Source organism: Squalius cephalus, assembly GCF_949319135.1.
Source record: "Squalius cephalus genome assembly, chromosome: 1".
Taxonomy (NCBI): Eukaryota; Metazoa; Chordata; class Actinopteri; order Cypriniformes; family Leuciscidae; genus Squalius; species Squalius cephalus.
In genome coordinates this window covers 44,410,948-44,483,036 of record NC_137122.1, presented here as the reverse complement: position 1 = coordinate 44,483,036, position 72,089 = coordinate 44,410,948, and the positions used below count along the sequence as shown (strand labels likewise).

Sequence of the window (72,089 nt, the reverse complement as noted above, 5' to 3'; positions counted from 1 at the left end):
ATGTTGGAATGATTCATTTTCCAGTTGAGTGCACATGAATGGAACCAAGTCAAAATTACTGTGATGAAACGTGTTACTTTTTTAAGCCCCAACTTTCTAGTTTGTGGGCATGTCAATTTAAAAGCAAAAAATGTGGATAGATTTGTGCAATTTAACTACATTTAGGTGATCACACATGAATAATAACAGCAAAAAGTATCAATAAAGCATCAAATACAAAAATGTATTTCAAAAACAAATATATATATTTTTTAATTATGTACGGAGCACCGCAGAATTATTATAATTTTTTTATATCGTGGCCATGAATTAACAATTAGTTCCCACGACTTTTTACTCACAACATGTTTTACAAATTTGTTTTAAGTTAATCGTGCACAAGATAAATAAATTTGTTCCCTCGAATGTCTAAATCATGGCCACGTTGTAATAATTAATTCCCTTGTTTTGGTTCAATTAAAGTGAGGGAACAAATTAGTTTTTTAGAATTAGAATTGTATTTTTTTTATTCACTTTTTTTTTTTTTTTACACTCAACTCAACTCAATTATATTTATATAGCACCATTAAAAACAACAATTGTTGACCAAGATGCTGTACATTATATCAAATACAATCAACATTTAACTCCATGTTTACAACACAGAACAGACCAGGCCAGACACAGCACAAATCAGTTACAATTAAAAGCCAAAGAAAAAAGATTTGCTTTCATGCAGTGTAGAGGCGGTTCTAATAAAACCAGGTACACACAATCTTCTGTTGCATTAGTGCTAAAAGGGGAGGGGGGAACGAGAGAGGTAAAAAATTCAACCAAAATGACTTGAATGCAGATCATTTCACAACTGCAATTTATGAACACATACTTAGGAAGTTCCCATCACTGCCTTAATGTTACATAAATGACAAGAATTCTGTCATTGCTGAAATAAGTATGTTGTTTCCTGTGAGGTGGCTGTGACCTACACATACAGAATGCAACATCTGCTCGAAGTTTAATTTTAGCCTGCAGTGACTGCAGTATTGATTTCCTCTGTGTGCACAACGCCTCTCAGAGTAGGAGTACAGGTCTTGGATCCGTTTTTGCCTTTCATGTCCTAATTAGAGCAATTTCAGAAACATGGATTTCTGATAATCATCAGAGCACAACATCTCATTTTGAATAGGACAATTGTCATCCTTTTTATGCTTATATTAGGACTTATACCTTCAAAGTTTGTTGTTTCTTGGCTAAAATTTAGTTAGACAATAAGGACATATTATGTTCCTTGAACAAGGGATAATTTCCTTTGATCCAATTAAGAACTATTGAGGGAGCTGACATTATGAGAAACAGCCTCCAATAGTCTATTAGGTTCAGCAGTTACACAAGCCACTTCGGACTAGAACAGTCAATGCAAACTCTCTGATTGGACAAATGAATTGATGCTCTGCTTTGTTGTCAATTCGTTTACTGTTGATCCGTTTACTCTTGTCTCTTGAGGTCAACGCTAGGGCAACGCATTGTAAATATTTACTCCATATCTGATGATTGTCTTATGTAATTGGGTTGGACAGATGTTTACAGGAAGTAAGCTTTGAAGCTTAGCATTGAAAAATGTAGCCAAGGAGGCCCGAAAGTAGAACATAGACTTAATGAAACGACAAACTGTCATGATTACACTGTTCAACTTGACTCTGAAATAAAACTCTTACTTAATAAGATCTAGAAGAAAGTGAAACAAACAGATATTAAATAGGATGAGAGAAACCTCGTAAGCAGGTATTGTTAAGTCTAGCACACTGCAAGGCTCAAGCTCAACACATTTTGGTGTGTAAGTCTGTGATTAAATAAATGTGTTAACAGTCAAGCTCTCTTCACTGTTTTTAGATTTTATTTGAAAATATAACTTTTCAGTTCAGCTTTAAAATAGGACATTTATTTGTATTATATATTCTTATACATTTATCATGTTAGCCCCTAGTGTGCACACTTTTGAGACTGACTAGTCACAAACACGATCATTTGTTGTTCAACTTGTTTGAAATCGGGCCGATAAGTTGTCAGGTTAGTCAGCAATATGCAACAGCCAATGAAACTGAGCTGTTGAGGGTTGAAATCGAGGGTTTTGAAGTCCTTTTGTTCATGTTTAAAATTATGGAGGTATCGTTTCCTGTCTGTTGATTCCCGTTGCTCTTGTTTATTTTTTTCCATGCGTGTCTCATTAATTAGTCTCGTTAAGCCCGTTATCCTTGTGTATTTCAAATCCTCTTGTTTGCTTTGTTCTTTGCCTGGTCTTGTCTGGATGTATGCTGGGGAGTCTGTGTATGTTGCATCTGGACTTAAATCCTCAGTCACAGCCTCCTTCTCCTTTAAGTCTAACATTACAGGAGATCAGACCCTAAAATATGACTAGTGAGAACAGGGATCTTCTTTCTCCATCAGAGAAACTGATCCATAGAAGATTATACTGAACAGTTTTATTCTCTGAGCAATTATTTGCTTCATCTACTGTTTTAGTCTTTGTGATCGTATCAAATGGTGTCTTCTGGGTGGCAGGTTTTGTTGTTTCAGTGTTGCAATGTGACTGCCCTGAGGCAAGTCTCTCATCTTATTTAGTCGGGTACAGAATAGGCTGTGTTACATCCCTCTTTTACAATAAATATTTAGTTGTCTTTAAGAGCATCAAGAACCCCCTAGAATGGCATGAAATGTTTTGTATTATGTTTGTGCATTCATATTTTGGTACCTGTTTCTTTGTTTTTTGTACATTAACTTGAAAATTGCAGTAGGACCTCACAGCCTCCTGCTCCTTGAGTCCAATATTACTGATCCCTAACCATTAACAGCCCCTGAACACAAAGGAAAATAACAGGCCACAACAGCAGCCCTAAAATCCCCTTCACTATCTGGCAAAATCACTGAAGGCTTTGCTTCAGAATTCATCTGTATCTGAAAAGTCACCAGAAGGCTTCTTTAGGCAGTAGGATGTTTTATGAGGAAAACATTTAAAACAGACATAGTTAAACAAAATGTATGTGGCAGAAATACTGGAGAAAAGTCGGAGGCTGTCGGCACTGACCTGCTATACAAAACTTATACAGTCAAGATCAGTTTCCTTTTTTTAAAACATATTTTTTCAAGTCAGCTTTAAAACAGGACAATTTTATTAACATTTTAAGCTAATTCAATTATTTATTCTTTTATTTTAAATGAACTAATTCAGGTTTTTACTTTTTTATTTTAATTCTTTTAAACCTTTTCACTTGTACAGCACTTTAAGCTGCAATCTTGTATTGAAAGGTGATCTATAAATGAAGAAGTTTCTTATTTATTTTTCACTGTTGTTCTGAGAGATGAAGAGGTCATCTGGGCATTTACCCCTGATTGCCTTGTGGTCTTTAATGGAACTGTGGTTCATTTTCTTGGTTTTGAAATGCTCAGGTCAGTGTTACTTTTAAAACTCTGGAGACGCTAATTGTGCCACAAATACACACAAACTCTTATAGGCATACATTTGTGATGATTGTGGTTTTTATATTGGCATCATTTATTGTAAAGCAGAATAAATCAAAATCGCTTTGTCATTATGCCCATTACCGTTACTGTGTGTGTGTGTGTGTGTGTGTGTGTGTGTGTGTGTGTGTGTGTGTGTGTGTGTGTGTGTGTGCGTGCGTGTGTGTGCGTGTGTGTGTGTGTGTGTGTGTGTGTGTGTGTGTGTGTGTGTGTGTGTGTGTGTGTGTGTGTGTGTGTATGTGTGTGTGTGTGTGTGTGTGTGTGTGTGTGTGTGTGTGTGTGTGTGTGTGTGTGTGCAATGCTATCATAATGATGTTTGGTATATGTTGTAAAATGTGTGCATGTGAGTGACAGTGATGTGTGGAGTGTTAACAGCACTTTGTGTGCGTGTGTGTCTGGATTTAAGAGGTTGTTATTAGTGCTAGACTGAGGGTATTTCTTTCAGAAACCTGGTTCTGATTCTCAGTAATTCAACACAGACAAACTGGTCTACTGTACAGGGGAAGCTTTTACTCTTTCAAACTTTTGAAGATCTTATAAACATACAAATGTCACTCATGTGTCATATGTTTCTCTCCATGCCTCTGTCTTGTTATAATATCCAGTGATCCACATCACAGGTTATGGTTACAGCATATTTTTCTTTTATCTGAAAACTAAATGTAGACTTTTAAAGGAAGATCTTTTCAGTCTCCCATAAAGACCTACAGTGTATATGGTGCTTGAAAGTTATATTAAAGGTATAGCGGAGGATTTTCCCGAATTTTAGAAAAGAACCGCCCTCTCCACTTTTTGAAAAAATGCACATGCGCAACACTCTACCTGCTCCCGAGAGGGAACGCCTATTAAACGTGTGCACGAGCTAATCATAGCTTACATTAACTTTTACTAGCAGTGATTTTAAATGGATTTCTCCAAATAGCATGCCAAACTTTACCTGTCAAGTAGAAACTTCGCGACTGAGACATCAGAGGGAAGCCCAACCTGTGTTTTGAGCGCACGCCATCGTGTGAATCGCAGCGAGCACGTACGACGGCCTTACGTAAACATATCACCAGAATGATTGACACTTAGGAGGACCAATAGTCTTGATGATCCACCCGGAAAAAGAAAATCCTCCGCTATACCTTTAATAATGATCTAATTATATTTATTGATATTTTTAATCTTTCCTTTTTTTCCATTATAGTTTTCTTGTTAAGACACGTTTGTCAAAACACAATTTATGCAGAACATAAACATACTGTAGCAAGCTTAAAAAGTTTCCTGAATCAGAAAAAGACTAGAAAATTCTGCAATCTCCTACTCATCATTCTCCATCTTTTCTTCTTCCACCTCGATCTCAATCACTGCCTCTTTTTTCATTTCTATCTCCTCTAACTCTTTCGATTCCAACTTTAGCTCTTCTTCACCATTGCTTTCTTCAGGCTGACATTCTCTGAATTGTTTGAATCCATTCATGACTCATGAGCATATGGTGTAAAATGCTGAATTTGTTTTGAAGTTTTGAAAACAGAAAAAAAGGTTTAACATTGCAAGTTTTCTGTAACACTGGAAAAGTGTATATAGTTTTAAGAATCTGTGTTTCTTGTGGCAATTGGCGTTATGGTTCTGAATGTTTGGCTAATGGGAATATCAGAGTGAAAGCAACTGAGGACAACTGTAATATTATAATAATCATGATTATAAAGGAAATAAAATTGTATTTTTATGCAAAAATTTCAAAAAATATATATAAAAAATATTTAAGTATCTTCTAGCAGCAGACAGTTGCACACGTAAGAGCTCTCCATCTCTCTCTGCCTCTTTTTCTCGCTCTCCCTCTCTGTAATAATTCAATAATGTCCTGCTCTTGTTATCATCAGCTCGCAGAAGGAAGGGATGGTAAATTACCTAAATGTTTATGAGCAAGCTGTAGGTTAATGATTAGTTAGCACAATACACTATGAAGATTACAGTGAGGTTTGGGTGGAAGGCTGACCTAAGGTGAATAGATGCTTATCTTGTGGCTTAGCTTTGGCAGATGTCTTATTCTATAGCTTTCAAAAATATGCAAACACAATTTTATTAAGGTGGAACAGAACGCTTTGGTCAGGCTAGTCAACACGTGAGGCTGCAGATATAAGGTACGATCTTTAAGGAAACCAACTGTTCTGATCTTTGATTAATCATGTAAAATATAAAATATTTTAGAGTTATGTTTTAAGTAATACAGTTTCTATTGATGGCTGTCTTAGAATGCGTTGCTACAGGCTGTAGTGTGATTCTAAATAATATTCACTCAATCCTTAATATTAGCCTATATTGTTCAATTTGTGTGTGTGCTATGTGTTTATATGCTTATTAGTGTAGCAGTGTTTGATTAGATTCTCTTTGTACAGAGAGAGCTAATTGTATGCCATTGCCTGTAGTCAAGTCAAGTCACCTTTATCTATTGTATGGCCTCAAAACTTTTTTACCATGGTGCAACTAATACATTTTGATGTTTGCATCACATATCCAGTTCCATCTGTATGGCTTTTCTGATGCAGCTCACCTGGTACACTGATGCGGAGTGCTCGGGTGCATTTGAAAGTCTGTTTGAAAGAGCTGTGAAATGAGCAAGAAGCAAAGTAATATTGTTTTGCAAAAATCATATGTTTTCCAGATCACCTAAGAGCTTCCATTTGAGATATGAAATAAAAGCTGCCTTTGTGCAGCAGAAAGCAATGCAACTTGCTAGGTTGCAGGGTCACTTAAAATACACAGAGATTAGCACATTTTACTGCAGTACATGGGCTACTTGTAACTGTATATAGAGCTAAGAACATCACCTCTTGGCTGCCCTGTCAAGCCTTGTTAACATATTAACAGTTCATTAACTTTCTCGCTTCGTTAACGTAGTTCATAAATGAATGGGTTTGGTCCACAGTTGAAGGGCAGGTCTGACGTTATGTCCAGCTGGGGCTCTTTAGTTTCACAGGCCTGTGTTGTAGGAGTAGTCCAGGGGGGATCAGGGGTGGACTTGCTAAGATCCAGTAACATGTTAGCAAAACAGCAGCTGAAAATAGATGAGACCTGTAACTCTCACAGACAGATGTGAGGATAGCAAGCCAAAGGGGAAACGTCTCACATTAGACTGACAGAGAGGTGGGAGAGAGATAACAAGAAGGGGGGTTTTAAAATCAGTAGATGGAGTCAAGAGAGAAACATAATATAAAGAGATAGAGAGATAAAATCAAAGGAAAGCAGAAGTGTGGCAACCAAACATAGCAAGTTGGAAATAGCAAACATGTTCATACAGATTACTTTTCATCCACTTGCTCTTTCTCACGCTTTGCCTTGTATGTCAGACCCCCACCCAGACTTGCGCTGATTGATAACCTCATCAGGGAATTAATGTGACACACTCTGCGTGAAGTTTTGAAACTTTTCCTCACTTATAGATCTGTTGGACATGTCCCACATCTCCCTGTCCTATACATCTTCCTTACTTTTTCCTCCCTTCCGTCTCTTCTACCCCCATTTACTGTATACTGTATATAATGCATGTTTTCCTTATAAAAAAATAAGGAAAACACTGTAGTATATATATATATATATCCAAAGTCTTTTGCATTTTGCAACGGGTGAATTTCCTGTTGTCACTGGTGATTGTTGTTTGAACCTTTCTGGATCCGCCATCAAATTGATGCGTTTAATTATATCAAGTGCTGTGAGAAAAGACTATAAATCTCCACCTCCAACATACTGACACACAATATAGCCTACTAGCCGAGATGCCTTCTTTATGTGTACAGATGTGACATAATGACGCAAAGACATGCTCCAATTTCCCGTGGAAATCCACTAGTACCACTGGAATTAAAAACATTATTACAAGCTTACCGTTTTGAATCGAGCTAAGGCAAGCAGATAGTTTTGAACACTGGCTGGTTATGTACTTGCTCAAAAATTTATTTTGGATCATTTTTAACCCAAAAAAGTAACGGACTGCAGCTTTAAAGTACACACTTAAAATAGTCGGATCTATGTATTTATTCACATGAAAATTCTCGCCACTGACAACATATATTAGATCTCATTAAATGACAAATTAAACCCAATGTACTATTTAAATAATTTCATTATTAAATTTAATAATTTCTCTCCTCCTCACATCTTCTCCCTCCAGTCACATGTTTGACTCATACAAGTTAACTCCTCAATTAAGCAATTAGGTTATTATACCTGTATAAGCAAGATTATACTGGTATGAGTTCACTTGATCTGTTTACAGTATTTGAATGGGTCTTCTTGTGTCCAATATATTCTTTTCCCACCATATTTCATTTCCTACCACCTGTCTTTCCTTAGAGTCTTTCTCTCACACTCAAGCACTGCACATGTGGTGTGCAGGTTGTGTGAACCATCACAAAGTACAGTTATGGAGCATCTAACTGTACCTTTTGACCTTTCCCTCATTTAAAAGCCAAGTGCTAACGTAATGGGTAAACAACCTTTTTCAATAATAATGAAAAACCCAACTTGAAATGACAAACCAAACTGTGATTGGTCACTTTGCATTTTGGTCAGATCATAATTAAACCATAAACCGAAAAAAAAAAAAAAAAAAAAAAACAGAATTAAATGCAATTTAAGTTGTTTTGGATCAAAGTGTTTGCCAAATGCATAAAAGAAAAAGTAAAGTTGGTTGTTGCCTTGGCAGTTCTTGGCCAGAATAAGCAGGAATGTTGACCAGACTTTATGCTTAAAGTCCAAAGGTTCGAAAGATCTAAAGGTTCTGAGAGCTTTACCAAAGAGCACAAGATGTTTTCTCTTTATCTGAAGCTCCAAGTTGAACTTTGGTGTTCTACCTGTAAGAAATACTTATTTTGTCTTATCTGTCAAATGATGTTTAGGTTGAATGCATGCGGTCAGACTGGTTGAAGTTTGTATTTACGTTGGCTGTTTTAAAATGTTTTTTTAAAGTGTAATTATAAAGAGTGGACTGACTTGGATTCAACATTAAAGTTAACCTAAACTAAACTGCTGTTACATTTCTTTTATAACACAACTTGTTAATGAGACAACATCTTGTGAAATCGCTGCTGTACAGATTGTCTTTTTCCGAACAATACAAGCTTGTTGAGGTTGGAGTGTGATTCTCGGCTATAGGCAGACTTCTGTAGGAAACATATGTGTGTTTAATTAGCAGCAGACTGAACTGAACTGAGCAGGGCTGCTTTTTAGAGTCTCGAAGAAAAGGCCTTTGACTATGACGTTTCATTAAAGCTATAATGTGTTCCATTATCATAATGCAGTGGTTCTCAAAGTGTGGGGCGCGGCCCACTGGTGGGGAATAGAGACGTGACAGGTGGGGCGCGCCAAACGGGAGGAAATTTTCCTTTTTATGCCTTTTTATCTTTATCCAGACATGCCAACTGTCCCGGAAGTTCCAGGAGTCTCCCACATATTGATAGAGGCTCCTTGACGCCCGCAAATGAGATCCAATCTCCCGGAATCGTGCACTAGAGAGTGACTGCACGCGCATGTGTGTGTGTGTTTGTGTGACTATAAAGGCATATTAATATTAGCGGAACAAACTTTGGTGCCCATAGATATACACTCACCTAAAGGATTATTAGGAACACCATACTAATACTGTGTTTGACCCCCTTTCGCCTTCAGAACTGCCTTAAATCTACGTGGCATTGATTCAACAAGGTGCTGAAAGCATTCTTTAGAAATGTTGGCCCATATTGATAGGATAGCATCTTGCAGTTGATGGAGATTTGTGGGATGCACATCCAGGGCACGAAGCTCCCGTTCCACCACATCCCAAAGATGCTCTATTGGGTTGAGATCTGGTGACTGTGGGGGCCATTTTAGTACAGTGAACTCATTGTCATGTTCAAGAAACCAATTTGAAATGATTCGAGCTTTGTGACATGGTGCATTATCCTGCTGGAAGTAGCCATCAGAGGATGGGTACATGGTGCTCATAAAGGGATGGACATGGTCAGAAACAATGCTCAGGTAGGCCGTGGCATTTAAACGATGCCCAATTGGCACTAAGGGGCCTAAAGTGTGCCAAGAAAACATCCCCCACACCATTACACCACCACCACCAGCCTGCACAGTGGTAACAAGGCATGATGGATCCATGTTCTCATTCTGTTTACGCCAAATTCTGACTCTACCATCTGAATGTCTCAACAGAAATCGAGACTCATCAGACCAGGCAACATTTTTCCAGTCTTCAACTGTCCAATTTTGGTGAGCTCGTGCAAATTGTAGCCTCTTTTTCCTATTTGTAGTGGAGATGAGTGGTACCCGGTGGGGTCTTCTGCTGTTGTAGCCCATCCGCCTCAAGGCTGTGCGTGTTGTGGCTTCACAAATGCTTTGCTGCATACCTCGGTTGTAACGAGTGGTTATTTCAGTCAAAGTTGCTCTTCTATCAGCTTGACCTCTAGCATCAACAAGGCATTTTCGCCCACAGGACTGCCGCATACTGGATGTTTTTCCCTTTTCACACCATTCTTTGTAAACCCTAGAAATGGTTGTGCGTGAAAATCCCAGTAATTGAGCAGATTGTGAAATACTCAGACCGGCCCGTCTGGCACCAACAACCATGCCATGCTCAAAATTGCTTAAATCACCTTTCTTTCCCATTCTGACATTCAGTTTGGAGTTCAGGAGATTGTCTTGACCAGGACCACACCCCTAAATGCATTGAAGCAACTGCCATGTGATTGGTTGATTAGATAATTGCATTAATGAGAAATTGAACAGGTGTTCCTAATAATCCTTTAGGTGAGTGTATGTATAACTATATCTATGTTTTGAGCCGATTGGTAGCAGGCTAGTGTGGGCAATAAATAAATTGTGCAATGCAAAACAGGCTCATTGCAGCCACTAATGCAGGGATAAATAGACCTGTCTTGCCAAATGGATTTATCTTCTTTTCTTTTTTTAACAGATTGCAAAGTGGCACTTTTATTTTCTCTATTTTTGAATTTCATGCAAATTATAACACAGTTGCACTTTTATTTTCTCTATTTTTGAATTTCATGCAAATTATGACACAGCTGCACTTTTATTTTCTCTATTTTTGAATTTCATGTAAATTATGACACAGCTGCACTTTTATTTTCTCGACTTTTGAATTTCATGCAAATTATGACACAGCTGCACTTTTATTTTCTCGATTTTTGAATTTCATGTAAATTATGACACAGCTGCACTTTTATTTTCTCTATTTTTGAATTTCATGCAAATTATGACACAGCTGCACTTTTATTTTCTCTATTTTTAAATTTCATGCAAATTATGACACAGCTGCACTTTTATTTTCTCTATTTTTGAATTTCATGCAAATTATGACACAGCTGCACTTTTATTTTCTCTATTTTTGAATTTCATGTAAATTATGACACAGCTGCACTGTGTATTTTTGAACTTGCTGTTATTTGATGTAGATAGTTAGTTTGTATTTAGATATAACTTGTTACTATACTGATACTACTTGTTAATTCAATAAATTTGAACATTTTATTTCTTTAGCATGTTGAGGCAGGTGGGGCTTGGAAATTCCCCCTTGTCCAAAGTGGGGAATTGCCGAAAAAGTTTGAGAACCACTGTCATAATGCATTCTGAGTTCCAGTTAACACTTTATATTAAGGTTTAATCTGTTAACATTTGGCATTGCAGTAGGTATCATGAACTAACAATTAACAAATGTTTAAACCATTTATTAATTTAGGCGGTAACACTTTAGAATACTGTTCCTTCATTAATGAATAATTACACAGGAACAAACGAGTAACGAATTATTAACATTCTAGTAACTACTATTAACTAACAAGAAACACTGATTAACAAATTGTAATAGCGCTCAGATGAATGTAGTAGTTCACTATTAGCTAATCAATAACTACTATTTTTTTCATACCTCCCAGAGAACTACTGTCTACAGGTTCATAATTAACACGAATAATGCATAATTTATAATAAAAGGTAATGGTAACCCACTAGTAATGACTCAGGTATTACTCCATCATTCTAAAGGAACTACTAATTATTTGGATCAGTATTCTAAAGTGAAAAACATGATAACTACCTAATATTGACTGAAGTCATTGTAAGCTTTTGAGATGTTTGTAAGATTTTGAATAGCAGTTCCTTCCAATGGATTTGGTAACACTTTAGTCATTACTAGTGTGTTCCCATGATCTTCACTTTAGAATACTGATCCAAATAATTAGTAGTTCCTTTAGAAAGATGTAGTAACACTTGATTCATTACTATCCAAAACCTTACAAAAGCCTTAAAAGCTTACTGTGACTTCAGTCAATATTAGGTTGTTATCATGTTTTTCACTTTAGAATACTGATCCAAATTATTAGTAGTTCCTTTAGAATGATGTAGTAACACTTGATTCATTACTAATGGGCTACCATTACCTTATATTAAACATTGTGCATTATAAATATTTATTAACCTGTATATAGTAGTTCTTATAGTCTTCAGTGAGGTCTGAAAAATAGTAGTAATTGATTAGCTAATAGTGAACTACCACATCCGACTGAGCGCTATTACTTACTAATTCGTTAATCAGAGTTTCTTGTTAGTTAATAGTAGTTACTAGAGTGTTACTAATGCATTACTCGTTTGTTCCTGTGTAGTTATTCATTAATGAAGGAACAGTATTCTAAAGTGTTACCATTTAGGCTAATATTAAAGTTTTAACAATGCTGTAACTATGTCTTAAACATTACTTTTTATTTAAAGTAATTAACTAATTAAATGATAAAAAATTGTTTAAGGGAATACAGAAAAAATAAACAGGAAAGGTAAAAAAAAAAGGCTCTAGGTTAATTGTTGTTATAAAGTAATCAATTTGATGTTTTAAAATATTTTATGATAATATTTTATTTTTAACATGCTCACATTCACTCATATTCATATTCATGTCTAATATGTCGAAAACACAAAAGTTTCTTGTCTCTTCACACCGAGTAATGAATTATATGAATCGTGTAAATGATATAGCATATTTGGCAAGGTTTGCATCACTGGATATTTCTGTCAGTCGTTGAACATTTCTATCGTAAAACAGTTGTCAAATATTAAATGTTTAGCTGCTTACATCTTACCACGCACTCTTTTACTGTTAAAACTAACATTATTTTATTCCCCCCAATAATTAACAGTTATCACGGGGAATGTCTATAGTGGTTACGGCCCTGGTTAATGTTAATTTGTACAACTTGAAATGTTAAAATTGTAGTATATGGAGAAATTAGCACTGATTTAGATTAATAAAGGCTATAAAAATCGCTTTCATGATTCCTAATGCATTAACAAATTTAACAAATTTAACCTTATTCTAAAGTGTTGCAAAGGCCACCATTTTCAGTGTAGATCAGGGTAGTTTGCTTCAGAAATTAGCCCCTGCTGGTAGATGTTGTAACCATTATTGTGGCAAAAAAAAAAAAAAAGTATTTGCTTTGTTGCTTTGAGAGAGAAAAATATCAAAGAATAGCATGTTGGAGCCATATTGTTGTGTTGCTGCCATGGACTGTGTCATATTTTCCTATTTCCCCCTTTCTCTACTGAATAATTTCCTGTCTCTTTTCACTGTCCTGTTATATAAAGCATTAAAAAGCCCATAAATAAAATATTGTGAGAGGAGATGAATGGAAATAAACTAAAATACTAGCATGAAACTGTAAAACATACAATCATGTTTTGTTCGTGAATCTGATCCTGGTATTTGCTGAAAAATCTGGTGTACTCTATTCCAAACACCCATAATGATATTCAACTGTCCTTGTGGCTCATAAGAAGTGCCACCCATTTGGGCTCAATATGCTGGCTCATGGAGTTTTAAATTTGTTTAATGGCACTTGAAATGTCACGGCTCTTGTATGAGCCCTGTATCATAGACAGTGAAGTAGATGTTTTTGTCTTCTGTGAGAGCTCAGGGACCTGAGGATAGCTCCTTTTTAACTATTCATAAAACAATACACGCTGAGCCCCTGGCAATTAGAAAGCACTTAATAGACTTCGATAGCACTCACAGGGTCGTGGCCTCACTCTAAAGAGGCTGAATCAGACGGGTACTTTGGGTTTATTGTTCATGTTTCATTTTTTTCTTAAATGTCATCTATAAATAATGCGGACATTTAAATGAAGGTGCATCATCATAAGTACGCCATTATTTTAATTTCAGCTGCGGCTGTGGTTGCGTTCCCTGTGCACTCCTGCATGTGATATGAGCTTTCATCTCCAAAAACACCAGCACTCAGGAGATACTGAGAGGGTTTTGTCATTGACTGAAGATAAATCCTGTCACTTTTTGTACATAATTTTAGCCTTGGCTGTGCTATGTATTTTTAGATTTTATAGACTTTTTACTAATGATTAAACCTTTAAAATGTCCCCATTTACTTATATTTTGACTTTATTGGGTTTCCAGAATGTGTCAAGGAGGATGTCATAATATTTGTTTCCCTCCTATTGTCAGCTGGATCTCTTAGTGTTTTCCAGTCCTTTAGGATCCAGAAAATGCTAATTTAGACTTTCTAAATTACTTGCATTCAAAACAGCTTGCATTACTTGCATTACTCTGTCAAAACAAAGGCTCATTAGAAAACTGTGTCTCTACCTACAATTTGCATACATACTCGTACAATTCACTGCAGTTTCCTATAGTGGCAGTAAAACACCAATAACTTTATTCCTTTTCACTCAAATTATGATTAAGGGACAGATTATTGATTAATAAAGGCTTATTTTCACATTGTTACCTGCACAATACTGTTTGACCTCAAAACACTTTTACCATAATGCATTATGACATTTGCATCTCATAACCAGCTCCATGTATGGCCTTTCTGACGTAGTAAACTTGCTCAGTAGTTCAGTAGCATTGCATTTGCGATGCAAAGTGCTCGGGTATGAGTCCTGTGACACCCGAGTTACGATAAAAGACCTCAAAGACTTGTGGAAGCTTATAGCTACAATGGCATGATGGCTTTTTTCATTCATATTTGCTTTTGTTAACACTGTTGGTTAGGTTTAGTGTAGGTGGTACATTATTTTCAAACACGAGAGAGCATTAATCGTTTAGTGCCACTCACCGGGCATTTCATTTCCTAACTGCCACAATAGGCACAACAATATCATTGCTGTAGATTCTGTTTGGATAAAACCTAACATGCTTTTAGTGGCACTTACTGGACATTGCACTTTGAAAGAGTCATAAAATTAGCAAAAAAGCAACAATGTTGGCAATGAGCCGTTTTTCCAATGAGCATGGGTTGGTGTGTGTGTGTGTGTGTGTGTGCGTGTCTGAATGAGGCGATGAATTCAACATCTGTTGCTCCATTTCTCCAGCCAAAGCTATTCATCAAAATGGGAGTGAATGAAATTCCTAAACCCTTTAGAATCAAACAAACAAATAAAGCTTAAGAATAGATGATTTGCACCCTTCCATTTTCTTCTGTTTCACTTCAGTGAGCCTCTTCCTCACGCAGCTGCAGCCAATGATAGGCACAACTAAAAGGATAATGAGATGAATAATAACTTACCATAAATTTCCATATCTCACATTAATATTGATTGTGTCAGCATGGATGATGCCTAGATTAACTCCATCTGAATAAAACGGTTTAAGCAAGGCTGGCCATAGGCTACACAAAGAGTGTAATGCAGAACAGGCCCGCAGAGGCCAGACATTATCAATGGGGAGATTGGAAAGAAATGCAGTTTTTCTCCATCTGCTGTTAGTCTCACACACACAAACACATACAGTGGGACCAGGCTAGTGACTCACTCTCAAGCTGATGGTGTTTTGGTATTCGTGTGGCATGTAGCCAATAGGAATACTGCAGTGTACACACACACACTCATTGAAATTTACCTGGTAGATTCATGTGTTTTTGCTTATAATAGACTGATCAGTCTCTTATGCTCAACAAGGCTGCATTTATCTGATCAAAAACACAGTAAAACAGTAATATTGTGAAATATTGTTACAATAAATAAAATGAAAAAATAATTTACTTTACTCCAGGCTTCAGTGTCACATGATCCTTCAGAAATAATTCTAATATGATGATTTGCTGCTCAGGTGACATTTAATTTCAATGCTGAAAACAGTTGTGCTGCTTAATATGTTTGTGGAAAATATAATAAATTTTTTCAGGATTCTTTGATGATTTAAAAAAAAAAAAATGTTTTTTTTTTAAAAAAAAAACAGCATTTATTTAACAATGTTTAAACATATTTACTATCAGTTTTCATACATTTTATGCATCAATTTTCTTTCCATAAAAATACTTAATAAAAAACTTAATTTTTTTTTTAATACTTAAAAAATAATAAAAAAAAACCCAAAAAGATCTATATTCTACATCTACATATATTTCTTTATCGATTTGACTGTTCTGTATTTGCACTATAGATCTATTGATCGATATGTGAACATACACATTCTTCAATGTCTTCACAGACAGGAAGAGAATCTGTGGGACAGTATGTGTTTGCGTGTGTTCATTATTTGCTGGGTGTTGCTTCCACATGAACAGATGGTGGAATCATGTCATTGCAGTCACTGTTTAAAGTGTGCCAATGGAATGCTCTGATTGAGACAATGACAGAGTAAAGCCTGCTGTGTGTGTGCGTGTGTGTGTGTGTGTGTGTGTGTGTGTGTGTGTGTGTGTGTGTGTGTGTGTGTGTGTGTGTGTGTGTGTGTGTGTGGTCATCTTCGCGTGGGTGGGCAAAGACTGTGTTAACGTGCAGGGCTTCATGCATGTGACACTGCTAATAAGTGTTTTACAGATAGAGGAACAGTGATGAATTTGCTGTATTTAAATCTGACCATCCCCCTGTTTTTCTCTTTTTGTCATTCTTTCTCGCTGTCCTAATTCTGTCTCTTAGTCCACTCTCTTTTTTTCCGCTGGTGGTCCTGCCTCATTTCTCTTGAGGGGCAGCAGGTGGTATGTGGTCTGGGGTCTACATATGTGTGTGTGATGGAGGGTATTGATTTGTAGATGTGTTAATGGTTGTGGTGAGCTGGATGTCTTTCCTCTGTCCTAAAGAACTTCTGATATTCCAGTTTGGATATAAGAAAAAAAGTAAATATTGTAATGAAAACATTTAAATCTTTAAAAATCAAACCTTTCTCAGTAAAAAAAAAAAAAAAGACCAGTTATTGAAACAATGAAACAAGTTCAAAAATGACTTGTTTTGTGTCAATGTAATTTTTTACATTCTTTGCAAAGAATGGATGAAGGACGGGTCAGTTTAAAAACAAAACTGCTTATTCCACAAGTGAAGATGGTGTTTACATAGACATCATAAAAAAAATGGGTGTCAAAAAATAAAGTATGACACGTCTCACACACACACACACACACACACACACACACACACACACACACACACACACACACATTAACATTAACATTATAAGGACTTCAGAGAAAAATAAGCTAGGCTATACCATTCAAAAGTTTGGGGGCGGTATTTTTTTTTTTTTTTTTATGTTCACAAAGACTACATATATTTGATCGAAAATACAGTAAAAACAGTATGCAATTTTTATTAACGTGAAATCATTTTAAATATATAGATCATTTATTCCTGTGATGCCAAAGCAGCATCATTATTCCAGTCTCCAGTGTCACATGATCCTTTGGAAATCAGTCTAATATGATGATTTGATGAAATATTACTTCTCATCATCAATGTTGAAAACAGTTGTGCTGCTTAATATTTTTGAAGAAAGTGTTTTAAAAAATATGATTCTTTGATGAATAGAAGGTTTAAAAGAATAGCATTTATTTGAAATATAAATATTGTTTAACATAAATGTCACTACTGTCAGTTTTGATCAATTTAATGCAAATTGCTGAATACATTTTTTAATTCTTTAGAAAAAAAGAATAAACTTACCAACCCCAAACTTTTTAGCAGTTGTGTATATTAATGTATTACTCAATTATTGGGTAATACAGTCATTTAATGAAATTATTAATGTATTACCCTGGAGAATCCTCTCAAAGCTATGGTCTTGTCTATGAAATCATATATTCATTGGACTGCAAATAATTTATGGAGCTATTATGGCATCACAGAGTTGGGATCTGAAAGTGTAAGTTTAGCCTATACCTCTTTACAATATGCCACATAATTATTAGAGGGAGTTAGTTAAGAATTATTACACAGAGCTCTGACTGGACCAAAAGAGAAATGAAAACTATTCATTGACAAATCTGTGTAAAATCACATTTTCATTCTCCTCTACCCATTTGTTTAACACTCCTCTGCATGTCCGCATCTCTGTCTTTTTCTCTCTTTCACTTGTCAGTGATAATGGCAGTAGTTTGTCTGTGTCCTTGACTCTGACATAAATCTTTTCTATGGGCAGATGCAGTGACGTCATTCTTCACTTGTAAGTCTTTGCTTGTCAAAATGAATGTAATTACACACCAGTAATGTCCCTTTTTATGACAACTTTTAATCTTTTAATCTCAAGTTTTAGCTGACTCATGCTCCTTATTAAGTATATGAGGGTTATGGATGAATTAGATTAGTGACTACATTTTGCTGTGGTAGTTGGTTTGTCTGGCTAATCTAATTGAAAGTGAATGCGGTGACAGTGGAGCTTATCTCTTACACCCTGCTGCTCATCGCTGTCTACAAGCCTGCTGACAAGCATCAGTAGGTAAAGGCTCTGATGTACAGGCTTTGTAAAGCGCTGGTTCTTGTGCAAGCATTGTTCTCTCAAGCGGTTTTCACACACAGTGCTTATGTGGGTGTGAAGTAGGTGTATGAGCGTGTCGAAATGCTAACATACACTAACAGTCAGAAGTTTATGACACACTTGACTGAATTTATTTCTCAAAAACCTTTTGATCTAAAGGCTTATATGCTTTAGATTTGTTTTGTAGACAAGAATAAATTGTGCATGTTTAGTAACGTTCAAAACGAATATTTATATGTTACGTTAACATTTTCTTCATGATTTGGACCAGTACATTCATTTATTTTATTTAAAAAAGTATTACGTTTACCCAGACAGCAACATAGTGTCGGCCCAGATCCGGCCCACATCTGGTACACGTGGATTCCACAGAAGAAAAAAAAAAAGATTTATTAATAATAATAATAATAAAAATAATAATGACTAATGTTACTGTGAATAATGCATATCCAAACTTTTGGTGTGTCAACATCCATGTACCCACAGTTTATGAAACTGTTATTTCATAAAGTGTGGGTAACTACTTACACACATAACAGTTATTGTGAAATTCCTCAAAATAAAACGGTGCTTTCTTTGGGTTTCAGCATGAATGCAAGCGGAGTTACAATTGCAGCGACTCAAAGACGAGATCTAATAAAGCATATGGATGTGCTTTATGCTGTGGTTTGGCAATCACTTGGTCCAAACATATTTTGTGGTCTGCTTTTCTGCCCACTTTCAAAAAAAAAAAAAAAGACATATTTTAAAACAGTTCTCACTTCCCATAGAGATGAAGTGACATGGCAAACTTTTTTTTGCCAAAAAGTTTCTTTAGACTAGTCAATTTTACTAGTTAATCACACATCTGGAATTGTTTCTTTCAGTTTATTTGTTGCCTTCACACTGAAAGAACAATGCAGAAATGAACTTTAGATATGTTGCTAAAAGGCCAATAAAGTATGGTGTAATTCTTCATGTTTGCTTAAATTCCCAGCAAAGTGAATTTTACACTGTTTTACAGAAGGAATCTGATGCTCTGCCCATGTTGTTGCTGGATTGCAGATCTTAAGGGCTTTGTTTTGGTTAATGTGTATTAGAGAGGTCTGGATTTGGAGCTCATATAAGTTGTGAAGCCTCTAGGGGCCATATAGAGGTTGGACCACTGAATAACCTCAATCATGGATCATGAGTTTGGTGTTTCCCAGGGTGTTCACATGACAAATCAAAACAGGGTGTCTATGTAATAAAAATGTAATTATGAATATTTTTTCCCAACAGAAGGCATCTGTAGTCAGAACAGTCACTAATGTGACCCACTGGAGCCATTATCATTTAGATAAAAGTGTAAGTGATTGAAGTTTTATAGAAATCATTGTTCAAGATATTGGGCCCTACCATACACCTGCAAGTGTTTTTTTGCTAGTTTCAGCCCGACACCGTTATCATTTTCACGTCCTGCGACACGTTGTTTAAATAGCAAATGTATTTGCGCCCATTTATGTGTCCATGGGCGTGCTAGTCTGAAAACGAGGTGTGTTCAGGCGCATTGTAGGCACGTTGCTATTTTGAGGCAACTGAAATATTTTTTATTGTTATTTAAAGAGCACATTAGTAATATGTGCCTATAGGTGGGTCCACAACGTGCGTACACTTTGTCCCGTAGATGTCTTGCATGAGCAGATCCATTTCTTCGCTAGAGAAGCGTTTAGTTTTTCCGCTTGCAAATTCCGCCATGTAAATAGTGAATCAAGAACAACTTTTAAAGGGAATGGGAGATGAGACTCTGATTGGTTTAATGCACATTGTGCCCAAAACACACCCATACGCTGATTTCACGCAGCCGTTATTTTGAAATCGAAAGCAAGGCTCCGGTGGGAAGAAAAACGGAAGTGTCGCCTTTAATCACAGGAGAGTCGTGAATGCGATGGCGTATTGTTGTGTTTAATGATGTTGTGTCAATTCTAAAACTGTACATACATTTCTTTTATACTTTAGACTATATACAGTGAAATTCATTTATAAATAAAATCTATTTTTTATATAATTCAGAAAGTAAAAAAAGAAGCAGGAATGAACTATATACATATCCTATATTGGATATTAACATCCAATAGTGTAAATCGCGGCAGCAGCTTCAGGTTGGTAGTCCAAAGGCATTGTTGTTTATCTTTACTTCCGGTGTTTTTCCCACCGGAGCCTCACTTTCGATTTCAAAATGGCGGCTGCGTGAAATCAGCGTATTACTCATGAAGGGAATAGGGACAACCCTTTTAGACCATGCACCGGCCGCGCCGACCATTTTTCCCATCTTTAATCTAGCAAAAGTGGATTCGGAGTCCGAATTTCGGACACACCCTAACTGCACTTGTGCCGTGCGCTTTAGACCATGCGTTTAGATCGTTAAAATAGGGCCCATTGTGTCTAACGTCTTTCTTAAGCATTTTTTGAATTCTGTATTTTGGGAAAAACATGGCTAAATGATGGAAAGAGACCGTGTTGTAGCAGTCATATTTGGTTTTTATTTAATAGAATTCTAATGCTTTCATTTCTTGTTTACATAAGTGTACCGTCATAACTCCAGGAAACAATTTACACAATGCATTGTACAGCATGGATTACGTACAGAGAACATTCAGCTCTATTAGAGGGATAGGCCGAACAGGGGAATTGATTTTCTAAAGCATCATGTGGAGGTTCTTCCTAACATCCTAAGTTAAGTCTCTTAAATGTGATATACCATAGTCTCTATTTAATCTAATAGTTATTGTACAATCCCTTTTGATATCAACATATTTATGAAACACAAAATTATCAAATATTGCCATACTTTAGGCTTAAGGGTGAAGAGCTAAAAGTTTTGAAAAAATAGGTTGCGCTGAGTTGAGTGCATAGTGGTCTGATGTAAATTAACAGTGACATTTACATGATACTTTCAGTGTTTTATGATACATCACCTAAATTCACCTGGATGTACCGTATTTTAGCTGGATAATGATGTACTGTTTTGTAATCTTCATCAACATTTTCTTATAACTAAAGAAAAAAAGGCAACAAACAAAAAACTATCACATACAACTCAGGACACACAAGCCAAATAGATACACAAACATAATACACAAAATCAAGCTTGTTGAACATTACTCAAAGACACCTGACAGAGTCCACAGGCACTTTCTGGTGATGGACACTCTTTGAGTGTTCAAATTCAATCTGTTTTAAGTGCTACGAAAGTAAACTGTCTCTATAAAATACTGCTCTCAAAGAATACATCTATTTGAAATTTAAAACAAAAAAGTTTTATAAAAAAAATAAAGAATTACTGAAGTAGAAATAAGGATGGCTACGGATGGAATTTTTTTTAATATATGTGAATATATGGCAAATAAGAGTTTTGTTTTCCTCTGATACACTTTGTGGCTGACAAATGGAGATTTCTAACCATTTTTGTGTGGAGGTGTTTTATTAATGGCAACTTTTGGCACATTCCAGGGAACTGAATCAAGAATCAATCCACTTGTTTACTTCAATTGTTTTAAATGCTTACTGATTGACTGATTGATGCATAGACGGCCTGTAGATGCCAATCAAGTCGTCTGGGTTATATGTGAAACACATGGTAAATGGCTCTACCTCATATGTAAATTCTCAGAACACTTTAGAACAACAAATCACTTTAACAATCTATGAAAATATAGCCATATTTTCAACATAATATAATACATCACACCATCATCCCCCCGAGGGGCATCAATCGCTCAGATCTCTTTTGTATTGTCATCACAGCTCTCGCTATTTGATGTCTGCTAACTTCTCTGCTCTGTCTTAAGAAGCAGAGCATGGGATAAACACAACCCATTCTGTTCTCAGCGCGTTCCCACACACAGACCAAGAGATCTTATCTTGAGCTCATCAGATTCTCTCAAGTAGGCTAATATCAGAACAAACATCGGTGAGCGTTAAACCCCTGATGTGAATTAAACACTAGTATGCAAGCAACTCCAGAAGCCAATGATATGCTTCGCTGCCTGATTTAATGGAAAGCACAGCGCCTGGGGAGATGCACGCTACTAAAGCCGTATAAAAGCTGATGGAGCAGACAACCTGCCTGCCAAAAAAGCAGGAGGCAGAGATGTTCCACCGACTCTTATTTCAAACTTTAAGGTAATGCATTACTTCAAGTAGGAACTGAATTAGAGTGTAATAGTTCAAACCAGTCAGTGACTAGCACTGAGTACTGGAATAATGGCCCTGCTGGAAATTCCAGCTTAAACTGGTAGCTGGCAGGCCACCAAAAAAACAAACAAAACAAAAAAACTACCAGCTAATCATACCAGTTTAAGGTGGTCAAGTTGGCTATTGAGCAATAGTGGCAGGTCAACCAGCTAATGCAGCTTAGATCAGCTGAAATGGTCCAAAATGCTGCTAACTGCTTTAGATCGATTTTTGGGGGAATCTTGTCATATCAAAAAGTGATTTCCTGTAGATTTATCGTTGATTAGTGGAACTGAGAGCAGAAAAGTTGGATGGTGAGTCTCAGAATGGAGAGGCAGAGCTCCAGGGAAGGGAAGCTGAGCTGAACAGAGCCCCAGGAGAATGAACTGACTGTGGGGAAGAGAAACAGAAAGCTTCAGGGGTAATTACGACCTGCCTGACAGGAATGTCTCACTAATGCCTCATGTTTATTCCAGAGCCTGATGGTGAGCGCATTAGAAATGCAACGAAAGACAGTCCATTAGATACTGTGTGTGTGTGCGCGCTATGGAATATCTGTATTAGGTCCCTAACATCTATTTACGAGTGCAATTTCCCATTGGATGGGTAGAAAACGGGAAGCAAAGGTCTATTTTTAGTATTTCTGTTTTTGTTTTGTTGAGTGTTAACTTGTTTGTTTCGTTAGACCATTCCTTTTTACTTTAAAGGTGATATACTGTAATAATGTTAAAGTACTTCTTATTCCCCCTTAGTCGTGACTGCTTCCAGCACATGACTGCTGGCATCTGAATCTGCATCCGCATTTATGGAATGAATCATGTAGCCAAGAAAGAGAGTGGGAAAGAAAAAGCGAGAAATGTAGCGACAAAGACGAGGAAAACCTAGACAGGATGACTCATCAAGAGCTACAGTAAGCGTCAATGACTGTGGAGTCTGAGCAAGAAAAAAAAAGAGAAACAAAGAGATTTTATGAACCTCAAGACTAGCAACTTGAAAATATGATGGGGAAATCCTAGTATTGGCCGCACATCAGATAATTCTCTCTTGAAGGTATATAAATTGTCAAGGAACAACCTTTTAAAATAAAACGTTAATATTGGCTTGTTTATTTAAGGTTTGTAAGACTTAAGTCAGTGAGGTTACTGACTGGTTATTCATATGACAATATGTAGTTAAAGATACACATTTGGAGTATACAACTTAAAACAACTTTAAAATATACTAGCAAAATATGTTTTTTGTTTAGTATTCTTTTTTAGTAAATAGTTTAGACAAATTATTGAGGGGGTGGATGAGGTTTCCTCAAAAGTACTTAAAGAATCATTAATGTAAACGTTTAAGAAACCTTGGCTGTTGAATCTGAATCAGAACTAAATATCCAGACATTCCAATCAAACCTGGAAAAAAAAAATGATATGGCTGAAATAATGATAGGACATTAACATGGTGGTTGTTTCTAAGAGAACATGATGGCCTGAAAATAGTTCTGTAGCTTTTTTAGTTCTGGTTTCTGTTTGCATTGTGACTCAGATTTCCGAGGAGGAAAGGCGAGAGCATCTAGGCAATGAAACCTAAACTGCAATGACTAGAGGAAGGCAGGGAATATGACACGCTATGTGTGTTTTTTTAGAGAAAAGGCTGTCACGGAGAGTGTGAAAGAGAGAAAAGGGAAGGCGAGCTAAGTATAGATCTGAGTCATTACATTAGTAAAGGTCAACAAATGTCACAGTTGTGAGTTGTTGCCCATAAACGCTGACCTGCGATCAGTTGCTTTGAAACAAGACGGCGACTGGTATGCGCTGCATATAACCCCCCGAAGTTTTAACACACCTGGAAATGGCTGAATGAAAATGGGTACAAATACAATTATGCTTGAATAAAGGGCCTTGATGTTGTAGACAAAATCTATGAATACTTCAAAGATAAGGCAAAAACAAAATCCTTATTAGATCAGGCAGAAGGCTCCAGGTAGAGGAACCATGGTGCGGCTGCTAAATTGCGCGATATCCGTGAAGCCTGTGATGGCCATCTCTTTACGTTCTCTTGTGAAGCCAAAGACATCCAGAGTTAGTGTCACAAGGTCACATTAATACATCTGAGAAACCCAGTATATGTTAAACATTCATCAAAGTTTGTGGTGGGTTTCAGTATACATTATGGTGAACTTTCTTAAGGGTAATAGGCTTGTGTTTAGAAATAGCTACTTTAGGCCGGTGAGTCTGAACGTTGATGTGGATCCACTGATGTGGTGCTGTTGAACCATCTCAACAACGTATCGTCTGTGCTAGGTTCAAAAGGATCAAAGGTCTGGTCACTTAAGTATTGGCGTCCCTTGCCGGATGGCTGTCATGGCTTCACTCCAGCATTGTTTCCTTCTCCAATCTCTCCTCCCCTCTGCATTGTTATATTGATAACGTGACTTCCTCTTCTTCACTGGTTAGGCCTGAGGTTGGGGAGAGTCAGGCTGAGCCCCCCCCATCCACTCTCACCACTAGAGGAAAAAAGAGAAAGAAAACATTAGCAGTTCATGATTAAATTCTTCAAGCAGTATGTTGGGAGTTAGCGACTATACTAATTTAACTACATTTTTAATTAGCTTATTTGTCCTATCGGGTCATACAGAAAAAAGAAATATGAAAAAAGAATCTGTGATATTTCTACTTTTGTATGTGTCCACTTACAATCAAATCAAAACATTGTGCTTTTGTAAAATAAAGAAAATGAACAGGGTGTGCTTTCTGCCTCTCCGTCACGGTGACCTTTTTTTTCTTGAGCACTTTGACAAGACTGATTCATTGTAATGAGTTGGTTCATTTAAAGGAACAATTTTAATGATAAAACATTGATAAAAACATGATTCACTGATTCATTTGAATCAACACATTGTTTGTTTCTCTCTCTCTCTCTCTCTCTCTCTCTCTCTCTCTCTCTCTCTCTCTCTCTCTCTCTCTCTCTCTCTCTCTCTCTCTCTCTCTATATATATATATATATATATATATATATATATATATATATATATATACATGCAATTGCTTGAATGGTGGGTTCATTGTTATTATTTATGATTATGTTTGCAGGTTACCTTTTAGCATTGGCATTGGATTTAAATCCAAAATATTGCCAAATAGGCGCTTTAACATTTCGCTTTGAAACCAAATCTTCCACCATCATCTTGTCAGTCGTGCTGCTTAATATTTTTGTGGAAAACGTTATTCGCCTTTTTCAGGATTCTTTGATGAATAGAAAGTTCAAAAGAACCGCATTTAATTGTTATTCTCATTGGTTTTGTGCCACACAAATCATGCCTCAATGTAGTTAGCTACTTATTTAAATTTATTTTTTACTGTAATTCTTCGAAACTTTAGTTGGACTGTAGTATAACTTTGAATAATGAGTAACAATGTACAGTGTCAGAGTAACTTTCCCAAAAGTGAACGTTGCATTATATTACACTAGAGACTGTCAATTAGTTCTAGCACTATTTGATACTTAAGGTCTATGTCGACTAGTCGTGGATAACATAAATGTAGTTATGCTTACAGTTGATGAGAAAAATTAGAATTTGTGCATGAGTTGTAGTAAAAATAAAACATTATTGGTGTGCACTAAATTAATCCTTTAAAGAGAAACATTATGCATTGCCTCACGTCATTTGGGACAAAATGAAATCCTTAAGGAAAAGTTTTTCTCACTAAATAACATGCGGGTTCCAATTTTAGCCAGTTTGAGTCGAGTGGCGAGCAGTCCCCCTGGAGCTCTGAGCGTCCCGTTCCCCTCTGCCTGCCCTAACCATTTAACTGCAATCACTATTACATTCAGCCTGAGACACAAATGCCTCATTTTCCCACTAACCCTTCAATCTGTTGTCAATTGTGCAGAGCCATGGAAACAGTTCCGGAATGCTGCAAGTAGGCTTTTAGTTCTGAGGTCCTGTTTTGTGTCTGGACCAATTCAGAGCTGAGCCATTTGTGCAATATCCCAAAAAAACTTTTTTCCTGTCTTGTCTATGACATCATAGCAATCTACATAGACAAATGTAGCCACACCCACCCATTGGAGAAAACAAAAGTGCGCTGCATAATTAGACTACAAATTTTAGGTCACAATTTGGCATATTTGTTAGTAGAGGTGAGAAGTGCCAGGACTAGTCAATAGAAAATCTGGAACTCCATCCAAATGAAGTAAACTGTGTATTCTTATACTGTTGATATAAGTATAAGAAGTGCAGAAAAACTAGCTAGTAGTTAGCAAGCTCTCAATGAAGCCAAATTTAGTTTATTTTTTTTTGGTTAAATACATCTTAACCCAAAAACAAGTTTATCAAACTGGAGATTGTTTATCATATTCTGTGCACGCTTTCTATCAAAACCTGGAAATACTAGAGTCTTTTGTCCCCTGAGGGGCGTCCTACATTTTAAGTGTCCTCAACAGGGATACATGCAGTATTTTGAAATCACATTCTCTCAGCCTACCGAGGGTAGTTCTGACCAAATGTTATGCTCAAGAGCAACTCTTAAGAGCTCTGAGAGAGTGTGAGAAAATGTGTGTAGGCAAATAGTAAACGTAATATTTCAATAAATCTTATGTCACAGTTAACTCTCTGGGGTTGACAAACGCGCCGGCGCGTTTTGCTGGAATTTCTTCACATAGTAGCACAATAAACTTAAATTTCTCCGTAATTTATGGTCATACAGAAAAAAGAAATATGAAAAAAGAATCTGTGATATTTCTACTTTTGTATGTGTCCACTTACAATCAAATCAAAACATTGTGCTTTTGTAAAACAAAGAAAATATACAGGGTGTGCTTTCTGCCTCCCCGTCACGGTGAACTTTTTTTTCTTGAGCACGTCTATAAACTGAAACAAAACTCAGTGAATACTTGTCACACATTTATGAGCCATATACCTTTATAAACATTTAAGTGTGTACTTTTAAATGATCGGATTCAAACCGAAAACAAATATTCTCTGTTTAAGTAATTTGTATAAAACCAACAAGATGTCCAGTATCTCAAACGCTTACTCATTATTTTTAATTTGACCACGCCCACGCGCGCAAAAGAGATTCACATGCAAATCTCCACATGGAACGCGAACGCGCTCATTACCTCAAAAACAAAGCACCAAAAAAACTTCACAAGTCTCTGCTTTTCGTCGAGTTTGAAAGACGCGCCGTGAGCTTACATTGGATTTACCTCAGAAGAAGAAGAACGCGATTTGAAGACAAGAAAGATGTAAGGTAAGAAATTCTTACTTATTAGTTTGTTATTGTTGCATAAACTTCACATTGCAGTTGAACTGTTGCTAGATATATGGTGAATATTATAATATTTAGACCCGTGTTTACTGTTACTGTGTTTGTGGACATCTGCTCAAACGTAGATATGTATAATAAGGTAACCATAATGTTTCATATTTTGGAGCATGCTGTGCGTTTGAATGTATCATATTTTGATACATTCAAGCCATTCTTTTTTAAATCTCCTCATTCTTTGTGCAAGGTTGCTCAGAATGACAGGGCCTGATGGCTCCTAATAGGGCCATTAGGGAGGGTCTTTGTCTTTCTCAGGTGTGAAATGCCTTACATATTAATGATGTGATCACGCCTCCCGCATAAAGCTTTCTCACACAAAACACGTCTTACAAATTTTAAATCAATATATTGTCTTATCTGAATGAGCAGTCAGGGTGATTTTCACATAGTTTTGGAGCAAATATTCTAGGCTACGTGATACAATTTTCAAAAGTCTTGTGAAGAAATAATCAGTAGGGGTTTCATGAGCTTATTTCAGTGACAATTGTTTTTTGTATTTTCACAAACCCTGCATAAATGTCATTATCTCAAAACTACAAACTTTTACATACATCCTGCTGATATATTATTGTAGCAGAGTTTGTGCTGAATACAGTGTAATCAGACTTTAGCCGTGAAAATATCACAAGTAACAGAAATAAGCACAAATGTCAGAGCATGTCAGAACACCTCCAGGGCCAGAAACCACCTCAGACCCCAGAGAGTTAAATATGGTTTAACAATAATATGCACACTATATTTAAAGGCACATATACAATATACATTGAATTTTCTGTGATTTTGACTCATTTTTTGTAATGAAAAAACTCCCACATACAGAAAAATATTTAATTGTACCAAATGGAAGTAGGAAAGGGGATAGTTCATTCAGAAATGCTAATTCTGTCATGATTTATTGTGTACTATGTGACTTAAGATAAGATATTTTGGATTTATTGTTTGGATTTTTATTTTCAAATACTATGAAAGTCAGTGGGGTCCAATATTGCTGTGAATCTCAATGACTTTCATTGTATCGGCAAACACATCCTTCAGAATATCTTATCTTTTCGCAGAAGAAAGTCACAGGTTTAGAATGAAATGAGGGTAAGTAAATGATGATAGAATTTTCATTTTTGAGTGAACTATCCCTTTAAGACAAAAGTTCCAGATGTCAGTGTTAAAAGTGTGCTCAAAGAAGGGGAAATGAGGGATTTAAATGGATGAGAATGAATTTGAAAATCGTGGATAGAAAGGAAGAGCATAGAGTGACAACAGAAAGATAGCTGAGTGGCTGAAATTTGCTGCGGTTCATGCCATATTGCCAGCCTTGGACCAGATGCATGGCCCGACGGGAATTGTGCTGACCCTCCTGTTCAGCCACTCAGACCCTCGCAGATGGCGTGACTGCTCTTCGTGTTAAGCAAAGTGTGGATCCGTCAGATCACAAGTGCCAGAAGCGAAGAAGACTGAATTCCTTTAAAAAATTAAATACCCTTTCACCTTCATCCCCCTCCTCTGATATCCACTCATCCATCCGTTCATTCCCTAGAGTCTAGTGAAAGCTTTGCATTGAGAGCTGCTAGAGAGAGATGGAGAGGGAGGGAGAAAGAAATAGTGGTATTCTAGCACTAACTGCTGACTGTTTGTTGGTGACTCCTCCTGAACTACCAACACAGCACATTTACACCAGCTAATCAAGTTATTTGTCACTCCTAATTGACAGCAATGTAGACCACTCTAACTAAGAGTAAAATGAAGAGATATGTACAGTCAGGAACTGCTGATTCTGCAGCATATTCACTCGTCTCTTGGGTGCTTTAACAAGGTACAAAAAAAACATAACACACATTTCTGAACACGCAGTGTGGGTAGTCTGAACGTTTTAATGATTCCGTAGAAGCAGCGGCAAACATTTGTAGCTGATGCTTATTAGCTAGATCAAAAAAAAATGCAGCAACTGACGCACCAGTAGGTCCAACATCGGCCTGCAATTTGTCATACAACAGCTGCTAATGAGCGAGTTTTACTGTCAGACTGTCTGGCCAGCGCACGTTTCTCAAGCCTTAAACCGACCGCCCATGTTCACTGACCATCTAAAGTGTATTGCAAGCACTATATCCGAAAATCAGCATTTTCAATCTGATTGGCTGGCTTCTATCAAATGTCCAGCAGTTTTGACCAAACTGGACAAATTGTAATAGGTGTTAGTTATAGTTCTTGGCCAGAATAAGCTGACTATGCAAGATGAAAATGACAATGATATTTTATTAGCTAAAGAACCAGTGTTTTTGTTTTGTTTTTACCTTTTAAAAAGCTTTTAAATTTGGTAATTTTCAATCTCATAGTTCATTTTCTTGAAAAAGTGCACTGATACAGCAATTAAAAAGACTTCTACACATTATTTAAAGCAATGAAATAAAAAAAAAAAAAATGTTTATTACTTTATTAGAAGATTCTGTAATGGAAGACCCAAGCGCAATACATTGATTGGCATGTGTGGGCACTGAGGACTGAAGCTATAGACAGAGAGACCCTTGGCACATTTACAACTGGCGCCTGTGTGTTTACAGTAGCCATGTGTGAGAAATAAAGGAGGGAAGCCTCGGCCAGAAAGACCTGATGGAACAATCACACCTGTTCTGGCTGACATTGTAGCATTATGGTTGTGAAAATGTGTGTGTGTGTGTGTGTGTGGTTCAGGTATTCCCTATGTTGTGGGATATGTTTTGGGACCCATGAGGAAAGCAGCTTATAAATCACACAAAATTATGTTTTTTTTGAAAATGTAACAATACAGAACGTTTTCTGTGATGGGTAGGATTAGGGATTAGAATATACAGTTTGTACAGTATAAAAAACCATTATGCCTATAGATCATATGCATATGCAGACAGAGAATGGAAGGGGATGCTAGAGGAGAGCAAGCAAATGTTGATGAAAATATAAACTGCATAGAAATTGACTAAGACAGAGAGAATAAAGAAAAAGAGACAGGGCATGTGGATGAGTCACAAAAAACAGGTTATAGTAAACTAAAACTATAAAAAAAATGTTGTTAATTGTTTCAGCTAGCTGCAGAAGAAAAAATTAGCATTTTCGTTTAGTTTAATTTGATGTACTATAATACTGCCCTACAAAGGCAAAAGACCTTAAGTCGCTAGAGTGTGGAACTGAGAAAAATGACTTTAAAGATTTTTAGTTGTCCCGCCAAATTAATTATAGGTAGGACACTGGAAATCTGGCAAATAGATGTTTAAGTAATGGAAATTATATACATAAAAAAAATTTGAGCTCAAACTTGACTTTTGACCACTATTTTAAAGTTACTGTACTCTGCCTTTGTATTGTCAGCAAAAAGTGAGAAGTCATGCCAAGGCAAAAGGCAGTAACTTCCACATTATCAATATTTAGTTGCTGATCACCATTAACAAAATCATTATAGTAACACCTGTATAAAATCTAGTGATCATGGCATTTATTTTGTATGATTTACAATTATTTATAGCCATCTACTTATTGCTATCCTGTGCTTTGGTTGCATTCTGATGGCATTATTAATACATTTGACATGACAAAATACCTATTAGTCCAGCGTTGACTCGATCGACCGCGTTTAGGGCGGGGCTGAAGGCGAAGTTTTGGCACTCTGCCAGCTAGTTTGCCAAGCTTTAATTCTTGGTTGTATTCATCTGATACGGCAATGTGTAACGTTTTTCTGTCAACTCTGCATAATCCTTCGCGATCGATATCGCACGTTTGTTGATGGAGCGGGTTCAGACCATACTAAATGTTCTGACCGCTCTGAGGACATCAGAAGTTAGAGGGACTGATGGCAGCTGTACAAAGTACACAGGCTACACCGTAATTTTAATTTGAATGGACATTAAAACAAAGGCAGATAACCGTACAATCTGGTAGGTAGCATTATTTGATTGAACACCGGCACCGTAACTTCATATTGACGCGCGGCTGAACAAAGGCAGAGCACCGTAACTCGTAATTTGAGCGTTCCAAAACAAAGCCAAAGAGCGGTAACTGATGTTACGGTGTTCTGCCTTGGTTTCTCATGGGCTTTTGGAAGTTACTGTTAAGACAAATCATTATTTTCTCGAAAAAACAACGGAATTGATTCAAGATACTTATCCACATGATAAAGGAGGTCTTGAATGTGCCAAAAATATAAATAACTCATTTTCGACCAAAAACGAAGTTACGGTCTTTTGCCTTTGCACGGCAGAATAACTAAAACTAAATAATAATAAACAGACATTAAAAAACAAAAACAATAAAAATGACCCAAAAAAACAACAAAATTACAAACATTTAAATAAAACTATAATAACACTGCACATAACCTATCAAGAACATGTCCAGGCCATATTTCAACCCAAAATCAAAGCAAAGAATAAATAAATGCTGTTTTAAAGTAAAATGGCCAGATGCATTGCAGTAATGTGAAATTTGGGAGATGTCACAGTGCAAACAATCCTTATGATTTCAAATATTCTTCATTATCTCTGTGCAAATGTGACCTTATGTTTTGGTATATTCTGGGCCTCTATGATAATGTTGTGTCGAGGGTCTGCTTCACATTCCTGACACTCTTGTTTTTGTTCCCTCTTCCCCCCCAAAAAAACTCATCACTATTCATGACCCAGCTCCCATAATGCATTGCTGCACCCTCTCAAGAACGTGATAAGTCTCATCTCTAAAACCCAAGACTGTCTGTTGTTCTACTCTTTCATAAAAGAGAGGTTTTTTTCTCTCTCTTTCTTTCTTTCTTTCTTTCTTTCTTTCTTTCTTTCTTTCTTTCTTTCTTTCTTTCTTTCTTTCTTTCTTTCATTCTTGCTTTCTTACTTTCAGAGTGGACTGATGTACTATATGTTTGACTGTGAGGTTAACATAATGCCGTTGGCTCACATAACCGCTTACAATAAATGCAAATGAAAATGCTGCTATTTATTTATTCATTAAGAAGATGCTTTTATCCAGAGTGATTCACTCAGGCCAGTACTCACTCTCTCACATACACAGATGTGCGGAACATTAGATATGTGACATACTAATATCTAATAAACTATGTAATATATGTACTATCCTCTTTTTGACTATGCTTGTGCCCTTATTGTGATCTTTCATTCATTTCACTGTTCTGTGATATTTTTAGTCACAATAATAAAACTGGCAAAGAAAAACGTGATTAGCTTTTCTTCAAAAGCCCGTGTTTTGTGTGTGTTTGTGTGTGTTTAAAAGATTATGTCTGATTAGACAACTTATCACAAACAGTTTTAGACTATAAAGTTCCCACATTTTAGGCATTAGAACATTTTTTAAAATGTTCTCCACATTTTAGGCCCTTGCATTGCTGTATATTCAGTTTTACATTTCAAAGGTGAAATTTTGAACTTCTGCACCAAATGGTATTGAAATGTTTTTTTGTTGTTGTTTTTCTTTTTAAGCAATCCAACATGTGTTTGTGTCATACAGTGTACGATCAATAGAGTGTTTGGGAAAATTGTTTTAAAATAATTATTATCTGTAGTTCCATTTGAATCCACAAGTGGTGCAAAAGTAACACTGCACATTTAAATGCATTCTCTGTGCTGAATCGATTGCAAAAATTGATACGCATATATTTAATGCTCTTCAACCCAAGACTGTTTGTCCCCAGTGAAGACGTTTGACAAAATCCATCCCTGCACTTTGCAGCAGGTTGAATCAACATGGCCTCTTTATTGTCAAGTTTAACTCCCTCCCTGTCTCGTCCCCATGGCGTCAGTCCCGTCCCGTGTGAGGGTACTACCAGACTGTACTCACCGCCGACTCATGATCTTTTAAATATTATTGAACAGCACACAAGCATTTCAGAGATTTCTCTGGAATGTATGAAAGCACTTCTTTGGTTTATTTTCATGGTTTGTGCCCGTATATGTGTGCAGTTCTCGACTTGTGTGTTCCTTTTAAGATCTGAATGATAAACGTGTTAAACGTCAGTCTGCTATGTCATCCACACCCAGCCTTACATGGAAATGCCAAGTGTAAAAGGAAGATATGAGAGAGAACGGGGAGATGGAACAGGGAGAGAGATACTAAAGATAAACACAAGAGGAGAGTATATTTGTAAAATATACAGTACATAGGGACGTTGGCTCAACCAGTGGCATAAGTTTGGAGGCAATGGCAGAAGGGGGAAGTGTTTGAAACTGACTTGCCATTATTTAGACTGTGCTGCAGAAATGACAATAATCCTGTCTGTGTCTGTAGCCTGTGATCTTACCGATCTGCGTCTGCGTCTGCGTCTGCGTCTGCGTCTGCGTCTGCGTCTGCGCTTGCTGCTCCTGCAGACTCTGGCTGTCCACTGAGATGCCACTGTCACTGTGCAGCTTCTCTCCCTCTGGAGATGGTGTCTGATTGGCTGTGGCTGCACGATTATTAGCTGCCTGTTTATTCTGCTTGCAGCTGTTCCACCTGGAAGAAACAGATGCACATGTTGAGTACAAATGAATGTGATGAGTGAGAGGAAAGCATTGGCAGCGTTCAATTTCAACAATAAACAGTTGTGTTTGCATAGTAGTGGATTTTCTTTTTCTTCTAAATATGCCTAAATATGTTTGAGCACCTTTATTCTTCTTCATTACTATTTTCTAATTTTTGTAGAACTTTATATTTATTTATTTATAATTTTAGAACACTATTACAAAAAAGAAAAACAAAGCAGAACAAGAGACAAAATCAACCTAATAATAATAATAACAACAAATGTTTTCCATTTGTTTTTTGTTAATATGAATAATTACATAAAACGTAATAGAATTATATATCATATACAGAATTATTTTTGTAAAAGTTCTTAGGTTAGTGGGTAATCATTATAACAATTGTTGAAAAGTTTGGGGTCGGTAATATTTTTTTTACTGTTTGAACTGTTTTCAAAATTGATAATAATACGAAATCTTTCTTGAAATCATCATTTTAGAATGATTTCTGAAGGATCATGTGACACTGAAGACTGGAGTAATGATGCTGAAAATACAGCTTTGACATCACAGGAATAAATTACATTTTGAAATATATTCAAATATTTTAAATTGTAATTATATTTTGCAATATTACTATATTTATGACCAAATAAATGCAGCCTTTGTGAGCATAAGAGACTTCTAAAAAATCTTACTGACTCCTTAGCTTCATCCAAAAGCAATACAAATCTATGATATGTCCCAATTGAAACAAGGTCTGAATGTTTCACCACCTGACCATCCTCAATCATTTTCCATCTGTTCTTAAGTCTTTCTATGTTTTAAGGATTTTTTCTCTCTTTTGCTCACCTCTTAAAGATGATGTAAGCCAGGAGGCCGACCACGACCGCTGCCAGGATGGAGCAGTAGATGGGAATCAGGTTCTCGTTTAGCCTATTACTAATAAAGTGAGGAGATCTGGGTTTGGGTGTGGTGTTGTCGTCTCCGGGGCTGGGGCTCCACAAACGGTTCAGATCAGTGACGAATGAACTAGAATCACCAGTGAAAGCGGGATAGGTAGGACTCAACGGATCTAGGATAGAGAGAAAGACAGTCACACATATATACGTTAGCTACAATCTGAGGATGACTGGGAACCTACATAGATGTAAACTGATGGTGAAAACTACTGAAGTCTGCTGCTGTATCTAAACAGAATTCACACTCTATTATTATGCATATCTTTTGGGATAATGCAATGCAATAATGCAAATGGGATATTGAACTGAACCTGATGAGATGTTAGTGGAAGCTGTGAAATTGACCAATGGCTGTCTGGATGGTGTTACATGATATATAGCCTTTTTCACCCACTAAAGGCACTATTTGTCTTTTTATCGGTCTTCCTCTCTTTATTGATTTGATGCATAATTTATCGAAAGGCAACCCCCAATAAACTCTTTCCAGCTCCCAATAGAGCACAACAGCGGCTGCCCACTTTTTCAGAAGTCTTTGTGCCGGAAGTATTTTTCCCATTCATTCTCTCCTTAGTCATTAAAAAAGAAACATAAACCAAATGAACCAGTTTTGAGTTTAATCACATTACACACATTTGGTTTAAATCTAAGTACTTAATAATTATTAATAATACATTACTCATTGAATGAGGCTTTGCAAATAATATTGCAATATGAAGCTGTTGACTTCAAGTCATACCTTTAGCGTGTGAGGAGTTTTAATACAAAACAAAATCAATATCTGTATGGAGAAAAGGAAATTAATAGCATTATGGAACCCAACAGTTGCACTTCATTCACACACACACACACACACACGCAATTCTCACTTGTTTTGCTGTCGAACTCTTCACTCTTTCTCAAGAAAAGATTCCAGAATTGACTGGAGATTGTTATGGTTCATATCTTTCACGGCTGTAAAATTGGTGGTGACAGAGTTCGATCTGGCTCAACAGGAGGTCTTAACGTTACCATGACTCTCTGGAATATTCTCATTCTCATCTGAACTCTTCCAGAGCGGCCATATGCGTGACGGATTGAGCAATGCTGAAACTGAGAACCTTTTATGCAAGAACTTTGGTTTGATTTATAAGAAGCCACTGCTAATGAAGGATCTACAGTCAAATGTCTCATATTAAAACAAGAACTCAAGATTTACATGGGTGACATTTTTAGGCTTTGAAAAGTGCTGTAAATCTCACCTAAAAGCCAGCTTGAACACTTTAAAGTGGTATGACCAGTTGGTTTGTTGAAACTCTACGAGCTTCAACCTGGTAGAATGACCATCTTAGACCAGATAGAAACCAGTTACTCTGTTCCCAAACACAGCTAATAGCTTATTTCTTTTGCTTCTGTTTTTAGTCTATGAAGTGTCTGTAAAATATGAGTTATATTTGAATATTCAAAGCATAAAGAAAGTGATTTAGTCATTAGCTGTTCAACAATGAATTAAAGACCATTGTTTTCTAGATTGGCTAGCGCACGCACACACACACACACACACACACACACAGGCTTCTTATCTTCATCACACCTTTCAAACTTGTGGACATCTGAAGACTTGTGCAGGCAGCCCTCTTTGTTTTCTTTATCAGTCTCTTTCACTTGCTGTCTCTCCCTCAGTAGCCGTCAGTCTTCTCAAGACCGTCTCCTCCCTCTTTCGTGAAGGAAACATTCATTCGTTTCCGAGTATGCACTAAAAGTTAAATGATTTCTGAGAGATCTATTTTTCTTTCTCTGTCTCTCTGATTGAAAAAAGGGGTATGTGAATTTGCGATATGTGGATGTGTTTTCAGCCTGACTGAGCTTGAAACCTGAGTGAAAACGCGTCGGCGCTTTTATTGGACTTGAGGCGGTAAAACTCAGCCAAGCCAAAGGTTAACAATTTCAAATTCTTCTCTTTTTATTTTAATGATTTTCCTTCTTAACGGGGCGTTTTCGGAACGAGGTGCCAAGTGTGAAGTGCTTGTTAACCCTCAGCTGGGCGCCTTCTTTAATGACTAGTCTTTATTCTCATCCTCTCACAGTGCCGGTTTTTTTTTTTTTTTTTTTTTTTTTTTTTTTTTTGGAAGGGATTTTAATGCTTATCTGGTAACCCTTTTCAAGTCTGTTATAATGGTTCTCTTTATCTAACAGAAAACACTCTCAAAAGACTGTCACATGCACACACAGCAACCCTTATTCTCTTGTATGTGTGTGTGCGCGTGTGTGTGTGAGAGAGAGAGAGAGAGAGAGAGAGAGAGAGAGAGAGAGAGAGACAGACAGACAGACAAACAGAGAGAGAGAGAGAGAGAGAGTGTGTGTGTGTGAGTGAGTGAGTAAGTGTGTGTGTGAGAGAGAGAGAGAGAGAGAGAGAAAAATAGAGAGTGTGTGTGAGTGTGTGATAAACAGGAAGGGGAGCGATAAGAGCCTGATGGCTGGCTGTGTGTGTGTGTGTGTGTGTGTGTGTGTGTGTGTGTGTGTGTGTGTAGTATGTGTGTGTGAACAAATGGATGGCTAAATGAACAGAAGCTTTGCTGTTAAGTGCTCTTATTAGCTGCAGTAATTACACTAGGAGGAGGCATTAACACACACATACACACAGACTTATTAGTCTGTCTTAAACAAGGATTTGTTATTTAAATGGTATATAAAAATAGAGAAGGTCGTAAATTTGAGGCTATGTGTTTATATACATGCATGTATTATGTTATATTATCAGTTCGTCATTTCAGTTTAGTTAAATTTTTGTTCCGTTTTCATTATTGTTGTTTGTTCTAGTTTTATATTATGCCAAAAATAACGCACAAAATATTTTTATTTTAAGCCCAGTTTTGGAGTCATAAAAACGTATTTTAGTTGAAGTTTTTTTCCCCCAGTTATTTTTGTTTTATTTCAGTTCAAACTGTTTTCATTTAGTTTTTGTATTAGTTTTCTTTTATGCAGCTAAAAATGAACATTCTGGAAAGAAAAGAGGTGTGTATATATTGCAACAGTGCATAAAAGTGTTGTTGTGGTTAACTCAAAGTAAAACTATACAAATGTTTTCAGAAATTGAAATGATTAAATAAAATTAAATAGAAATATTAGATGAAAAACTTATTAATATTGCCTTGTCAAATAAATTAAATAAGTTTCAAGTTGAAGAGCTACAATTACTAAAACTAAAATAAAAACAAATAGACATAAATACTGTAGCTAAATAGAAAACTGGGGGGGGGGCTAAGAAAAATTACAAAACAATTACTAAAAATAAAAATATAAAAATGAAAGATAATTCAACATGAATAAATACTATAATCATGTTATATAAATGATACAAAAATAACACTGGTGCATCATTATGCATCATAGAAAAGATAAACCAGAATTAATGCATGTTCTTTGTCACTGCAGCTCTATCTGAGCTAGCGAGTGATGATGTGACAAAACTAGAAGGCTTGGAGTGAGAAATGAAACCCGGAGAGGAGTTGAAACAGAGCAGTTACAGAATGCTTTGGAAGGGAGGGGAAACTGCTGTAGCTCCAATCCACTGACATACTCTGACATGTATCTGTATGTGTGTGTATAGGTGAGTGTGTGTGTGTGTGTGTGTGTGTGTGTGTGTGTGTAATGCAGTAGCTGCGATAGAGGTCACAGATTGAAACCCGAGTGTAAGAAAGTCCAACGGCCTTATCGATCCAACAAAGGAAAGAGCTCAGCACATCTCTCTCTCTCTCTCTCTCTCTCTCTCTCTGTCACATACACACACAGACACATGCCACTTAAATCCGTATGAACTGCAGGAAGTGAATCACCATACATCATGGACCACCAGCGTCGAGAGAGACTGGTCATTCAGACATGTGTGCCTTTGACTCCGACTGTGGTCATTCTTATGAAAGAGCTTGTTTTTAATACGCCACCCTCATCAAAGCTTTCATTAATGACTGACCCACCAGAGCGATAGACATGAAAGGGTCAGAGATACACAGACAGAAATAAAGATAGATAGAGAGAGGCAGTAAAGGTCACATAAAAGGTCATTTTAAGGAAGATAATGAGGCACTCGCAGAGGGCAGTCATCTGTACAGGCTACACAAGGACCTCTATCACTGTGTGTGTTTGTGTGTGTGTGTGTGATATGGCAGAACAAGGCTGCTCTGTGGTGTCACCGTACACACAAAGGATGATCACATTATCGTCAAGACTGTATTGGGGAGATATTTAGAATACAAACTAATAATAAGGTAAGAATTACAGTCATGTTGTGCTTTTGAAAAAATAGCTTAGTTTTCTACACTACATATTAATAATAGTTTGCAACCTTAAATGCAGTTATGTATTTTTAAAAACACTACTGTTTTATATATTTTTTTAGTTTTTGAAAGAAGCCTGAAATTATGCTCACCAAGGCTGCATTTATTTGATCAAAACTACAGTGAAATATTATTACAATTTAAAATAACTGTTTTCTATTTTAAAAAGTAATTAATTCCTGTGAGTGCAAAGTTCCTCAACACTGCTAATGGAAGTGTAAAACAAGCCATCTCATTTTAGCTATTTTTCTCATTTTTTCCTCTGTTTGTGTCTCACCTCACAGGAAAGGCACATGAGAGCAGGAACTGATGCCAGTGAAGCTGAACATGTGTGTGTGTGTGTGTGTGTGTGTGTGTGTGTGTGTGTGTGTGTGTGTGTGTGTGTGTGTGTGTGTGTGTGTGTGTGTGTGTGTGTGTGTGTGTGTGTGTGTGTGTGTGTGTGTGTGTGAGAGTATAACAGACAGCACTTCCAGATGTTTTATCATTTACAAGTTCCATCTGCAGAGATATCTCATCTCCTTATGTGGCACTACAGCACACACACAAAGCAGAGAACTTCAAGTCAAGCATCTGAAACACCATTTTAGCAAATATTCACCTAGTAAATCAGCTAAAAGTGTGTCATTTTTCCATATTAATTCTTCAATAATAATCACAAATTGGTGAACAAAATTGAAGACTTTAAACTTTGCGGCTGTTGTTCTTTTCAAACATTGCTGTTTATTGAGGTTGCTGTACTAAAGTGCTCAAAGTTTGAGTTTAGGACAGGACTATCTGTTTGCCTGTGGGGAGAACGTTCACTTTTGTGCAAATTCATTTGGTGCCACTACTGGTGTAGAAAGTTCACACTTCACACTATAGGATGCGTCAGGGCACAATTAGCATTTACACTATAAATTCCATGTGATCACACGCATTTTTCAGCTACCTCCAAATGTGGTTAATCAAAAGTGATCCAATCACAAAGCACTTTGGACCCCCGTTTACACCTGTCTTTAGCATTGGCCATTTGATCAGATTACCTGAGACAGATGTTAATTCCGGGTGTAACACACACCAAAGAGCTACGGCTGACACCAAACCCCAAACGGACACATCCTGCCTAATCTTCCTCAGCAGCAGAGGCCATAATGACCCTCACACACATACAGCCCCAGGCTTCAGACATCAGACAGTCCCACCGACCAAGTGCTGCTAGCACACTAATGCAATGACACGCCACATTACATGCCCTCTCCAACCATGGAAACTGAGCTTTCTCTGTGTGTTTGATTAAAGAGGTAGAAAAAGGGCCAGCACTTCACTTGCTGGCCACAGCAACAGTGTTTCTTAGGGAACCATTGGTCAGGTTGAACTAAAGGCCCTGATATACTTCAAGAACGAACTGATGTGACGTCATTTCAAACAAAATTAGGCCGAAACGAAGTTCGTTTAGACTTCGTTTTGGGAGTTCAAAACAGCTTGCCAAAATGCCAAAGCGAACTTGGTTAACACCTTTGTTACTACCAGTGGTCCGTGGCGATTACGTAATAGGTGGGTGTGCGCAGAGGCTCCGCCTTATTTCACGTGAAAATCTTTTCTGGTTCGTTTGGCCTGTTCAGTTGGTTGAGGTGAGACTTCCGCGAGTGAAAACAAGTCGAACTTCTGATGAAACGTGACACTGACACTGTGTTTCATGTTTAATACGGTAAATCTGCTTCATTTTAACTTTACTGGACTTTACTGGAGTGCCACTGAACTTGTGCAAACATAACCACGTTTCTATGATCAGATGCTTTTTCATTTTCTCAATTTTGTTGTGTGTTTCTGAGAGGAAAGTGCGCAGCACAGATTTACATATTCTTCTAAACGCCGCTCTAAGCAGTGTTTGTGGCGTCAGACGTTCAATAACAGTCCATCGCTGCTCACGTTTTACCGCTAAACGAAGAACGAAAAATAACTTCATAATGAGTATATCTGGGCCTTAAGTCCTAACAGAAACAAACATTCACCTGGGTGTTTGTTTAGTTTGTTTGTGGAATATGTCTATGTAGCAAGTCTACACCAAATTTCCTCTTGGGGACATTGAAGTATACTATGATTATATTATATTATATTATATTATATTATATTATATTATATTATATTATATTATATTATATTATATTATATTATATTAATTATATTAGTAATATTATTAATCATTTTAAAGGGAAAGTCTGCAATTTCAGCACCACTAGTGGCACCACACAGAATTGCAGTCTGTTTTGTTTTTTAAAGCAATACGCTTTTTATAAAAGCAATAAGCCACATGAGGTTAACAGCGATGTTTTCCCCTGTTAAAGAGGTTTTAAGAACATCTATAACCTGTTGTAAAATCACTGTAATGCACATGTTTGCTATTTATACGTCTTGCAAACCACAAACTGTGTATGTGTGTGTGTGTGTGCATGTCACTGGGTTTGACCTTTTGGACTGTTGTGACCTCTATAACTACAGGGCTTTGCACATAATATCCGCACTTTGACCTTTTCAACTGCAGGGCCACAAGCAGACACACGCGGAAATGACCCAGATTGATCCTTAAACACATGGAGGCAAGCAAACATTATGACTGAGTCTGAGAGAATTTGGCTGTTAGAAAGAGTGTGAGAGAGATCAGGCACAATCACATCTTATACAGCCAAACAAAACGGTTGTGGTGTTCGTGCAGTTGCCCTTAGTGACTGACCACAGGCTACAAGTACGCATTGGTTTTCTCTTTGTGTGCAACTCAAATATTGTGTGCAAGAAACAAAGTAAGTAAATAAACTGAAAAATGAAGCAGAAATAGTTTGACAAACATGGGAACAAAATCTCAAACCATCGTAAACTATATTTCTATTTTTTTTTTTTTTTTTTGCTTTTAGATTGTGTCATTATTTTAATGAATAATTTCATTATTTTATTTCAATTTTGATTGTTCACACATAATATTCTTGAGTGCATTATTCTCTCACCATGACACCATGCATCTTCATAGGGTGTGCAGTTCCTGATGAGAATCTCTATCCCCTCCTCGCAGATGGTGCAAGGCATGCAGGGGTCCAGCGAGCTCTCCCGATCAGAGTAGGTGTCTCCCAGACACTCCTCACAGGACGTGTCGTGGGAGTGCTCGCAGCGAAACATCACTCCCTGACCGTGGGGACACACAGTGCAGGGCTCGCACTGGCCAATCAGTTCGTTCATGAAGTAGCCGTAGTTGCACACGCACGCAGCGTCGTTCGAGTCGGTGCAGGGGGTCTGCATACGCATGAGACCTGTGCACTCTCTACACGTCTGACATCTCTCTGTGTGACTGAACGTTTCAGAGAATGTCTCACCTGGAGAGAGAAAAAGAGAGACATAATCAGAATGACAAGATAATTACAGTTTAATCTGCCTTTCTCCTGTAAATAATGACCCCTCAGGTTAAATCATTACGTCCTTAGCACTTTAATTATAATTAATCAGTGATCATAATAATAATCAGACACTACGGGCAAGGAAAAACGGTGAGGAGGTGAGGCCCGTGAAAACAGACAAAGAGAAAAAAATTGGTAATCAAGGAAAGGAACATTGTGCTACATTGTGTTATAGAGATCTCTGTGTTCAGTTCTGTTCATTTCAATATGGCAATGATTTCTGCAGTCAAAACACAAGTCTACCTGGCATTACTGTATACATAACGCATCTGAATTTAGTTTAAACTGCTCTTGACATAAAAGACCCTCAACATATTTCGGATTTCAGAATAGATGTGCAGTCCAACGGAGAGACCAAAGTTTGTCCTGTTGTGTCGTAACAAATATTGTCTACAAAGAGCATCTTTCTCCATAACAGTAGCTATTTTTTAAAAAATTTTGCAAACAGAATCTAAATTATACTGATGTAGTCACTAGTGAAGTGTTTTGGGCTGTATGCGTTCCTGTGGTGACAGCAGCCAGTCAGTGTTGTCGTTTTTCTTTAGCAGAGTGTCACATTTAGTCACATGGCATTCATGGATCAAATGGCTCAAAAGCTGTGATTTCTACATGTTGCATATTTCCAAGTGGTTCTACACCATCTGATCACTGAGATGTAATAAACTGCTAATGCCACTTTATTAGGTACATCTTGCTAAAACTGGGTTGGGCCCCCTTTTGCCCGATTAACTGCCAAAATTATTTTTGGCATAGATTCAAAAAGCTGCTGGAAACAGAGATTTTTCTTCTTTTCAGACCGTTCACTGTAAACCCTTGAGATGGTTTTGTGTGAAAATCCCAGAAGATCAGCAGAGCCATACCACGTTCAAAGTCACTTAAATCACCGTTCTTCCCAATTCTGTTGCTCAGTTCGTACTTCAGCAGATCGTCTTCTTGACCATGACCTTCTTCTCAAGATGGAGTTGCTGCCATGTGATTGGCTGATTACATATTTCCATTAACAAGCAGTTGAACAAGGGTTCATGTCGTCTTTGCTTTTTTCTTTGTCTTTTTCATCATTCCAAGAACTTCAACTTAGTTTTTGAAAGTTTCTTGACTTCCTTGACACCGTTAGAAGTGCCTAAATTCAGCCCTGAAGTAATGCGTTACCATGTTGTGTTTAACTTTATTAAAGGGCTTTATTAAAGAACTTTTCAAGAAGAGTTTTTCCCCTGCTATGTGAGAATTTGAGATGCCATATGAAAATAAAACAAGGAGATGGAAAATTATTGCGAAAGCTGTAAATTCTTCAAAGGGTTTGTGTGTGGCTTCGAGTGAAATCGGGTTAACTGTAGAGCAAAGAATGTGTGACAGGCATTTTGGATTGCGTGACGGGTTTGAAGGGTTTGTAATTTAAACCCAGCAAATTTAGGATTTCAATATCTTTCCCTAGATCTTTTTTTATATTTTATCAATATATTTATTATTTTCACATGAACAATTTACAGAATAGGTTCAGTAAACAAGTACACAATCTTTATCTTTCCCTAGATCTTGTGTCTCTCTGATAACAGGAGAGGTGAGATCAAGGATTAGAGGACAATAAGAATATGTTTGTTTGTTTTTGTTTTTACAGGAATGGGAAAGCAGTTTATGCTTAATGTTCTTTATAAACCAGGTTGTTTTAAATGCCTGGTCACGGTCATGGCAGCTCTTGTTTGTGAATATGGGGGTCTCTGGCTGTCTCTCTCTCCCCACACCAAAGACAACTTTCTCTCTCTTAAACAGTCCTCATTTAAAAGAAAAATAACTAATTAGATCTCTTTAATATGTTTCTGCTAGACAGTATAATACAATTAAATTGAGACTTTTGTCTCTGAACTTAGATTCGCAGATACAGGGTGGAATCAAAAGTCAGAGATTTTGGCATGAACATTTCTCATTATATTTTTCCTTAAACCAAATGATCTTCTCCTAAGGAATTTTAGGAGAAAACATCTGAGACAAAGTTGATAATTAAATGAAACAAATGACAAGCCTTTCTGAGCCAAAACATTTTCCTCTGCACTATCGTGTGTAAACAGAAGGTCAAGTATTCATTACCTGTTACACGCAGCAATAAAATGTTAAACTTGTTCAGACCAATTTATGTTAGATAATCTGTCATTACCATAAAAGGATCTGACAGATAAATCTGAGCTATTATATTGGACTATCAGCTTTTCTTTAAAATTACAGCCAAGATCTTACAACAGAAAGCAAAGGAATGTGAACAGGATGTGAACAGGATGAAAAGACAAAAACATCAGTTTTGTTTTAGTACAGCAAGAATGAAACTCTTTTTATGTCTACATAAACATTTAAAGGTGGAATCTACGAGTTAGAACCATTAACACCAAATAAACCAGCCGTATTTGTCCTAGGATGAAGATAATATTTCATAAAGAAAACCTCAGAAGCGCACTCTAAAACAGCGAGCAGCAGATACGCATCCGCACATTCACAATAAATGTCATCACCAGCACACTAATCTGACGCCTGACGTTCTCCAAATGGCAGTTTTTTCTTCTTTAGACTGGTTCACCATAAAGGGTAAGATATTATCAAGAATTTTAAATCATGTTTGTCTCTCATCTGTGTGTGTTCCTGTTGTTTAATTATCATGGTGCTAAACAAACAAAGAAACAAACAGAGATAGGCAGAAAAACATGCAGATAGATGTCTGCTGGAAATGTTCTTGTATTCCTGGAACACAGGACAGCTTTTCATCAAACACCACAAACATGAAACGAAAACAGTCACACAGCTGTTTTCCACTCTGATCCAGAGGAATATTTTAATACTCAGATGTTGCTCTTTTATAGCTTAGGAGACTTAAAAATTTTGTACATTTCCTCATGTTGTTTCAAATTTTCATTGATAATCATCCCCTGCAGTTGACTGTTAAACTCAGATCAGTGAACTGGATCAGTAAGCAAACAAAAAAAATAATTATTTAGGCTCTCAACATAGCCTAAGTGAGTTAATAACTATTGCTTTGATTTGAACTTTTGATTTAAGTGTTAACTTTGTTTGAGATGTTTGTCCTAAGTTTCTGACAATTGTTGACACGGTAAGATCTCAGTTGTAATATCATATCAATTTGATAAGGAAAGGTTCCTCTATCTCTAACTTAGTTCATGCTGAAAGTTGTGATTGCAGATTGATGAGAACACACTCTCAAAATAAAGGAACCAAAATAGGGGTTTTACAGCAAATGCTATATACAGTAAGAGCTATTTTGGTTCCCCAAAGAACCTTTCAGTTATTTAAAGTGTAAAGAACATTTCATTTCCACTATAAAGATCCCTTTTGCAATGGAAATGTTCTAAATAAAGGTTCTTTATTGCCATTGATCATTCCATGAAGAACCTTTAACATCCATGGAACCTTTTCCTTGCACAGAAGTGGTTCTTACTGTAAATGGCATTTGTTGTGAAAACCCTCTTTTGGCACCTTTGTTTTTGAGCATGTGTACCGTTTCTTCCCGTGTCTTTGTGCCTGCGACGTCGGTTTTATTCGACTATCGTTGGTGCAAAGGCACAGGATGTCCCAGGTTGAAGAGACGCTTGCAGGCTATCTCTCCTCTGGCAGCGCATCACCACTTAAAAAGCCTGTGTTTCCCTCCAGACAGAATCACATCCATGCAGGTAGGGTAGCTTTTCAGACGGCTGGTCAGGCTGGTGCTGCCCTGCACACCATGGTGATGTTACAGCTGTGCCAGGCTGAGCTGCTTAAAGAGCTGGGCACGAGCTGGGGAAACATCAGTGAGGAGGTGTTTTCTGAGCAGTGCAGAGCCACAGATCCCTCTCTCCGCGCGACCCTGCCATTGGCCGTTCTATGGGTGCTATGGTCGCTACGGAGAGACATCTGTGGCTGAACCTCACTGACATCAAGGAGAGAGATAAAGGTACAAAGATTGGTTTGTCACGATCAACCTCAAGGATGCATATTTTCACATAGAAATTCCACCACAACATAGAAAGTTTCTGAGGTTCGCTTTCGGGGGTGGAGCTTACCAATATCGGGTTCTTCCGTTCAGCCTAGCCTTTTTAAATTACATAGACGACTGGCTGATATTGGCTCAGTCTCAAGAGCTTGCGCTACGACATCGAGATATCGTCCTAGCTCATCTTCAAACTCTGGGGTTGAGACTCACCGCCAAGAAAAACGTTCTTTCTCCCGCTCAGAGAACTATGTATTTAGGGGTCGTATGAGACTATTACCCCTTTTCCACCAGCAAGAAACGGCTGCTAGTTCAGAGCCAGAGCTATTGCCAGTTTGGAGTTGGTTCGACTGACGAGCCTTCTAAGAACTGGTTTGCCTTTCCACAGGCCAGAGAGCCACCACAGAGCCAGATCTTACCTCACTGTATACATCTCCTGTTGCCCACAACGCTACTGCGGCAGCACCAAACACAAACACACCAGGCTTGTTCGAGATGCATCGGCTTCTCGCAGACCGATCAGCGCATGACATCAAAGCACTGCGAGAGCGATCCAAAAGCACAAGGAGTCATATGCTCTCCAAACACTCCCGCAGCTCCGATTGGTCCGCGCCGCTCTGATGCATCTCCAAGTCTTCCATCATCAATGGCGGTCATTGCGTTAATATTGATGCTTATGGCTTTGCGAACCTACATCGGCATCCAAACACGGCGAATCCAACGCGTTCGTGCAGCTCGCCGTAAATAGACGGAGATTACAATCAAGCTGCTATTGGCTCGATTAGCTGCTATTTTAAAAATGGCGGTCACAAGTTTCTGTTCGTCTTGCTGGTAACCCCGCCCCCAGCCCCTGACACAAGCGGTTCTTACTTCTAGACCAGTAATGTTTTGGTGCTACTTAAGAACCACTTTTCCTGGTTTAGAGCTGGTGCTTTGGGTGTCGAAAAACAAAGAACCGATTTGAAACTAGGCTCTGGCTCTGAACCAGCACTAGCACTGCCTTGGTGGAAAAGGGGTATCTGTCACCATGCGGGAACAGTTGTATCTTAAACACCCTGAGCAATGTTCTCATTCTCCTCACAATAAGAATTAGTCTTCCCGTGATAATGACTATAAAAAGATAAAGCCTAGTTGATGATGTATTTCTGTTTGGGACCCATTCGCAGCTCATGTACAGAGCAAAAACAACTATGGCGGAAGGCGGACGTGAAGCTGAGGCGGAACCTTAATGAGGAACCTTAATGAGGAACTACCTCTACAATCTGGAACTGGAACACACAGACATATTTTCACAGACATATTTTCACTCACCGAACACTGACTGAGCACTTGAGAGTTTCGCTCTCCGTCAAGCAATCCGTAAAGGGCACTATTTCAGTTCATCCCAATGAATAGTGTATTTGACCCACAGTAAACACTAGTGTAAGGCGCATGACTCGCTGTCGCTTTGCTGAGAGCACTCAGTGTTTCTCAGACACTCAAAGAAAGAGCAAGAGAGTTTTACATTCCATGCAGAACCCTTTATTTGAGTGCTAGGATGTTAAAGGTTCTTTGTGGAACCATATTTACCTTTATTTTTAAGAGTACATTTTGGGATAAGATCTCTTGAAGCATGTGAGATTACAGGGATCCTTTCCTTAGGAGAAGATTTTGAGCAGCCCCAGACTTAAAGAAAAACATTGAGATCACATTTGTCATTTTCTTTTTCTACATTTCACAATATGTAGGATCTGAACAAGGAAGAAGAGCGATATTCATCACTGCAGTCTGTTGATGCTTGTTTTACCTACAGATCATGTCTTTTTGAATCTGGAAAGATTTGATGCTGGGCAGGCAGATGTGTTCATGCTTAAAGTTGGCCTGAGGGTGGGGTGTTCACCTCTCAGCCAAATCTTGAACGGAAGATTTCCTTAAAACACTCGATGTTCTGTTCTTGTCATGTTTGCTCATGTTGTGCAGGTGATGTTAAGGCTAATGACTTGGTTACCATAATCAAGGCATCTAAACCATGCAAAAACAACTGCTCAAACATGTTGTACTAACAAATATGAGATTGCTGATGCTGATAACGCTGTTTTTTAAACATTTAAACCTAACCCATTGCATTCATTCCTAGATTATAGGCTAAATTATTTTTAATCTTCGTTAATTACCTTTTGATGTTGTAGGTACAAAATGTAGCACTTCTCTATATCACACACACAGTTAATAATGTTCTTTCTAAGAGCAATAAGCTGACTGGTCTCCATTGCTCTATGGGAGGAGAGGGGGACGATGGGTAAACACATGGGTCATGTGATGCAGGCCATGGTGAGCTCTGAAAGTGTCAATTCAGCCGGACAAGCCTTTCAGCCCATCTGTTTGTTGTCTCGCTCTCTCTTTCGTTTCTCCTTCATTAATTATTAATGGATATATATGACCTCGTTCTGCAGTGGAGAATTCAAAGATCAGTCCATTTGTCACCCAACTAAGGCTGGCCTAGCAAACTAGCTAAATATTCTATCTATCTATCTATCTATCTATCTATCTATCTATCTATCTATCTATCTATCTATCTATCTATCTATCTATCTATCTATCTATCTATCTATCATCATCAGTCTGTGTGTCTGTCTATATCTATCTATCTATCTATCTATCTATCTATCTATCTATCTATCTATCTATCATCAGTCTGTCTGTCTGTCTGTCTGTACTTAAATATCATTGTTCATTAATTAAAAATTATGAATTATGAGCATATGACATGCTCAGGATAACTGTTATCTCATGGGTCCAACCTATGGTATTGTTTGTCTGTTTTGTGTTTACTGTAATATCCCTGCCGCCTTTGAGAGAAGAATACATGACATGGCCCACATGCCGCCTGATCTCCATCTTACTTTCATTATTTCTATAGTTTGGCTCTAGTGTTTACTTCTTCATTCTTTTTTGAGTTCACTTTAAACATATCATCTTTAGAGTGAGTTAAGACTAGTGTGACATTCCTATGGAGCGTGTGCATACAACCATGAACAGATGAACAGAGCACCAGCCACGTGTTTGCAGGGATACACCTGAATGCAGCCGTCCCTGCACTGATTATAAACGGATATCACAAAACTAACAGAAACAACGGAGAGCCCAAACACACATGCTCTGCTGATGACTGTTTACACGCATAATAAATAGCTCCATCACACACCACCGTTTCTGTCAGGAGGGCAAATGGAAAAAGACTCGAGCTGCCTCATGCGGCGTGTCTTCCTGTAACGTCATCAGCTGAAGTCTGTGCGTTTTTATCCCATTACAGTTACAGACAAACCAGCCAGGTGCGTGAGATCTTTTTACGCTTTTCTTTCGGAGATGGTTTTCTGCTTGGCTGTCATTTGCTGGAGAACTGTAACTAGAGATGTTTGCCAATATTTTGCTGGCACATTTTAAAAGATTTTGTAAAGTAACTTAATACTGAACGGGCCTAGAAAGAAAAAAAAAAGCCCATTGCGTAATGCACTGTATTCTGATCTATAATCACAACCATATTGGTTTATCAGAACAAACTTGAATGTGTTTCTCGCTCTCTCTTGCTCTGTTTTCACAATTTAGTTGTTCTTTATTAGTATGACTGTTTCATTTATAATACAGTTAAAGTAATAAATCAAAGCTGCGTGGAACGGTAGAGCGGCTGCACAGGCCAATAAAAACAGCGATGGCTCCAGTCCTGAGTTCTGCTTAAATGTTCAGTAGCAACAACCTCTCTCTTTCTCTCTCTCAGATGAATACGGGCTGTATTAGTCTTAGTCTGAATGGGTTAGGGCATATGATGTTGCTTGTGCTTGAATGCATCATTATCTAACGCTGTTATTTCCCAATCCCCATCAGTCATTAGTCAGCTCTCTCTGAATTAATACACTGACAGATTCCAGTTCAACACTGCTCCTACAGTACCTATAACAAACAGAATATATAACAGACTCACGTTCATTCACATTTCACTTCAAAACGACAAAGTGCATTTCAGTTATGCATTGTAAAAAAATATGGGTAAATCCAGGTCACATTCACCACAAAATCATTCACCGCATTATTTTCATGATTATTCAGACACTTTTTATTATTTTCCTTTGTATTTATTATCAATGTTTTTTTTTTATTTAGATTAGACACTATTTACACTACAGTAAAAGTTTTATTTTGTATTTAAACCAGCATAAATTAGTACAACAAATACTATTATTTATAACACAAATATAAATAATATTGTAAAGTAAAATATAAATAGAATATTAATTAATATTATTAATTAAAATATATACAGTAATGGGAATTTGGAGGAAAAAGTCCTTAATTGCCATTAAATGTTAATTGTACTAAAAATATGCTTAACTTTTTAAAGCAAAATGTAGAGCAACTTGAGCAATTTCCGATCGGAACATTTACAAAACATAAAAAACAGCATTAGGTATCATTTTATTACTAATTTAATTATAGTAAACATATCACAAAAACCTACTTGAATCAAACCAATGAACCTATTGTTGTTAGCACCAAGCTCTAGCAGTTGAGCTACAAGATCATTTCAAGTAATCATTGGAAAGTAATATCAGTCCGCTATTATGTGTGTGTGAGTCAAAGATGTTGGCCTGATTTGTAATGAAATGGCGGCTGAGACAGTAGCTGCGATGGTGACAGGTTCGTGTCAATCAGTTTTCACTTCGATGACTGAGTATGTGAGGGAGGGGGAAGAGAGAAAATGGACAGCTAAATATTTCAGTGGTTGCTGATGTGTGCTTGTGTCTAGACTGAGTAGGGGATGAGGGGGCGAGGATGCATGAAAGAGGCGTGTGTGTTTGTGTGTCTTTGCCAACACTCGGAGAAAGGGGACAGGAGACTAACGCAAAGGTCACAAAATGTGTTTTTGTCTATCAGTAAACAGGAAGCTTGTTTTGTTACACTAAAAATTAATGCAGATGCTTTTCTAAAATAAAATTCACCGTCTTTATTTATATCCCACACAGACTGAAAAAACAAAAAGCACCCAGTTGGGTTATTGATGTAAAGTGTCCTGTCCTGAAACATAAGATCTCCTCTATTTCAGGCCTGCCGTCCTAAAAGCTTCTCAGCGCTCACGGAGGACTGTTTGTTTCTCTTATTGAGAGCAGAAAGTAGGATAGAGCCCATTTAGGAAACATTCACAACAAAAGAATGAGACCTGCTGTAAAACAGGTGAAAAATGTGTCTTGTCATTTCCAAATGTGCCAGTGCCTTTTCTAAATGTTTCTGTGAATGGGAAGAATATATATATATACTCTACCATCCAAAAGTTTGGAGTCAGCACAATTTTTTAAAGAAATTAATACTTTAAATCGATTAAATCGATCAAAAGTGACAGTAAAGACATTTAAAGTAAAGATTTTTGTAAACAAATGCTGCTCTTTTGAACTTTCTAACCATCAAAGAATTTATTTTCCCTAAAATATTTTCCCTAAAAAAATATGAAGCAGCACAACTGTTTTTCAACATTGATAATAATAAGAAATGTTTTTTGAGCAGCAAATCATCATATTAGAATGATTTCTGAAGGATCACGTGACACTGAAAAATCAGCTGTGCCATCACAGGAATAATTAAAAAATATATTAACATTGACAGCAGTTATTTAAAATTGTATTACTATACAATATGACTGTTTTTACTGTATCTTGCTCAAATAAATGCAGCCTTTTTATTAAAAAATTAAAAAACATTAGCTACCCCCAAACTTTTCAACGATATATAATACTACACAATTAAAAATCACTATAATGTTCAATTCAAGTACCAACGTCATGTTCAGAAAATAGTTAATCAATTGACAGCCCCAGATTTCTCACTTTAAGGATTGGTTTTCCTCTTTCTGGTTTAAAGCTGAACATTTGGCCTAAATTAAAATATCAAACACACACACACACAGCAGCAGCTCATATACCGTAACCAGCTAATTGCATAATTACTCTCAGCTTTCTGTCTGTTCTTTGGGTATATATATGTGTACGTGTGTGAGGGAGAGAGAGAGAGAGACAGAGAGAGACAGAGGAAGCAAGAGAGCATAATTATGTGTTAGTAAGTGTACGTGTGAGAGACTAATTATGTGTTCATAAATTTATGTGCGTGAAAGTAAGTGTTTGTGACGGTGTGAATATTTGTGAAGATTATCAGTTCATGCATGTACTTGAACAATTCTGTATATGTCATGGCCTACATGCATGTAAGTGTGTGAGTTAGCATGTATGCGTATATGAGAAGCTGTACTCACTGTCTAAGCATTGACTGCACTCGGTCTGGGTGTCTCCGCACTCCTTGACCACCCCCTCTCCTGGAGGACACTGCAAACAGCACTCCCCACCGCGAGTGTAACTCCCCGACTCACACTCCTCGTCTACGGCTCGCTCCAGCTTTGAGCCAAACACCAGCCCCAGCTACAGAAAGAGAGAAATTACATTAATATCCCATCTCTCTAGGGCTCCACAGGTTCCTTGTCTCCCATTACACATAAATCCTTGAGATATTTTGATGTTAATGTGTATGCAAGGAAATATAGTCATATTGATATTCCTCAAATGATATTTCCTTCTTCTTTTCCACTAATTGCTGCAATTAATTCAGCCTGAACCACCTAAAGTATAAACTCCATTCAAACATTGTTTTGCAGATAGTTTCACCCTTATTTGTTTTAGCATTAAATTGGTTGTGGTTGCTTTTAACTTTATTCTTCATTGAAAGTTGATTAAGGTTTAAAAATCTCCCATTGATTTGGTTAGAATATTGCATATTGGTTATTAAATTGTGACAGCTGACAGACGACCGCAGTGATTCTGATGCGAAACTTCTAACGTTTACCTAAAACTTTTTAACTTCTTTTTTGTGGTATTTCTAATTTATAGTAAAACTAATCCTGTCAATCCCTCATTGTCCATAAACTCCTTCATCTTTGCTGCACATGTTTGGTAACAGCTGCATCACAGCATATTGTGCTGACTGCATTTCTGTCTCCAAAAGCTGAGGCGTGTTGAGCAAGATGAGACAGGCAGTACGTATGAGTTATGCATATGTCTATTACATGTCCAGCGGTTTCTCTCGTATTGTCACGGGTATGATTACACATTCTTTACACATCAAGGTCTCACAGATCCGGGTCCATGGAGCCTCTACCCAAGACATCTATTAGCCCTACCCTTCCCATATGCGCTTCCTCTTTCGCAGCTCCTGATCTGTTTGTTGAGTATTGTCAATAATAACCTAAGGGGTCGTAAACATCCGTACATGCAGGCACTGAAAGAGGTGTTTATGGGCTCATTTTGTCTCGGACAACAGATGTGTGTGTGTGTGTGTGTGTATGTGGGGTGTGTTTAAGAGGAATTGGAGGCTCATTATTGAGTCGCAGACTTCACTTTGAATTAATTTACTACTGCAGCACTTCTCTCTTGCTCTCTCAATAGGTTCAGTCTGGTCATGTGATCACGCTCAGTGCTCATGTGTCTTCACCGCCCATAACAACCTTGGCTCCAGAAGCGTTTTTCTCTATTCATTTTCTCCAAAGGAATTTTTCAATTTATTCAATAAAGTGTCCTAAGCCATGAACCACACCAACCAGAGATGAATCACATTACAAACCATAATTTGAATTATTATTTTTTGTATTCAAAATTAGCCTAAATTTAGTTAAATTGATGAGGGAAATAACTACTCATCCCATAAAGTGTTGTGAATTTACAGTAGTTGAATCCAAAATGGCCGTGTGCATGTATATATTCCAATGTGTAGGTTGAAACATTACACAAATACTTTAAAAGTCTTACATCAGTAAGACTATAGATTGTTGAATTGTGTGGTTTATGTTTGTGTGTCTAGATGACCGAGTTTCTGAATCCAAGACAAATTTCCGAAATATGGGACAATAAAGTGCATTCTCTCTCTCTCTCTCTCTCTCTCTATAAATATATATATATATATATATATATATATATATGTATATATATATACGTGTGTGTATTTTTTTTATTAGTTATAATTATAAATATTTAGAAGGATGTCATTTTTCCTATTTGTCCTATCCATGGCTTGTGACTGTTATAGAAACATATATCATATCGTAACAATCTTTGAGCTCATGCTTTGTTTTGAAAGTTTTTTGAAGGGTTTATGCAATATCATTAAAATCTATTTCTCAGTGGTGTAAATGAATGGCATTTTTACTTCTGGGACCCCACCGCTGTGCTCTATTGAGCAATAAGTGGGCCTTGTTGAAGCATTTCTCTTTAATATGGCTGTGAAAAGAAGCACAGATTCATTCATTAACCTGTGGATTCCAGAGTGTTTCAAAGACACACTCACAAACACACACACACACACAACAGGGTAATTAAACTAACAGCACATTTTTCTCCTTGCATTCATTAATGAATTAGCATACTCTCTCTCTCTCTCTCTCTCTCTCTCTCGCTCGCTCTCTCACTCTCTCTCTCTCTCTCTCTCTCTCTCTCTCACACACACACATGCAAAACATTCTTTAATAGAAACCATAGCACATTACAAGTTGTAACAATTACACACAATTTAGACAGGTCGCCATCATCTAGACCCCCCACAATCAAAGTAAAGAGGGAAAACCTCTCTGATCTTCTGCACGTTTTCATTAAAACGTCACCTCTTGTTCCTAATCTTATCTACCTTCCTAGCCTCTCTCTCACACACTCTCTTTGCCCTTTAAGACTCCTCTTTCCACCCTCCTCCTCCCCTCATCCACATCCTCTCTCACTCTCATTCAGAAACAGATGCACTGGTACAGCAGCCAACTCACCCCCTCATTTACTCTCTCTCTCTCTCTCTCTCTCTCTCTCTCTCTCTCTCTCTCTCTCTCTCTCTCTCTCTCTCTTCATCAACCCTGGCTGTCATCCTTTCTTTTTTCTCTCAATTTGCATTCGCTTGAGTAAGCGTGCCGATGAGTTAACTTGGCAGGCTTTAATGGACTCCACAGTATGGAGAATGCCCAATGCTTAACACATCTAACGAAAGAGTATGTGGCTTTACTTAGCTATAGTTTGGGGACTAAATTAATCTGCTAAACCTATAAATCTCCCTGAGGTCAAATCCAGTAATGTTATCAATGGAAAATCAAGTCTATGGTTTTGCCCTTACTTACATACTGCAGTTAAGTAAATGTGTTTGCAAGGGCCTGTCATTACTGTGCAATTCACTGATCTGCACCTGTCCGTAATGCACTGCTATGCACCAGCCAGGAAATGAGACTGAGCTTTAATACCGTGAAACAAGCCATCGCCTTTTTCACCACCAATTAGGCGGCTTGTGTCCCCGTCAGATCTCTTGTGAAGCGCACTAGTGCCTTCGCGCAGCTGTAAAATGGCACTCCAGACGAAGCGCTGCTGGCTCATGTGTCGGTGGAGATCCTTCACTGACTCTGTGCACCTGGAGCAAACTCAATTGCCGGCTCCGTTTGCCATTTTGCAAATCAGATCACTGAAAAGAGGTCACGGTGTAATTGTGTTTAGTCAAGAGCGTGTGCATGTTTAAACTGATTTTGACCGTGTTACACGAGACTGGAGGTGGTGAGGGTCACGTTGGGCGCTCGGTAGGGGACCATGAGGGTCACATGCTTGCGCACTTTTGAGTTTTTTCCCTGAGCATAAGGGCATATCCATTACAAAAATTTACCAAATTAAGTTCACACCAAAAATACCACAGGTAGGTATATTTGCCAGCACCATTATTATGTAATGTGGCTGCAGCAATGGTTACATTGATTCTTTTAATTTTTGAAGGATTGTTTTGAATTTGCACTAATTTGGTACTAATTATGGGGGAGGGGGTGGAAAATCTTCTTTTTTTTTTTTTTTTCATGATTTTTATTATATAGGTAAAATAATAAATAAATAAAATGGGTAGCCTGCTTTTAGGTATAGATATGGTTCAACTATTTTTTCAAACGTTTAAGTATACAAAAGTGAAATAACAAGTTGGACATGGACTGCACTCTATTTTTAGTTTTCTCGTTATCCTACCTAACATTTACAAAACCAAAACAACGACAATGGGTATAATTTATTAATTACAGATTTACTTACTGCAAATATCACACAAAAACTTAAGTTTTTAAAAAAAAAAAGTCTTCAATGCGTGCCAGGGGCGCCAAAATTCGGTTGGCGACCTGCAGGAATTTCTTTAAAAAGTCATTACAATATTCACACTGTAAATACAAACGCATACAAAAACTCCATAATAAAGGCTACTTAAATAAGCTATTGGCTTTATGTGGCAAATATTAAATAAATAAAGCCGGTTGAATTCGTCAAACTCATAAGCAACTTGGCATGAAAGTTTGTTTACAGTCGGGCGCACATTACTTCTGCACTGATTCTAGCCTTCTTTTCTGCCACTAAACACACTTACACGGCAGATTCATTTTAGACGACTATAAAGAATAGGGAAGCTGACACCTGTTCTCCAGAAACCGGGCTGCTGAGATTAGTCATCACTAGCCTACTACCACAGACCGAATACAAGTTCCGCTGAATCCGCATCACGACAACCGGAGCATCACGCGAGCTGAAGCGGTGATCACCTGATGTCAATTAACCTACATATTTCATCCAGCGGCGGATCACTGCGCGCACTTGTGCTCTAATGCGGTCTGATCTAAACTAATGCCAGCACTTACCGCTCCACAAATCAAGATCCACACCAAGGTGTCCATGTCTGATATGTCCCTTCCCTCTCAAACTGTAAATCTGTAAGTGTGAGTCGTGAAGTGAAGATCAGCCGTCCGACAGTTCATTTTAGCTCCATGTGGCTGCTGCTCTCGTGCGTGGATGGTGTTTGGGACTTTAGGACTGTATGAAAGCGCGTGCCCTCGCTGATGCGCGCGAATGGTCCTGTCCTGTCCTGTACTCCGCACTCGGCGCTGTCCAGCAGTGCACTGCGGAGGAGAGAGTCGTGCACGCAGATATGAGGGGGGCACGAGGGCTTGCCAACTCCCCCCATCAGCACCCCTCTCTCTCTCTCTCTCTCTCTCTCTCTCTCTCTCTCTCTCTCTCTCTCTCTCTGTCTTGTAGGATGTATTACTCTTTATCTCCAACATAAACGCATATGCAGAAGACTGGACGAGGACCTTTAATCTGATCGCATTTAGACTCATTATATTTACATATCGCTTTGCCGTCATCTATATGCATGCACATATAGGCTATCTATGTGCATATGCATTAATCATTTATCCACATGAACGTAATTTCTCTTTGCACGCTGCCCCAGTTCTACACGCTCTGTATTTTAACTATTAACTTGTTTAAAGATAGCGTAAAATGTATAAGCAAACCAAGCTCTTTAAATAAAAAAATGAAAAGAAAAGAATACTTTGAGTGAGTGAGTGTAATGGGTGTGACGTCACGGGACTGGTGTAATCAAACAGACGCCACAGGAGGGCGACTGCAGCCAGTGAGTCACCGATGGTGGGACATATGAGGCGTGATAAGGCCATAGACGGTTAAATGCCAGGGATGAGAGGTTTTTACTGTTTTTTCCTTTTCACCTCCATTCTTCATATATGTTTTCCACCTGTTCGATGTTTATGAGAAAAATACTATGGAAAATACATGTGTTGTAAATATGGCTCTGAAATGTCCGTGAACATGTGACTGAGTGCTTTTATAGAAGCAGGTTTGGTGCATTGCAAAAATCATTTACTTAATAATGAGCCAATCATCTTTAAGTAAAATTGTGTAGTAATAATAAGACATTTTTCTTACCTTATTGTTTTTGTTTTCTTACCTTTAAAAAAAACAAAAAACAAAAACATTTACATTAAACAATAAACTTAACTAAAGTACATTTATTTTGAGAAGTTTCTGCTCATTCATAAAATGTGTGCAAATTGTCCTACTGTGTAATATGGCCTGATTTAATCCCAAATTAGCAAACCTGCTGCTGCTCTCCAATTTACTTGAGAAAGACCGATGTCATTCTGGTCTATGAACATATCTGTGCATAAATCATGTTTTCACCCCCTGACAGAAAGTGCTGAGAGTGAGGAGTGATGATCTTTTGTGCTGATATAAGATTTAAAGGTAACCTAGACCTGTAACATCATCTTACCAATCCATTACAGCCGAGCAGGACCTTTCTTAAAGTGATCTTCCAATAGTCCGACTCACAGAGACTGCTGACTGGCATCAACTGACATTTAAAGATCAAATGACACTGGGGATTCAGGAACTATTTTACTGTGGAGTACTTGTTAAGGAGGATCACCGGCAGTGATTAGAAAAATACCTTTTATCAGTCAGAGCAATTTTTATCACAAAAACAATGAGGATTTCAATTAGGGTGGCATAATGTAGCCAATATATTCACTTAAATATTTATACATTTGAACAGATCGATTTATAATACCTCTTGAAAACATAAATTATATAACTAAACAGAATGAAACAGCTGATGAACTTCTGAGTTTGCATTTACTTGGACTGGTGCTTCATAAACTGAACTGTAGGACATGACATGAATTATTTAACAGATAATGAACACAGAATTATTCTAATTGCTTAGGTTCATCTTTAAGTAGTAGCATCACTTTTGGTGAGTTACTCAACTACAATGGACAACCAGTGAGGCGATGCTAAATATAATTGCATGTGAAAATGACAGTCTTTAGCTAAGCAGTTTGGATTCCAGTCCAACATCATCCTCACTGGTAGTGGATGTTTTGAAGTCTTAAGTGTAAGTTACAATAGATCTGGTATCACTGAGATCATGTAGCAAGTCGGAAGCAGTTCTTCATCGATCTGTAAATGTATCAATAAATCCACATCCTACATTGTCGAAGGCGACCACCACTACCCCTTTAACCACACACACACACTTGAATTCACTCTCTGAAATTAAGACATCAGGATAAAATTAAATCTGTCAGGAGATATCGATGTTCCTTAGAGTCAGTGACATAAATTAACAATGTAATACTGATAATGCACAGTTTTTATTTGAACATGTTTTCTATTGATTGTAAATGTCTTGGTTTCATCTGTCTCTTTTATCTATTCTGTTTTAATAATAGCACACAGGTTAAAGGGGTCTGGTATTATCACTGATGAGTTATTGCAATCAGAATAGACAATATGTATTTTATATTATCCTGCTTTATTTGAATGATGTAGCTATTATACCCTCCATTGCTGTCTTGTATCTTCAACAACAAAAAAACTCTCTCCCCTAAGAAAGGTTCAAGTATGTCCAGATGGAAACCTATTACTCTCATTACGCAGATTACATGCACCGCATGCCTAAACTGAAAATAGTGCACGGTCGTTGCATTTGATCTCTGTCAGTAAATATAGATAAATGGTGACATAACGGTATGAATATAGAAGTCAGCCATCTGTCATGGCTCCAGTATCAATTTACCTGCTTTATCATGAGTCAGCAAATACAATAAAATAAAAAAAAAGCTAAATTCACAACCCATTTAGCCAACATATGTTAAATCTTGCAAGAAAAAATAGGATTCTTTCACATCTGGATGGATTGATCTACGCCCATAGTGTGAAACAGCAGATGGAAATCATACATTTATTAATAGTATTCATACTGTCATTGTTAATAAAACAGAAGATTTTAATTGGCATTATTGGAGGGAACTCAATAAAACTTGAAGGAGTGTTAGCAGATTGGCAATTACTTGATGGCATGTCTTGCAAATATAAAAAGGCGTTTTTCATTGTTATGCTCATATTGATTTTGTAAATGGGTGCACGCAGGTCTTTTCAAGCCGACGGTCTTTTCTCATGACAGATATGGATCGCGTACAAACATTTAAAGTGTCAAAGCACCAAAAAGCTGTGAATATGGGAGTGTTGCCAGTGCTAAATGAATGCAGCACATGCACACTTCTGGGTTGCAAGAGAACTTGTGGCATCATCTGATTGTATGTTCTTGTTCATCATTCTAGTTCATAAAATGCAGTTTGTGCGTCCCGCAGGTTGAGCCTATAATGAATCTGCTGAGCGTTCCCTAGCGTTGCTATATTTAGACGGGGGGAAGGAGCAGGTTATATTAAACAATCAGCTGACACTGTCTATAAGCAACATTAAGACTGTTATTGCTATATGTACAACAGAATGTCCTAATGTTTAACACTTCCAGCACAAAGAGCTAAAGACGAATACTCTCCAGGCTGGACGAAAATGCTTCCAGTGTTTCCATTGCTGCCTGTTACAAATAATCCACATTACAGATGTGGAGGGTTGGTTCTCACCCGGAAAGCTATGCCTCTTTGATTCCATCCATATGACAGACGGATCTAAAGCATGCCGACTCCATGATGCCATTCGCTTTGTCAGTTATTGCAAACCTGCAACACAATGGGGTCTCCAGCAGCAAAATATAGTGGCCATGTCCCATCCTGCATTATGGCTCAGTGCCAATGCGATGAGTGAGTGCATTCACTGATGGTGAATAAATCACCGGAGCTTGTGCTGTTGGTTGCTTAAAGTATTCCTCCACTGCACTAACTCTTTTATAGGGACAGTCACCGTCTCCATTCCTATAGGGTGCTGTCGTCTACATCAATGCTCATTTGTATAAATTGGAATAGCTTTGTTGCATTGTCAATGTTTTGGTTTTTGGGTGGGTGAATACTAGGGCAAAACTTGATTGTATCTGTGCATGTAAATATGCTTGGTTTTGAACAGTGAACACTTACGTGTGCAAGAGGACAGAAAAATGTGCATGTGAGTGTTTATCCCGCCACATAAGAGAGAACCTCACCTGCGATTGGTTACTAAAAAAAGAAAAGGATTTAAACTTGATGAATATGCTTTCTTTCACAAACTACATGTGTGTCTGAGTGGAGTTCAGCCAAGCTGTAGGAGAGTGAGAGAGTATCTTAAAAGCACATGCATTGCCATCTCTTTTATTTGAACTGTTTATCATGCTGTCATTTTCTAGGCTCCATATCTGGAAAAAGAGAAGGATAGCAGGAAAACAGAGATTGAAAGGTACAGAGGAGGAATTTGGTAAGTGATGAACCTATCAAAGTCTCATCATTGTTTTCCATGTGTTCTTCAGCAAATCCAAACCTAACAAGTGTCCTCTCTTTATGTTTCACTTTGAGCTTCCTCTCTCTCTCTCTCTCTCACACACACACACACACAAGTTCATCCAGTCACTGCAATTGATTACATGCAGTCTGATCCTGTGTCTCTTGTGCTTGCAAAAGAAAGTGGTTTACAGATGGTACAATAATGAAAATCAGTGCAGCAATGGTATTTAGTACATGTGGATTGCTCTTATTTTTTGCTGATCAAGCCACATTTCTGGCCACCTCGGTTGAGATTCATTGCGTTCTCGTCCTAAAACATGGTGTGTGTGTGTGTGGGGGGGGGGGGGGGGGTAATGGCAGAATAGGGAAAAGTCTCTTCGCTGTGATTGGCTGATCATGCTGTCAACAGGATAACACTCATCTACAGTGTGATGTTCAGGTGCTCAAAATTTCCTGAATGCTTCAAATGAGTCAAAATGGACTGACTAATTACTAAGGAAACAACTCACCCACTTAGCATCATCACTTTTCATTATGTCTGAATCACAATAAACTTGAAATGACATGAAACACAAAATGATCTGTTAGTAATACTTTTTTCTAACAAATAAAATAAAGCTGCACTTCCATTTCTGCAACCATCAGTGTAAGGTTTTGATGGGTAATGGCCAAACAGAAAGTGAATATTAATAATAACAGCAGTTATGTTGTGAATTATTCTTTTTAATTGTTTAAAGATGCATAAACTTGATGACACTTTGATGTAACTTGGTTTTGTTAATACAGCAAATGGTCCCGGTATGACCTCTTTATGTAGACACTACGCTAAATATAGTCACGTTTACTATTGCGTTGGGTTGCCATATCCAGTGTAAAATCCTGAGTCTTGAATCAGAACCAGTTGAGAACCTCTGTGAGAAGATAACAGTCATAAATATTAGTAACAGATATCAGAGCTTTTGAGTCTCAGTCAGGCAAATGATTATACTGCCTTTTCTAGGATTATATCAGTTCAGCATATTGCTACAATCCATTATCCTAAACTTCTCTTCCATTGTGTATGACTAATCATTCAGCACTGTTTGATGACTGGATACAGGTTTTTATTGCAGAGCTCATGATATCTTATTCCTGAAAGTTCATGCATGACATGTAACCTAGTAATTCTTTGAATCGGTCATTTCTATTGTGTTCCGGACCATTTACTCCCAATCTGAGCCATAAGAAGAATATGCACACACACACACATATAATCACACACTCCCATGCAAGCACTGAATAACTTTTTTTAGTAGGGTATATTTTTGCAGTCCCTCCAGGTCATCAATTCTGATTGCAGCCAGACATATATTGAGATGCAACATCAAACAGGCTGACCCCTTTACAATGGAGCATTAACTTTCCAGCTGCATTATTTATGAATAGTCTTACAGAGAATCAGCACTGTGAACCTATAACGCAAATATGTCAGGATAATATACAGGATGGGATTCTGTTTACCATCTGTGGAAGGTCTAAGTATCTGACTGTGTTTATGGACAGGAAAGGTCATTGTTTGAATCTGGTATCTCACACATTCACACAGAATGGCATTGTGGTCCAGCATATTATCAGTGAAAAGGTTATCAATATCAAATCAATGTATAAAGAAAACTAATGACCTACTGTTTGTTTGTGTTTATGTGTGATTGTCAAAGGGAAATGTGTCTTTATAAACCTCATGACCCCTGTGACACACGTAATATGAAAGGTGAGAGGTCAGGTCAAAGGCGTAGTGAGAGATGAAGTGAGAATTTGCGAGGGCTAAAGGTCACACTCATCATGTTTGAACAGCTGATATACACTGTATATCAATCTTGTATAGATTTTATTCATTTGTTTATTGTAAATGAGTGACTTTGACTTTTCTTTGAGTGATTTTCTTAGCCCATGTGCATGTGTGTTTGTTTATCTGTGCAAATATGCATGTGTGTGTGTGTGTGTGTGTGTGTGTGTGTGTGTGTGTGTGTGTGGTCTCAGCATGTGTGTGTTCGTGCCTGTGGTCTCCGTACCCCCTGCTGGTGGAACAGAACACATTCCCTTTCTGCCAAAGTTTTACACACCATTACACACCACACACAATCAGTCACATGACTAGAACAGGTTATTCCAAAGCACAACACAACAAAACTGTGTGTGTTACCTATAATGTGATTCAGGGCTCCGTCTAACGTGTCTCCATGACTTACTACTGATATAATTAAAAAGAAGAAATGACAAATGATGAACATTGCAAGAATCTGTTTGGTAGTTTCGTTTGATTTTTGATATTTATTTATATAAATATAATTGTTCAATAAATACGTTTTAATGGCATTAATTTAATTTGTTTTTATATTATATCAGTTTGCATGTACTCAAATATCACTATTATTTTTAATGGGCAATATAAAAAATTGCAAAATTGCAAGAGAGATGTCCAGAGGTGATATTTGTTTTTAATGACTCTAAAAGTTTGATTAAACCATCAACATATGAGGAAAATATTTTATATATTTTATATATATATATATATATATATATATTTTAATATGAAGGGAGACCAAACCACTAAACTTGGTTAAGGTATTTATCAAAATTCACAAAATAATAAGACTTTTTGTTTGTTATCATCATTTCCTGTGTTTTCGTCCTGTTTTTGTCACAGAATTTATTTATTTTTTCACAGTGACACCAGAATTGTTTCAGATTGTTTCACTGTTTAGTGTTTTTGAGATCATTATCATGTTGGAAAATACACATTTGATTTGAAAACAGATCCTCCATACTTGGCTAGATTGTGTCCAACAGAATTCCCAAGTACTGGTCCAACTTTGTAGATCCTTCCAACACCTGCTGCAGACATGTGTCCCCAATGCCATTATGTTTCCCATGCCGTGCTTCATGGTGTCATTTGATATTAAAACACTCCAGTCGTCTCCTAAAATACATGACAGCATCCAATAGGTTGTTAAATTTTGACTTGTCGGACTGCATAATGCAGCTCCAATCCTTAAATTCTTTGGTAAATGCAAGGTGTGTTTTGCAGTTGATAGAACTATTTAATGGTTTCTTGGTAACACTTTATACAGTTCCGTCATTAATGAATAACTACACAAGACCAATTGAGTAACGCACTATTACCATTCCAGTAACCACTGTTAACTAACTCTGATTAACGTAAGTAATATTGCTTAGTCGAATGTGGTAGTTCACTATTAGCTAATCAGTAACTACTATTTTTTTCATATCTCCTAGACTACTAAGAACTACTATATACAGGTCCATAATGAATGTGAATATGTAGGCTATAATTAATTCTAAAGTGAAGGTAATAGTAACCCACTAGTTAATAGTAGTTACTTGAATGTTAATAGTGCGTGCTCATTTGTTCCCGTATAGTTATTCATTAATGACGGAATGGTATTCTCAAGTGTTACCGGTTTCTTTAATGCAACACAACCTCAATCCACCCTTTTAAAGCGATTGGCTTACAGTTTAAGATGAAATAGGAGGCTAGAGGTCAATTTTAACAATCTCCTCCTTGGTTGCTCCTTCCATCTGGCTATTTTCACTAAAACACCAGGTTAGGAACCTGGGTGTGCTCTTTGATATCAATATTTCATTTGAAAGTCATGTGTCTAGTATCTGTAAAACTGCATTTTTCCATCTTAAAAATATATCTAAATTACGTCATATGCTCTCAGTGACAAATGCGGAACAATTAGATCATGCGTTCATGAGCTCAAGGCTAGATTATTGTAATGCTCTACTGGGTGGTTGCCCTGCACGCTTAATAAACAAACTACAGCTAGTTCAAAACGCAGCAGCTCGAGTTCTTACCAGAACCAGGAAGTATGACCATATTAGCCCGGTTCGGTCAAAACTGCACTGGCTCCCTATTAAACATCGCATAAATTTTAAAATATTGCTGATTACTTACAAAGCACTAAATGGTTTAGCTCCGCAGTACTTGAGCGAGCTCTTAACACATTATAGTCCTCCACGTCTATTGCGATCTCAAAATTCCGGCCAGTTGGTAATACCTAGAATATCAAAATCGACTGCTGGCGGTAGATCCTTCTCCTATTTAGCACCAAAACTTTGGAACAGTCTTCCTAACATTGTCCGGGAAGCAGACACACTCTGTCAGTTCAAAGCTAGACTAAAGACATATCTCTTTGATCTAGCATTCACATAATACATTATAGACTTCTATAATTCAATGTTAGGATGCATAGATTAGATCAGCCGGAACCGGGAACACTTCCCATAAATCCTGATGTACTCGTTACATCATAAGAAGAATGGCGTCTACGTTAATTTTAGTGTCTTTTGTTTATCCCGAGGTTTTCCCGCAGCCTGCCGGATCCAGGCCGTATCTGATGAAGGACCTGCGCCTGGACCCGATGACAACGCAGTGCTGAAGTGCCAACTAGACTCTCCCTATGGAGGATCCCTTTACCACTCTACAGATAAAGCGTCGTCGGGAAACTCAATTCGCGTATCTACCCCGAATTGATCAAATAAAATTCTGTATCAAACATTATAAGGAAACACCAGTACTTTGTTTAGGCTTGGTTTGTAGGGAATTCCAAACCTGTGCACATATATTCAAACGCACATAACTATAGAACCAATTCTTAATGCGCATGTGAACGCCATCAGCGTTTCTCACAGGATCGCGTTTAAAGTTTGTGTAAAGAGAATGGTGTCGTCTTAGCGGCCCCTAATTTAATAACAAATGATCGTTGCGACGGAAGCGAATCAATCAAAACTAACTTTAGCTGGAAAATAACTTTATTAAAGAACCGCTATAAAGCCAAAACAATCCCTGTTACCTTAAATTATACGTTTATCTCTGTAAAGCTGATTTGAAACAATCTACATTGTTAAAAGTGCTATATAAATGAAGATGACTTGACTTGACTTGACTAAAACCTGCAAAGTAACATCTAATAATATAGCTACCTGCCACATAGTGATTTATTGAATTACAGGCAGGGAATAATGAGTGCAAGATTGGTATGACCACTTGGCCATAATCGCGTCTTGACAAATTATTTAAATGTGGAACATGTAGTTTTACACTCCAGGCACAACCTCACAGCATACATGAAAACTATATAATTTACTCTAAAATGCTCAATGCAATATCTGGGAAAATGCTGATTATTTTGTGAATCTTTCTCTTGCAGTCAGTATTTCGTCATGTTTGCACTTATGTAACACAGTGTGACTTTTTTCCTTTCTTTTAGAAAAGAGACCACAATGGTCCTTAAGTCTGACAGTGATGGTAAGCCAGTTTTAAATAATGTTAGCATTTTATTTAAAGTGACAATGGTACTGTAGTGTCTAACTGTATAACATCTCTCTGTCCTTGTAAAGACAATTAGAACTTCTGGACAACTACGTTGAGATCTTTTTTCTGATTTCTCACTGAGGAAGTCGAAGAGAAGAGGAGGCTATTCTCAGCTTATGAAGATACTGATGTTGAGGTCAGTCGGAGGCCAGAGAGAGCACACAGTATCAGGGCTAAAGTGGTGGTCACAAGCGTAACATATCAGTTCACCTGACACTGTTCTTTTCCTTTCCTCTTCCTTCCTCCGTTCCTTCCCCCAATAACACCCGATCTCATTACGCTATTCTTCCTTGTCCTCCTCTTTCCATTCTAACAAAGAGTGAACATTGCAGCTTGGAGAAGCTGGTATCAGATGCTTTGATAGGGATGCCTTCTCTAGATGAATTACTCCTGAAAGTCATTCTCTGGAGAGTTCATGTCTGTAATCTAAGCATTAGGCAAACAAACTTCTATGTTAATGCACTGTCTAAATATCAACAGACCAATTAGTTCAAATCAACCTCTTTTAATGGACATATTCATGCATTAAGTTACTGTTCATACAGTCAAACATAATAATAATAATATGAATGGCTGTTTCCCTACAAGAGCCCATTTCAAGCTGCATCAATCATGTTCTTTGTGTTTCATCTGACTTCTGAACGCAGCATTCAGGCACATGAACTGGGTAAGACACACTGTAGTGAGCCATGAGATCAATAGATTCAAATCTATGGATGTTTCAGAAGTTTCCAAGTGAAGAGTTGGTTGTCTGAAAGTGCTGCCCGCTTCACTGATGCTCATCAAAGCTTATGTAACCTTTAGGGAGCACCAATTCCACTCAGCCATTATGCTCTAGTGGATGCAAATGCTCTGGAAATCCTCTGTTTGTGCGTTTGAGAGCGTGTCTTCTGGCCTCCGGTCTGATGTCTGAACTACCATATTTATCCAGATTATATAGAAATGTTTCTATGGTTTTCATTCTCTCAGTCCTACGGGTTTATCTTGCAATGGAAATGTTGTCTTGGAAATTAGATCCATAGTTAACCCCATTTATGATCATAAGACTGAAGGACAAAAAAATGATACGCAAACTGGAAGAATATAAGTGCATGCCACATATTCTAAATGAAAAAACAAACAATTTTGTAAATGAATGTGGAATGCATTACATTGATCCAAAGTCACTGTAAAGACTTTTACTTGCACTTCAAAAATTAAATAATAAAGTCCATTTCAAATAAAAAAATATATATATTTTGGATGTTTTATTCATCAAAGAAAGAAAAAAAGGGGGGGGGGGTGAGCATATTAGAATGATTTCTGAAGAATCATGTGACACTCGCTGCTTAAAATTCAGTTTGTCATCAGAGGAATAAATTGCATTTATAATATATTCATATAGAAAGCAGTAGTCAACTATTTCACAATATTAGCAATATTATTATATTATTCATAATATTATCAAATAAATACAGCCTAGGTGAGCATAAGACTTTCAAAAACATTAAAAATATTTGAAGGGTATAGTGTAAATTTTACTCTAATAGAAAATTAGATTTGCTGACTGTAATTCTTCTGTGCTTCAGGTTTACAACAATCAGCAATAATCATGACCTTAACAGAGCCACTGGATGAGAAGGATTATGTTGTACACAAAGCACTGAGTGAAAGCTATTTGTCTGAGCAGCCTGACTAGACCAGACATAACAACACTGGCTCAACCAATGCCGTGAGTGCCCGTGTGTCCAAGCAATAGAAGACAGGGGGAATGTTTGAAACTAGTATTTTTACAATTTTGTGCGGCAAATAACGCATTAAAAGCATATGTTACAAATACATTGATTCCTTTTCTTGCTTTGCCTCTATATTGAAGGATGTAAATAAAGTGTCAGTTCACAGAGTTCAACAGGTTTTCAACATTATTCCCTTATGATGCCTGGTTGCAGTCTTCGTTAGTCATGGAACTCACAGAACTGAGTTTTTATGCCCTGTCATTTTAAATGCACACATGCTGGCCTGTTTTTATGCAATCCGAGCTATTTCATAATCATATTCATATGAATTCTCTTGTAATGAGAAGGACATTAACATTCCCCCCTGGAGAGGGGTTTTCCATGAGTAAAGTGTACAATTGCTGCATCAAAATGAGTGAAAACAGGGTTTCTCTAACACTCTTGTCAATCAATTCACTGAAAATTAAATACAAACTAGCATTATTCAAATTTGACATTTGCCCTTCTGAATCACCAATATAACATGTAATTAAATGAACACATTTTTCCGATTTATAAATCACTGACTGGAGCTCAAAGTGCTGAGCCTTAATCGAAATGCTGCTGGCGGGATTATGGAGCGCCTTAACAGTGATCCACCCTTCATGCCGAGCCACTCAAAAACTCAAAGCCTGTCTAGTCTTTGACATCCCACCACCTCTAACCACCCATAATTGCTTCCTGACCTTTGCCCTGACAGCCTGACTTTGACATGTCACGTCCTGTTCTGGTTCCCCGGGATTGTCCAGTTGGGGATCAGGAAGGGGGACCCCTGAGAACAAGACATGCTAAAACGAGTCCCCTAGGTTTAGATAGGTTTAATGGGGTGCATTGGAAAGAATGCTGGGAAAATGCAGACTGCAGGTGGCTTATGCGCAGAGAAGGTTCCTGATGATGGGAAAAGTAAGGGTCTATGCCAGTGAAGTCCCTCCAGAGGCCGCACCGGCGGGTTTAGAGGTACTTAAACGGGACAGGAGATGCAAACACGCTATTTCAGTTGGTCTAAGTGAAGTTGGTCTTCGAGGCGCGCCTCCCCTGTGGGTTGTGGCATAGGAACGCAGACAGGAAGCTGAGGATGGATGACTCTTTTTTGCCAGGGTCTAAATCATCCCTCGTTCTCTCTCCCCCTCCCTCCTTTTCTCTCTCTCCACCTGGAAAAACAGTGGTGAGAGAAATGTGATCCTGACAGAAGGGTAGGGTGCGGAGGGGTGTAGTTGTCTAAGCTGCTTTGCGCCATTACGCTAATGGAGATAGATGTGGGCTGGAATCATCTTCCCTCTTCTCCGCTGGATGGAGAGACTGAAAGAGAGTGAGAGAATATCTACTGTGATGAGCCATGAAGGCTAGTGTATGAATGTAAGAAAAGAAGGGAGAGATGGGAAGCTGCCGGGAGCTGACGACGACTGATTGTCTAACTCCCATCACACACTCCTGCTTCATAAGTCTTCACACACTCATGCACACCATCAGATCCTCCTGTCCACCCTTGGCATCACAGGTACAGTACTTCAATGACTTCAGCCTTACCTCAACAGGCAGATTTTCGCTGTAAAGGTTTCACTGTAAAACCTAACAGTCAAATTTACTAAATGAAATGTTTATTTTATTCAAATATTACTTAAAGTTCATTGTACTTAATAGAAAATCTTACGTGAACTCAATAACATATAATATTATGTAGAACTCAAACTGAATGAGTTTTTTGAGTTAATTGACTGATTTTGATTTTAGTAGTTTTATTCAATTTAATTTACATTTTATTCAATTTAAGTTCTGGCTCACGAAGTAAGTATATTTGTAGTTAAATTTAATATAAAGAATTATTCTCTTTATGTGGACTCAACTGGAATAAGTTCACAGTATTCATAAATATTAGTTTTTAAATGGTTTAAGGCAATCGGTTTTGAGTTACCTTAACTGAAGAGTCAAAAGTGCCATTAACACAAGAGTACATTTTACAGTGTGTCTGAGTCGCATTAGATAGTCACTGGTGTGCCTCAAGGTTCAATGCTCGCTCCTCTTCTTTTCTCAACTTCACTGGGAATGATCATAAAGCCACAGCTTTTTCTTCCAATGCTATGCAGATGATACGCAGATCTATATATCTGTTATTTCAGCCTGATGATTTTGCTGTCTCAGCTCATATCTCCGCTTGCCTTTCAGACATCTCTAGCTGGACGAAGGAGCGTCATTTACAGCTAAACCTTGCGAAGAGAAACTTCTTGTAATTCCTATAAACCTGTCAGTTAACTTCAACATCACTGTGCAATCTACAATACTAACACCAATCAGGACAGCAAGAAACCTTGGGTTTGTGTTTGACGACCAACTGAGCTTTTCCACCCATGTTTCAACAATGGCGCGGTCATGCAGGTTTGCGCTTCACAACTTCAGGAAAATCAAACCATTCCTGTCAGAGAGCACAGCAAAATCCCCAGTGTTAAATTAACACTGCTCAGTGTTTATATCATCCACACTCAGAGTATTATAAGTAACACTGAAGCAGTGTTAAAGTTAATGAGATAATTAAGTGATTAATTGAGTGATGATTGAGTATTATTGAAGACACTTGATGTTAACAAGCAAAATCAAAGAAGGAGAAAATCACAAAAGGTCACTATTATAGGTGATCAGTGTTTGCTCTAGTTGGGCTCTTGGCCCTTAATTTTTTTATTTTAGATTTTGTTTGGCTGCTGTAACTGAGTTATATAACTGAGTTAACAGCCAGATGAACAAAGAGAAAGTGTGATCTGATGGTGTTGGTTGTGTTTTAACATAATCATTATTTGACCTGAAACACTGAACTCATTGAGAGCCTAAAGGGCCGTACACACCGGGACGAATATCGGCGCGCGTTATTCGCCAGCGTTTTTCAACGCGTTTTTTGTGTTCACAACTAAGCGATTTTCGCTGACGATGAGCCGAGTGAACATGCAAATTCATTCCCTGACATTAGATGGCGCTTAATGTAAAACAGAAATACCCCGGTACACAAGGTGGCGCTGCGCAACTTTACACTTCTGACACT

The 72,089-nt window shown here is 37.6% G+C and overlaps 1 protein-coding gene across 2 annotated transcripts; it reads right to left on the bottom strand.

The window, feature by feature from the left end:
- Positions 1–20,707: 20,707 nt before the first annotated feature.
- Positions 20,708–57,884, bottom strand: ngfra (nerve growth factor receptor a (TNFR superfamily, member 16)). Of its 2 annotated transcripts, none has more exons than XM_079874582.1 (6): positions 57,551–57,884; positions 53,132–53,294; positions 42,450–42,812; positions 35,049–35,271; positions 33,998–34,188; positions 20,708–24,914 (listed from the first exon to the last, which is right to left on the bottom strand). In XM_079874582.1, exons 1-6 carry the CDS (start codon positions 57,584–57,586, stop codon positions 24,883–24,885), a joined length of 1,008 nt encoding a protein of 335 aa, XP_079730708.1. In that variant the 5' UTR covers positions 57,587–57,884; the 3' UTR covers positions 20,708–24,882. The 2 variants fall into 2 exon arrangements, with proteins under 2 accessions (XP_079730708.1, XP_079730707.1); XM_079874581.1 differs by lacking the exon at positions 57,551–57,884 and adding an exon at positions 57,330–57,423.
- Between the last annotated feature and the right edge of the window lie 14,205 nt (positions 57,885–72,089).

What these genes read in the sequence shown, in the direction of transcription:
- ngfra (XM_079874581.1), bottom strand. Translation starts at nt 57,413, where the DNA reads ATGCGGATTCAGCGGAACTTGTATTCGGTCTGTGGTAGTAGGCTAGTG. An exon ending in GTGCAGTCAATGCTTAGACA is followed by an intron (nt 42,813 to 53,131) that starts GTGAGTACAGCT and finishes TTCTCTCTCCAG; the next exon opens with GTGAGACATTCTCTGAAACG. An exon ending in TGAAGATGCATGGTGTCATG is followed by an intron (nt 35,272 to 42,449) that starts GTGAGAGAATAA and finishes TCTCTATCCTAG; the next exon opens with ATCCGTTGAGTCCTACCTAT.